The sequence below is a fragment of the Oryctolagus cuniculus genome, chromosome 5, assembly GCF_964237555.1.
Source record: "Oryctolagus cuniculus chromosome 5, mOryCun1.1, whole genome shotgun sequence".
Classification (NCBI taxonomy): Eukaryota; Metazoa; Chordata; class Mammalia; order Lagomorpha; family Leporidae; genus Oryctolagus; species Oryctolagus cuniculus.
The window spans coordinates 18,100,130-18,163,952 of NC_091436.1; the positions used below are offsets into that span (position 1 = coordinate 18,100,130).

At 48.2% G+C, this 63,823-nt stretch overlaps 3 protein-coding genes and 1 pseudogene across 3 annotated transcripts; 2 read left to right on the forward strand and 2 right to left on the reverse strand.

The window, feature by feature from the left end:
• Positions 1–9,746: 9,746 nt before the first annotated feature.
• Positions 9,747–27,540, forward strand: LOC138843152 (UL16-binding protein 2-like). The gene is made up of 5 exons (XM_070074495.1): positions 9,747–9,987; positions 25,609–25,866; positions 26,256–26,531; positions 26,896–27,001; positions 27,361–27,540. The coding sequence occupies exons 1-5, from the start codon at positions 9,816–9,818 to the stop codon at positions 27,371–27,373; spliced, it is 825 nt and encodes a 274-aa protein (XP_069930596.1). The 5' UTR covers positions 9,747–9,815; the 3' UTR covers positions 27,374–27,540.
• An 8,579-nt stretch (positions 27,541–36,119) lies between these two features.
• Positions 36,120–43,497, reverse strand: LOC103347295 (UL16-binding protein 1). The gene is made up of 5 exons (XM_051836805.2): positions 42,309–43,497; positions 40,127–40,384; positions 39,461–39,736; positions 37,952–38,083; positions 36,120–37,149 (listed from the first exon to the last, which is right to left on the reverse strand). The coding sequence occupies exons 1-4, from the start codon at positions 42,394–42,396 to the stop codon at positions 37,959–37,961; spliced, it is 747 nt and encodes a 248-aa protein (XP_051692765.2). The 5' UTR covers positions 42,397–43,497; the 3' UTR covers positions 36,120–37,149; positions 37,952–37,958.
• A 2,958-nt stretch (positions 43,498–46,455) lies between these two features.
• On the reverse strand, positions 46,456–47,468 carry LOC100342754 (dehydrodolichyl diphosphate synthase complex subunit NUS1 pseudogene; annotated as a pseudogene).
• A 794-nt stretch (positions 47,469–48,262) lies between these two features.
• Positions 48,263–56,012, forward strand: RAET1E (retinoic acid early transcript 1E). Its single transcript, XM_051836811.2, has 6 exons — positions 48,263–48,392; positions 49,751–49,915; positions 50,559–50,822; positions 51,063–51,332; positions 52,000–52,128; positions 55,171–56,012. Exons 2-5 carry the CDS (start codon positions 49,798–49,800, stop codon positions 52,116–52,118), a joined length of 771 nt encoding a protein of 256 aa, XP_051692771.1. The 5' UTR covers positions 48,263–48,392; positions 49,751–49,797; the 3' UTR covers positions 52,119–52,128; positions 55,171–56,012.
• The last annotated feature ends 7,811 nt before the right edge of the window (positions 56,013–63,823 follow it).

Consider the following 63,823-nt stretch of genomic DNA (forward strand, 5'->3'; position numbering starts at 1 on the left):
CCTAGAAGTGCATAAGCCAATTGGAAAGAGGTTCATGGACCACTGAGTTTTCTTTTTAATAAAATGTGCATATGTATGTGCAAGTGCTTACTTTCAGAACGCAGAGAAGGTTCTGTGCACTCTGCCGTAACCAGGTGAGCGCTCACACTGCAGCACGAAGCTCCACTCAATCACGGTTTTAGCACAACATTCTCTGGAACGACCACATCACAAGATATGCAAATCTCTGCTCTGCTTATGAGCAGCCCTGGCCATGCTTTTGTGGTCATCTGGGCAATGAACCAGCAGATGGAAGCTATCTATCTCTGTGTGTAATTCTGCTTTTTTTTTTTTTTTAAGATCTATACTTTATTTGAAAAGGAGAGGAAGAGTGATCTCCCATCTGCTGTTTCACTCTCCAAATGGCCACAATGGCCAGGGCTACACCAGGCTGAAGCCAAGAACAAAGAACTTCAATTGGGTCACCCACATGGGCGCAGGGGTCCAAGGGCTTGAGCCCTCCTCCACTGCTTTCCCAGGCACATTAGCATGGAGCTGGATCAGAAGTAGAGTAGCTGGGACTCCAACCAGAGCCTGTGTCACAGGCAGCAGCTTAATCTGTTATGCTATAACACTGGCCCTGTAACTCTGCCTTTCAAATACATAAATAAATCTTTAAAAAATGTATATAATGCTTAGTGAAAAAGTTATGTCATAAAGTATACGCATCACGGTAATTTTTAACTCTTTTTGGATTAATCTATTTATTTGAAAGAGCAACAGGAAGAGAAAAAGAGAGAGCTTCCAACCATCACTTCACTTCCCAAATGGCCTTAACAGCCTGATCTTGGGCAGACTGAAGGCAGGAGCCAAGAACTCCATTTGGGTCTCCCACATGGGTGGCAGGGTCCAGGCACTTGGGGCATCTTCCACTGCCCTTGCAGGCGTATTTGTAGGGAACTAGGTCAGAAGCAGAGTAGCTGGGACTCTGATATAGGATGCTGCTGTCACAAGCAGCAGTGTAACCCACTGTACCGCAACTCCAATCCCTACACTAACATTTTTAAATAAATGCGTCCAGACTTGTGTGAGACCCCTGAAAGGAAATAGAGCTCAGGTAACTGAGTTAGCTTACATTGATTTTATTTAGTTCTTTGATATGTGTAATGTTCCTTTTTTTAAGATTTATTTTATTTATTTGAAAGACAGAGTTACAGAGAGAGAGAGAGAGAGAGAGAGGTCTTGCATCCATTGGTTCACTCCCCAGAAGACTGCAATGGTCAGAGCTGAGCTGATCTGAAGCCAGGACCCAGGAGCTTCTTCCTAGTCTCCCACACGGGTGCAGGGGCCCAAGGACTTGGGCCATCTTCTCCCACTTTCCCAGGCCATAGCAGAAAGCTGGATTGGAAGTGGCACAGCCAGGACTCGAACTGGTGCCCATACGGGAGGCTGGTGCTGCAGGCCAGGGCTTTAACTGCCTGCGCCACAGCACAGACCTCTAATATGTGTAATTTTCAAAAGGTCATGATGACCTCGTATCAATTTTATAATCATAAATACAAGTGGTTATAAACAGTCTCTTCTCATGTCTGGTTCTTGCCGTTAATCTTCACCACCACTCACGGCTTCAGAAATTCTGCTTCTCTGATGCCATTTGGATATTTGCAGCCTCAAGCATTGTTCACTTCTGCCTAAGGACAGTGTGGTCAGGAATTCTAGCTTGGGGCCGGCGCTGTGGCGTAGCAGATAAAGCCGCTGCTTGCAGTGCCGGCAACCCAAATGGGTGCCGGTTCCAGTCCTGACTGCCCCACTTCCGATCCAGCCCTCTGCTGTGGCCTGGGAAAGCAGTAGAAGATGACCCAAGTCCTTGGGTCCCTGCACACACGTAGGAGGCCTGGAGGAAGCTCCTGGCTCTTGGCTTCGGATCAGCGCAGCTCTGGCTGTTGCAGCCAATTGGGGAGAGAACCAGCAGAGGATGGAAAACACCTCTCTCTCTCTCTCTCTCTCTCTCTATTTCTCTGCCTCTCCTCTCTTTGTGTAACTCTGACTTTAAAATAAATAAATAAATAAAGTCTTTTTAAAAAAGAATTCTAGCTTTTAGGTGAGGGGAGTGACTCTGAAACTCAAAAGGACAGAACAAACCTTGTAAAGGGAAAAATGGAAATTCTCAGAGGGAGTAGCAAAAAGAGGAAGAATTCTCAGCGTTCTCAACTTAGGTTTCTGGCTCAAGATATTCACATTGCAGAACTCTGAGCACTCTGCAAATAGGAGTACTGAGCCACTGTGGGGAGTATGCTACGTGTTACACACAAGGTCTCATGGGCGCTGTATTAGGGACAAGGACAGCAGTGTTCCACAGTGGAATTAGGTTTCTGCACCTCTCACTATGGATATCGCAGGCTGGATAAAGTTGTGACTGCTGGTCTTGTGTGCTGGAGGATGTTTGGAGGAAAACCAAGCCCATCAGGTGCCGGTCACCCCTAATCGGAGGGCAAAATGAAGCCCTGCTTGCTCGGGAGTATGCGAAGCCCACTCCTGTGAGTTTGATGGCAGTCCTAGAAGAGATTCCTGAACCGCCTTGTGAAGGCCAGTTTGGAGTGAGGTATGCAGAGGTAATAATTTTCATTGAAAAATTTTTCATTTAAATTGTTTAAATTTTTACTTGTTTATGAGATTTATTTATTTGAAAGAGTGAGAGAGAGAGAAAGAGGGAAAGGCAGGCACACACACACACACACAGAGAGAAAGAGAGAGAGAGAGAGATCTTCTATCCACTGGTTCATTCTCCAGATGCCCACAAAAGCCAAAGCTGGGCCAGGCCAGAGCCACCCTCTTCCACTGCTCTCCCAAGCACATTAGCAGGAAGCTAGATGGAAAGCAGAGCAACCGGGACTCAAATCGGTGCTAGTATGGGATGTTGGCATCACAGGCAGCAGCTTAACCTGCTGAGCCACAGCGCCAGCCCCAAGCTAAAATCTTTGGTTAAGGTGTAGTACTTGTTTCCTTTGATGAGGTACAGAACAATACTTCAGTGCACAGACGGCATAAGCCAGTCATGCCTGGCAAGCTGCTGTTTGTTCTCCTCATCCTTGCTCCATGTTTGGCCCCCACCGTCCCATTCCTTCTAGTTCTTGTATGCAAGACATTAGTCATCCCCCATGCTTGGGCCATAGCAACCGGCTCGCTCTGTCTGTGTCTTAGCACCTGTTACCTGACCTCCTTCTAGCCCTCTTCCCCTACCCTCCCCAGCCTGTAGCAATCACTATGCTAAGTTCAGGTCAACTGTTTTGTTAGCTTCCACATATGAGAAAAAACATACCGTATTTGTCTTTCTGAGTCTGGCATATTTCACCTAACATAATGATCTCCAATCCCACCCATTTTGCTACAGATGTCAGAATTTCCTTCCTTCTTTTTGTGACTAATACACCATTGTGTACATAGACCACATTTTCCTTATGCATTCACACATCAGTGGACACTTAGGTTGATTTCATAACTTGCTTTTCGTGAATAGTGCTGCACTGAACATAGGAGTGCAGGCATTTCTTTTAAATGCTGATCTCAGTTCTTTTGGATATATTCCCAGATTTGGAATAGCTGGATCAACTAGCAGATCTACTTTTACTTAGGTACTTGAGGAAGCTATGAGAAAATACAGAAATTCACAACATATACACACACAGAAATGCAGAGTCTCAAAAAGGCCCTTACACCTCAGCCTGTTTCCTGTCCCAGAGAAAGGCGATCAAAATCAAAGAACAAAAACCAGCAGACCCTGTGGAAAGGAGAGAATCCGACGTTCAGAGTTACTATGTCAGTAGGTTCCACTGTCCCATTTTTATAAGAACATCACAAGACATACAAAGAAATTAAAAAAGCCTCATTCAATGAAAAAAAATACACCATCTCCAAGAAAGATAGGAAGGCAGGCTTGCTATACAGACGTTAAAACAACGCTCTTAAAGATCAGAAAGACAAATAAAGGCACAGAGAGAAAGTTAAGAAAACAATGCGGGGCCGGTGCTGTGGCAAGGTAGGTTAATCCTCCACCTGCGCCGCCAGCATCCCATATGGGCACCAGTTCTAGTCCCGGCTGCTCCTCTTACAATCCAGCTCTCTGCTGTGGCCTGGGAAGGCAGTAGAGGATGGCCCAAGTCCTTGGGCCCCTGCACCTGCATGGGAGACCCAGAGGAAGCTCGTGGCTCCTGGCTTTGGATCGGCGCAGCTCCAGCCATAGCGGCCATTTGGGGAGTGAACCGGCAGACAGAGACCTTTCTCTCTGTCTCTCCCTCTCACTGTCTGTATCTCTACCTCTCAAATAAATAAAAAAATAAATAAAATATTGTTTTAAAAAAGGGAAAATGCATGAGAAATTGGAAGTTTCAATAAAGAAACAGAGAACCTCAAAAAGGACCAAAAAATGAATTCTAGAGCTTAAAAATAAAAACAAAAAGGAAAAGCCCCCTAGAGGGACTGGAACACAGATTGGAGAGGGCAGGAGAAGGAATCAGAGCAGTGAAAGTTGGACAATTGAGACGATCGTCTCTGAGGAACACTGTGCACACAGCCTAGCGTCCCACGTGTGTGCTCTGTGGAGCCCAGAGGAGTAGAGAGGCAGAGGGGAGAGGCGATTCTCTGAAGAAATACTGGCTGAACACGTCCCAGATTGGAGGTCAGCCTTCCATATAAACGTGCAAGAAATCCAACGACCTCCAAGAGACTCCTGCAAAGACACACCACGACCAAACTGCAAGCAAAGGCAAAATCTTCAAAGCAGCGAGAGAGAAGTGGCTCCTCCCACACAAGGGAGCCCGAGTGAGCTCAGCAGCAGATTGCTGTTGGAAGCTTCAGGTCAGGAGAGGGACCCACCTGCTCAGGAGGCAAAGTGCTAGCAACCGTCCTCCAGGAATCCCACCTCTGGAAAAGCACTCCTTCCTAAGTGAGAGAGGAGTGAAGACATTCACAGGTCAACAAAGCTGAGGAAGGTCCGCCTCACTAGACTCGCCCTGCCAGAGTGTGTAAGGGAGCCCAGTAAGGTGAAATAAAGGGACACTAAGTAATACGAAGCCACACGAGGAAACAAGGCTCTCAGAGAAGGTACACACGTAAGCACTGTAAGAGTTATTGTTGCTCTACTGTGTGTTGTAGCTCCATTTCTTGTTCTCTGCAGGATTTAAGAGGTTAACACTTTTTAAGAAAACTATTAGTAGCTCTAAAGCTGTGGTTATTGCAACCTTGGTTTGTAACTCTACATTTTGAGGTATGAAAAAGCGATCAGTAGTTGATGTTTTTGGACATACGATGTATAAATATATCATTTTGTGGTATCAATAACAAAACGATTGGAGATGGAGAAAATAGGAATGTGGTTGTAGGATCTTACTGAAGTTAAGCTGGCAAAAATTCAAACGAGAGTATTACATCTACAGAATGTAGAATGTAGCCCCCAAGACAACTGCAGAATACATACAAAAGCAAATGAGAAGGGAATTAAAACATTTCACCTCAAAAAAAGTCAACCAAACACAAAAGAAGGCAGGAACGCAGGAAATGAGTGATGAAAACCGATAGCACATACAGAAAACTAACAGCAGAAAGAAGTTGCTCTGCCTTATCAGGAATTACTGCAAACATGAATGAATTAAACTCTCCAATCAGCAAAGTGTCAAAAGGCAATGATAAAAACGTATGCTAGCTCCAGGAGACTTACTTAGATCCAGAGATATAAATGGGCTGAAAATAAAGGGATATCTAGGCTGGCGCCGTGGCTCACTAGGCTAATCCTCTGCCTAGTGGCGCCAGAACACCGGGTTCTAGTCCCGGTTGCCCCTCTTCCAGGCCAGCTCTCTGCTGTGGCCCGGGAGTGCAGTGGAGGATGGCCCAAGTGCTTGGGCCCTGCACCCCATGGGAGACCAGGAGAAGCACCTGGCTCCTACCTTCAGATCACTGTGGTGCGCCAGCCGTGGAGGCCATAGGAGGGTGAACCAACTGCACTCTGGCCTCAGAATCAGCCCTTAAGGCATGCAGATCGGCTGAAAAGCCCATGAGAGTATTTCAGGCATGGAACGCCAAGAAACTCTGGCAAAAAAAAAAAATGACCTAAATGTAAGATCTCCGTGAGTGAGATTCCAGAGGAAAGAACAGGTCATCAAAGAAGGAGGTACCTTTCTCTAAAGGGAGGAGAGAACTGCCATTCTGACTACGACCTGATCAGAGTCGGTGAACTCAAAAGGCTTCCATAGCCTTGGCACTCATGACAAGAGCCTAGGGTGATTACTGATGCCATAAACAAGCGTGTCAATTTGTTAAGTCAACAACAGGAGTCACTGTGCACTTACTCCTCATGTAGGATCTCTGCCCTTAATGAGCTGTACAGTGTGATTTAATGCTATAACTAGTACTCAAACAGTATTTTTCACTTTGTATTTCTATGTGGGTGCAAACTGTTGAAATCTTTACTTAATACATGCTAAACTGTTCTGTATATAAAGAGAATTGAAAATGAATCTTGATGTCAATTGAAGGGGAGAGGGAGTGGGAAAGGGGAGGGTTGCGGTGGGAGGGAATTTATGGGGGGGGGAAGCCATTGTACTCCATAAGCTGTACTTTGGAAATTTATATTCATTAAATAAAAGTTTAAAAAAGACTTTATTTATGTATTTGAAAGTCAGAGTTACACACACACATACAGAGAGAGAGAGAGAGAGAGAGAGAGAGAGGTGTCTTCCATCCGCTGGTTCACTCCCAAATTGGCTGCAATGGCCAGAGCTGCAACAATCCGAAGCCAGGAGCCAGGAGCTTCTTCCAGGTTTCCCACAGGACGCTCACCTGCCTGTCGCGCCTGTCCTCGTGCCCACCCCCTCCACCCCCCTGTCACTGGGAGACAGCTCCTTCAGGACGCTCACCTGCCTCTCCCACCTGTCCTCGTGCCCACCCCCACCACCCCCCGTCACAGGGAGACAGCTCCTTCAGGACGCTCACCTGCCTGTCCCACCTGTCCTCGTGCCCCCCCCCCCCCGTCACTGGGAGACAGCTCCTTCAGGACGCTCACCTGCCTGTCCCACGTGTCCTCCTGCCCCCCCCCCCCCGTCACTGGGAGACAGCCCTCCAGGAATGCATTCTTCACCTGCCCACAGCACCCTCGGTGATGAAAACTGCAGTTGACCAAGTTACACATAACACAGACTGATGCTCCAATTCTGCTTTAAAAAAGAAAGTTTGTTTTTACTTACTCAAAAGGCAGCTAGCGAGAGAGAGAAACCTGCCATCCACTGGTTCACTCCTCAGATGCCAAGAACAGCCAGGACCAGCTGGACCAGGCCAGAGCCAGAATTCCATCCGAGTCTCCCATGTGGGTGGCAGGGACCCAAGTGCTTAAGCCACCGTCTGCTGACTCCCAGGTCACATCTGCAGGAAGCTGAACTGGAAACAGCAACCAAGACTCAGACGGGTTCTCGGATACGGGATGCAGCCTCCCTGCACTGTGCCATCAACCCTCTGATGCCTCCCCTTGACTGCAATTGTGTCGTCCTTATCCCACTCCGGCTGAGTGCAGCTGGGGTCCTGGGTGCAGAGGCAGCAGAGCAAATGCAGGCAGAAGGGCCGAGCACCCGAGCTCCGCAGCACAGCCTTCCGGGCCGAGCAGCTCCGGGGCTTCCATCTCCTCTTGGAGGGCCGCCCACAACCCTCTTCTTGCACCTCCCCCGGAATTTCTGGCCAGGTGGGCACGGTTATGTTCGCACACAGCTCAGATTCATTCAAGCTGGATTCTCTGCAAAAGCAGGGAAAATCCTTTTCCTAACGTCAGAAATTCTTCAGGAAACTGGGCAAGCCACTCCCAGAAGGCAAAGCCAAGTTCCCGGGCACTGTCCCTGTTTCTTCCCTGTGTCCCTTTTCCTGTGAAGGCGGCTTTCAACCACTGCAAACCCCTGGCTGGTCTCCAAAGCCCAGTCTTGACCTGACCCCCCGACCCCGCACTGGGGATCCTTCCGGTAACTCTTCAAGACCAAGCCCTCGTCCCGTCCATTCCACAGCAGTCGCAGTGAATGAGGATGGACCACCTCACTACAGAATTCAGAATTCCTCCTTCTGGCAACTCTTGTTATTTCTTCCTTTAGAAAACAGGCAACAACAAGGACAACAAACCCACAAGCTCCATCATATGCAAACACCACCTGGGGGCATGGCCTGAGAAGGAGCAGCTTCAGCAGACCTGTCTGGAAGGTTCTTGGGGGCCAGCTGCAACCTCACGTCCACTCAAGGCCACACACGGCAACTGTGCTTGAGCAGCACGAGGAAGCCAGCTCCTGGGGGGGGGGGGGGCATCTTCCAGCCTCCTCATGTTTGCTTCCTGCCTCCCCTCTGAAACTAGCACTAGCCTATTGGTTTTTTTTTTTTTTTTAATAAGATTCTTTTTTTTTTTCTTTTTTTTTTTTTTTTTTGACAGGCGGAGTGGACAGTGAGAGAGAGACAGAGAGAAAGGTCTTCCTTTGCCATTGATTCACCCTCCAATGGCCGCCATGGCTGGCACGCTGCAGCCGGCGCACTGCGCTGATCCGATGGCAGGAGCCAGGTACTTATCCTGGTCTCCCATGGGGTGCAGGGCTCAAGCACTTGGGCCATCCTCCACTGCACTCCCTGGCCACAGCAGAGAGCTGGCCTGGAAGAGGGGCAACCGGGACAGAATCCGGTGCCCCGACCGGGACTAGAACCCGGTGTGCCGGCGCCGCAAGGTGGAGGATTAGCCTAGTGAGCCATGGCGCCGGCCAAGCCTACTGCTCTTTTGCTTCCCTCCCGCCCCCATAATCACATTATCTTTTAAGGCACGTGGTCTTTTCTTAAGCTAGCCTGTCTAGGAGAAGTGAGCAGAAATACCCTAAATAGTCTCTTCAGGGCCCAGGCATGGCCACAAAACTATTTCGGGGCTCCTTCTAGGCGGGGGCCACCTGGTCAGGGCGTGGGGACACGTGGTGGGTCCTAAAGCATCTTCCCAGGGCTGCTCGGTGTTGTTTGTTTCCTGATTACCAAAGCAACATACGTGCCTCCTGCCAAGGCCTTCCGGGGGGGGGGGGGTGCACCTCATGGAGTCACCTCTGCCAGGACTTGACGCCTTCTTTGGCCAGAACAACTCAACTCCATCCCCCCAGCGTCATTGGCCCCTAGACAGAAACAACCCAGGCACTTTCCCAGTGCCTAAAACCAGATCCAGAGCGGCCCCGCCCTTCCTCCACCTCTAATCAGGGCTACCAGTGACCAGAGGGAGTGTGCAGAAGCCCAGCCCTGTTGGGGCATTGGGAATCACTCATTCCAAATTCTCCAATACTGGCTTAGGTATAACACGCTGAGCGGCCAGACTTCTTTTTTTTTTTTTTTTTTTTTTTTGAGAAGTTTGCTTTTATTCTTAATGAGTTCTTTGTTTTATGAAGACAGGAAGGGGTGGGGGGCACATCTGAAGAAGAGGCTGCACCCGCAGCCTCGGGAACCCCATATCCCTAAGGGGGTGCCTGGGTGCAGTCCCTGCCACTCCCCCTGGATCGCGCTCCCTGCTGGTGAGAGCTCCAGTACCAGAGCCCCTGTGACCCTCCCGGGAGACCCACATGCAGTTCTTGGTCCTGGATTCCTGGCCCAGCCCTGGCTGCTGCAGGCGCTGGGGAATGAGACAATGAATGCAAGGTCTCTGTTTCTCTGCGCGTACAATAAAAATAAAATATTCAAAAAAAAAAAAAAAAAAGCCTTAAGAAAGCGGAGAGGAAGTGCGAGGCGCGGGCTGGCGGCACCGGGCAGCGGAGCCCTGGGCTCTGAGTCACCACCTGTGAGCACTTCCTACAAGCCCCATGTTTGCAGCGGCACCGCACACCCGCAGGCTTTTCTGTGCCCCTGCCGCGTGTGGAGAAGGCAACTCCAGGGTTCGGGTCGTCCGCGGCGCTGGCTGGAGTTGGCAAGTTCCTTCCTTGCTTCCAGGTTCCGCTCCAGCTGCGGGACGGCACCTCGCGGCGCGGGCAGCAGGTGAGCTGGGCTCTGGCGCCTCCGCACCTCCACAGGGCGCTGGCGAGGAGAGTGGGGCATGAGCGCGGTGGCCAGAGAAATCCGGGCAAAATGCGTCCTCGGGGCGCGAGGTGAAGCCAGGGCAATGGCAGCGGAAACCGCGGGGCGTCCTGCAGCTGCAGTGCACAGGGATGGAGATCGAGATCACAGGCAGGAGCCTCCTACATAGGGACCAGCTGTGGCTGCCTCATGTCTGTCTCATATTCACCTGCCTCGTGTGCAAGTGCTGTGGGCCTGCGATTGAATCTTTACTCCTGGTGCTTGCCTCAGAGCTAAGAGTTTAAAGCAGAGGGGAAAAAACAAAACAAAAAAACCACCATGCTCACGTGCGAGCAATATATTTAATTAACAGAGAATATACACTCACACGTGCCTGTGGACCACCCCACACAGAGATACCTGTCACGCGTGGGCCCCAGTTACCTGTGGGGGGAGGGGAAGCCGGAGAGGGAGGGATTCACATGCTCCATCAGCCTCCTGTGAGATAGAGGGAGGCGCCCTAACCGAATGCCTAAATACAGTGAAATTGGGCTTGTGTGCGGCACTCTGAGGCTTCAAGGTGCCTCCAGGTGGAGTTTAATTTCCACATGGCCATCATGGTGTCTCCTGCTTCCTGGTCCTGGATGAGCCACAAGGGTGTGGTGGGAAAGTGGGCATCCTGGGCTGACAGGTGAGGGGCACAGAGACACAGTGCGGGGCAGGCGGAAACTCCAGCTCACCTGTCCCTGCCTGAGCTTCCTGCCGACTCCCCCCATTCCCAAGGCAGACAGAGACGCCATGCAAACGAATGGAGCCCAGAGTTGGCCGCCATCCTACTTTGCCTACCCCAGATGAGAATACCCGACTACTGGGTGCAACCCTGCCGTGGTGGCTTCAGGGGGAGTCCCTGCTGCCTGTGTAAGACGCAGCAGTGGGTCCTATCTTGCCTGTGGCTTCTGGTGGCCTCTAGGGATAGCAGTGGAGTCCTGTGGTTTGGGGCCTACTGTCCCTTCTCTCTTACCCAGCAGCCGCGTGGCTTACGTGGGCCAGAGGGTCAGTCCAGGAACTACAGGTGTGAGCTGAGGGCAGGAGGTGCTGCCTAAGTGCTGGTATCTCAGAGAGTGGGCCACCTGCCCCTGCAGTCGCTGAGTTCCCTCCGGCCCTGCTCGGCCAGCTGAGATCCTGTCCATCTGTGGCTGCTGGGCCTTTCTCATGACCTAGGGAGTGAGGAATCCAGCTCATGACGGCAGCCCTGAGGCTGGTGGTCACCGAGAGCCCATGACTAGAAGCCTCCTCTCTCCCAGGGCCCAGTCTCAAACCAGGAGTCACACTCAAATGGTATGCATGTCCCTGCTGCGAGTGGCACGGGACACTGGGAGCCCATGTCCTGATTCTCCATTAGGAATAGCCCTGGGGGCTGGTGCTGTGGTACAGTGGGTTAAGCCGCCATCTGCAGTGCCAGCATCCATATGGGTGCTAGTTCAAGTCCTGGTTGGTCCACTTCTGATCCAACTCCCTGCTAATGTGCCTGGGAGAGCATTGGAGAATGGCCCAAGTACTAGGGACCGGGCCCCATTTGCAGCGATTTAGGGAGTGAGCCAGTAAGCCAGTGGAAGGAAGATCTTCCCCTTTCTCTCTCTTCCAAGTGCCCCAAAAGGAAGTGCAAGATGCAGAGGACAGAGCATGGCCAGGAGATACCAGAGGGACGGACGGGAGAAGTGGATACCAGGTGGGGCAGAGGATCTGTCTAGTCTGATCTCTGTCTGAATTCTTTTTTTTTTAACTTTTATTTAATGAATATAAATTTCCAAAGTACGGCTTATGGATTACAATGGCTTCCCCCCCATAACGTCCCTCCCACCCACCACCCTCCCCTTTCCCATTCCCTCTCCCCTTCCATTCACATGAGGATTCATTTTCAATTCTCTTTATATACAGAAGATCAGTTTAGCATACATTAAGTAAAGATTTCAACAGTTTGCTCCCACACAGAAACATAAAGTGAAAAATAATAGATGATTTTTTAAATGATGATGAAATCAGATCAGTCCTATTGTCATGTTTAATCCCAGTGAGAGTCAAGTTGGGAATTGCTAATTTCTTCTTTTTTTTTTTTAACAGAAGATCAGTTTAGTATCCAATAAGTAAAGATTTCAACAGTTTGCACCCACATAGAAACACAAAGTGAAATATACTGTTTGAGTACTCGTTATAGCATTAAGCCTCAATGTACAGCACATTAAGGACAGAGATCCTACATGAGGAGTAAGTGCACAGTGACTCCTGTTGTTGACTTTGCAAATTGACACTCCTGTTTATGGCATCAGTAATCTCCCTATACACCAGTCATGAGTTTCCAAGGCTATGGAAGCCCCTTGAGTTCTCCGACTCTTATCTTGTTTAGACAAGGTCATAGTGGTTCTCTCCTCCCTTCAGAGAAAGGTACCTCCTTCTTTGAAGACCTGTTCTTTCCACTGGGATCTCACTCACAGAGATCTTTCATTTAGGTGTTTTTTTTTTTTTTCCAGAGTGTCTTGGCTTTCCATGCCTGAAATACTCTCATGGGCTTTTCAGCCAGATCGGAATGCCTTTAGGGCTGATTCTGAGGCCAGAGTGCTGTTTAGGACATCCGCCATTCTATGAGTCTGCTGAGTATCTTGCTTCCCATGTTGGATCACTCTCCCCTTTATTTATTCTATCGGTTAGTATTAGCAGGTACTAGACTTGTTTATGTGCTCCCTTTGACTCTTAGTTCTTTCATTATGATCAATTGTGAACTGAAATTGATCACTTGGACTAGTGAGATGGCATTGGTACATGCCACCTTGATGGGATTAAATTGGAGTCCCCTGGTATGTTTCTAACTCTACCATTTGGGGCAAGTCAGCTTGAGCATGTCCCAAATTGTACATCTCTTCCCTCTCTTATTCCCACTCTTATGTTTAACAGGGATCACATTTCAGTTAAATTTCAACACTTAAAAATAACTATGTATTAATTACAGAATTAAACCAGTCATATTAAGTAGAACAGACAAAAAAAACTACTAAGAGTGATAATGTATTAAGTTGTTCATTAACAGTCAGGGCTATGCTGATCCAGTCACCGTTTCTCATAGTGTCCATTTCACTTCAACAGGTTTCCTTTTTGGTGTTCAGTCAGTTGTCACCGATCAGGGAGAACATATGGTATTTGTCCCTTTGGGACTGGCTTAGTTCACTCAGCATGATGTGTTCCAGGTTCCTCCATTTTGTTGCAAATGACTGGATTTCATTGTTTCTTACTGCAGTATAGTATTCTAAAGAGTACATATCCCATAATTTCTTTATCCAGTCTACCGTTGATGGGCATTTAGATTGGTTCCAGGTCTTGGCTATTGTGAATTGTGCTGCAATAAACATTAGGGTGCAGACCGCTTTTCTGTTTGCCAATTTAAATTCCTTTGGGTAAATTCCAAGGAGTGGGATGGCTGGGTCAAACGGTAGGGTTATATTCAGGTTTCTGAAGAATCTCCAGACTGACTTCCATAGTGGCTTGACCAGTTTGCATTCCCACCAACAGTGGGTTCGTGTCCCTTTTTCCCCACATCCTTGCCAGCATCTGTTGTTGGTAGATTTCTGTATGTGAGCCATTCTAACCGGGGTGAGGTGAAACCTCATTGTGGTTTTGATTTGCATTTCCCTGATTGCTAGTGACCTTGAACATTTTTTCATGTGCCTGTTGGCCATTTGGATTTCCTCTTTTGAAAAATGTCTATTGAGGTCCTTGGCCCATCTCTTAGGTGGGTTGTTTGTTTTGTTTTTGTGGAGTTTCTTGATCTCTTTGTAGATTCTGGTTATTAACCCGTTATCTGTTGCATAGTTTGCAAATATTTTTCCCATTCTGTCAGTTGTCTCTTCACTCTCCTGACTGTTCCTTTTGCAGTACAGAAACTTCTCAATTTGAGGCAATCCCAATAGTTGATTTTGGCTTTGACTGCCTGTGCCTCCCGGGTCTTTTCCAGAAATTCTTTGCCTGTGCCAATATCTTGAAGGGTTTCTCCAATGTTCTCTAGTAACTTGATGGTGTCAGGTCGTAGATTTAGGTCTTTAATCCATGTTGAGTGGATTTTTGTGTAAGGTGTAAGGTAGGGGTCTTGCTTCATGCTTCTGCACGTGGAAATCCAGTTTTCCCAGCACCATTTATTGAATAGACTGTGCTTGCTCCAGGAATTGGTTTTAGATCCTTGATCAAATATAAGTTGGCTGTAGATGTTTGGGTTGATTTCTGGTGTTTCAATTCTGTTCCATTGGTCTATCCATCTGTTTCTGTACCAGTACCATGCTGTTTTGATTACAACTGCCCTGTAGTATGTCCTGAAATCTGGTATTGTGATGCCTCCAGCTTTGTTTTTGTTGTACAAGATTGGTTTAGCTATTTGAGGTCTCTTGTGCCTCCATATAAATTTCAGCACCATTTTTTCCAGATCTGAGAAGAAGGTCTTTGGTATCTTGATTGGTATTGCATTGAATCTATAAATTGCTTTTGGGAGAATGGACATTTTGATGATATTGATTCTTCCAATCCATGAGCATGGAAGATTTTTCCATTTCTTGGTATCCTCTTCTATTTCTTTCTTTAAGGTTCTGTAATTTTCATCGTAGATATCTTTAACATCCTTGGTTAAGTTTATTCCAAGGTATTTGATTGTTTTTGTAGCTATTGTGAATGGGATTGATCTTAGAAGTTCTTCCTCAGCCATGGCATTGTCTGTGTATACAAAGGCTGTTGATTTTTGTGCATTGATTTTATACCCTGCTACTTTGCCAAAATCTTCTATGAGTTCTAATAGTCTCTTAATAGAGTTCTTTGGGTCCCCTAAATAATCATGTCATCTGCAAAGAGGGATAGTTTGAGTTCTTCCTTCCCAATTTGTATCCCTTTAATTTCTTTTTCTTGCCTAATAGCTCTGGCTAGAACCTCCAGAACTATATTGAATAGCAGTGGTGAGAGTGGGCATCCCTGTCTGGTACCAGATCTCAGTGGAAATGCTTCCAACTTTTCCCCATTCAATAGGATGTTGGCTGTGGGTTTTTCATAGATTGCTTTGATTGTATTGAGGAATGTTCCTTCCAAACCCAGTTTGCTTAGAGTTTTCATCATGAACGGGTGTTGTATTTTATCAAATGCTTTCTCGGCATCTATTGAGAGAATCATATGGTTTTTCTTCTGCAGTCTGTTAATGTGGTGTATCACATTGATTGTCTTGCGCACATTAAACCATCCCTGCATACCAGGGATAAATCCCACTTGGTCTGGGTGGATGATCTTTCTGATGTGTTGTTGCATTCTATTGGCGAGAATTTTATTGAGGATTTTTGCATCTATGTTCATCAGGGATATTGGTCTGTAATTCTCTTTCAATGCTGCATCTTTCCCAGCTTAGGAATTAAGGTGATGCTGGCTTCATAGAAAGAATTCGGGAGGATTCCCTCTTTTTCAATTGTTCTGAATATTTTGAGAATTGGAGTTAGTTCTTCTTTAAATGTCTGGTAGAATTCAGCAGTGAATTCATCTGGTCCTGGGCTTTTCTTTGTTGGGAGGGCCTTTAGTACTGTTTCAATTTCTGTCTCAGTTATGGGTCTGTTTAGGTTTTCGATGTCTTCCTGGTTCAATTTAGGTAGGTTGCATGTGTCCAGTAATCTATCCATTTCTGATAGGTTTCCTGTTTGCTGGCATACAAGTCCTTGTAGTAATTTCTGATGATTCTTTTTATTTCTGTGGTGTCTGTTGTTACATTTCCTTTTTCATCTCTGATTTTATTGATTTGGGTCTTTTCTCTTCTTTTTTTTAGTTAGTTGGGCCAATGGGGTGTCAATTTTGTTTATTTTCTCAAAAAACCAGCTCCTCGTTTGGCTGATTTTTTGGAATGTTTTTCTTGATTCAATCCTGTTGATTTCTTCTCTGATTTTAATTATTTCTCTTCTGAGGTGAATTGAAAGCTCATCTGTTTGGTGCCTTTCCAATTTCTTGATGTAGGCACCTATTGATATAAACTTTCCTCTTAACACTGCTTTTGCTGCGTCCCATAAGTTTTGGTATGTTGTGCTGTTATCCTCATTTACTTCCAGAAAGTTTTTGATTTCTCTTTTGATTTCTTCTATGACCCATTGTTCATTCAGGAGCATGTTGTTCAATCTCCATGTGCTTGCATATGCTCTAGGGATTCCTGAGTTGCTAATTTCCAACTTCATTCCTTTATGGTCTGAGAAGCTGCATGGTATGATTCTAATTCTTTTGAATTTGCTGAGACTTGCTTTATGTCCTAGTATGTGGTCAATCCTAGAGAAGGTTCCATGTACTGCTGAGAAGAATGTAAAATCTTTAGTTGTAGGATTGAAAGTTCTGTATATATCTGTTAGATCCATTTGGGCTATAGTGTCGTTTAAATCTACTGTATCCTTGTTGATCTTCTGTCCTGTTGATCTGTCTATTTCTGAGAGTGGAGTATTGAAGTCCCCCAGTACTATGGTATTGGGGTCTAAGTCTCCCTTTAAGTCCGTTAACAAATCTTTTAGATAAACTGGTGCCCTGTAGTTAGGTGCATATACATGGATAATTGTTATATCTTCTTGTTGAATTGATCCCTTAATCATTATATAGTGTCCCTCTTTGTCACTCTTAACAGTTTTTGTGGTAAAGTTTATGTTGTCCGATATTAAGATGGCTACACCCGCTCTTTTTTCGTTTCTGTTGGCATGGTATATCTTTTTCCAGCCTTTCACTTTCAGTCTGTATGGATCTTTGTTGGAAAGATGCGTTTCTTGTAAGCAGCAAATAGATGGGTTTTGTTCCTTAACCCAATCAGCCAATCGGTGTCTTTTAACTGGACAGTTCAGGTATTAACGTTCAATGTGACTAATGATAAGTGGTAACTTTGCCCTGCCATTTGCCAAAGATAAGTTCTAATATATGCTTTGAATTCCCTGTGATCTTTTGCTGTGAGGTTTCCTTCCTTTACCTTCTTTCATATTGATGACCGTGTTTCTGTGTTTCTGTGTGTAACACATCTTTAAGCATCTTTTGCAGGGCTGGACAGGTGGCAACAAATTCTTTCAATTTCTGTTTGCTATGAAAAGTCTTTATTTCACCTTCATTCACAGATGATAGCTTTGCAGGATATAATATTCTGGGCTGGCAGTTGTTCTCTCTTAGTACCTGGGCTATATCTCGCCATTCCCTCCTAGCTTGTAGAGTTTCTGATGAGAAGTCAGCTGTGAGTCTGATTGGAGATCCTCTGAGAGTAATCTGACGTTTCTCTCTTGCACATTTTAGGATCTTTTCTTTATGTTTCACTGTGGAGAGTTTAATTACAACGTGTCGTGGTGAGGATCTCTTTTGGTCGTGTTTATTAGGGGTTCTGTGAGCTTCCTGTACTAGGATTTCTCTGTCCTTCTCCAAACCTGGGAAAGTTTCTGCTAATATCTCACTAAAAAGGCCTGCTAATCCTTTCTCCCTCTCCATGCCTTCAGGAACTCCTAGAACCCGAATGTTGGTTTTTTTAATAGTATCCTGAAGATTCCTGACAATATGTTTTAGATTTCTAATTTCCTCTTCTTTTCTTTGGTCTGACTGTATCCTTTCCTGTTCTCTGTCTTCTAAGTCTGATATTCTCTCTTCTGCTTCACCCATTCTGTTTGTAAGGCTCTCTATTGTGTTTTTCATTTGATCTATTGAATTCTTCACTTCATTATTATTTCTCGTCACTATCACAGTTTCCTGTTGTACTAGTTGTTTTGTTTCATTTTGATTCCTCCTTAATATTTCATTTTCATGAGAGAGATTTTCTATCTTGTCCATTAAGGATTTCTGTAGTTCAAGAATTTGTTTTTGAGAACTTCTTAATGTTCTTATCAATTTTTTGAGATCTGCTTCTTGCATTTCTTCTATCTCATCATCTTCATAATCTTGAATTGGGGTGTCTTTTTCATTTGAGGGCTTCATGGTGACTTCCTTGTTTTTATTACCTTGGTTTTTGCGTTTGTTATTTGGCATATTGGAGATATTTGGTTTCTTCACTGTGGTGCTTTTTCTTGTTATACTATGACTCTAGATTAAGTGGACTGTTTTTGATGGAGCCTTAGAGGCTTGAGATGGGTGTGGCCTGAGAGCTCTGTTTGGTGTGCCAAAGGTGACACTCCCAGGTTAGGTGTGATAGATCTCTCTCTCTTTCTTTTTTTGATACAAAAGGGAAGTAATTCCGCACAGCTGAACGAAGTTGGAGGTAGTTATCAGGCAAATGATATACCCACAGGAGCCAGAGATTGGAAGCTCTTTCCCAAGGACCACCCAGGGAATCTGTTCTGCCCTCAGAGTGGGCTCAAATTATCCTTCAGTCTCCCACTGGGTTGCCAAAGTTACGGAATGGTAGCGTCTCTGGAGAGTACTCACGTGAATTCTGTGAGTTCTCTCTCCCACCGTCTCTTTTTTCACAGTCTCAGTTCAGTAGCACCACAAATTTACTAGGTCCTAATCTCCTGTTAATTCGCCCCGCCCAGAGTCAGGTTTTTCTGCTAGGCTCAGGGCCAGTGCAGACCTGAGGTCGCTCTGCTTATGACGTATGTCCAAGATGGCGCCTGCTCTTTGTCTTGCTCGCCCTTGAGAGGTGAGCGGAGAGAGAGAAACCCGTGTCCATACCAGTCACTTTTTTATTTTCTCTCTCTCTCTCTCTCTTCCAGTTAGCCTGGTGAACTCCCCCCCCCCCCGGGGGTCATTCCCTCTAGTCTCCTCTCTCCGCTTGCCTGCCGGTGTCTCGGGCTATTGAGGTTCAGCTCACCTCGCGTTCCAGCGCTGGTGTGTTGAGTCTGCCGCTGGTGTCCCGAACTGTGGGCTCCCACGCTCTCCACGCAGGTCCACTGTGAATCACGCGTTCCGGAAGAGTTTCTTCTGCTGTTTCCTCCCCTACTCTTCCTTGAACCTGCAGTATCTCCACTTTTATTAAACTATCTCTCCCCAGACTATCAGTGTGCGCCCTTCCTATTCCGCCATCTTGCCCGGAACCTAATCCTCTCTGTCTGAGTTCTAAGAAATTCTCACTGCCACGAGCCAGCCTGGTGGAGGGCGAGGGAAGGGCCCTTTCCTACACCAGGTTCAGCAGCTGGTTTATGACCTGTTGGTTGAAGAAGGCTTAGCCAGCTCAGGATTGTGTAGCGCAGATTCAGGGCCCAGTCATGGGAGATTGGGGCACAGGAACACAGGCACAGGGTTTGTGGGCAGCAAGCAGCATGGACTCTCCACTTGAGGAGTCATTGTCAGTGATTCCATCCTCCAAACAAAGAGGAGGCTGAGCCCATCCCAGGATGAGGGGTGGGAAGGCCTTTGGGAACCAACTCCTAAGAGCGGAGGGCAGGGCATTCCTGTTACCAGAGAACGTGTCTAAGGTCTTGGTCCCCCTGCAGGAAGAGAACTCTGGGATGCTCCAAGGTTAAAATGAACAAGCAAGGTTTATTGTAAGCAAAGTCCACTCTCCGGAGAGGCAGAGTGGGCGGGCAGGGGAACAGCATCTATGCTGAGAATCTGAGGAAAATTCCTTCTTTATTGCATCTGATGGGGGGGCGGGGTGGAGAATTCCTGAGACCAGAGGACTCTAGGAGTAGCTGGAGCTGTCCTGGAGCAGGGCATCGCCTGTCTTCTCTAACCAGGGCCTCTCCCATCTGTGATGCTGGAATCAACCACAAGGACCACACGACTGACATGACGCTGCCTATCTGGGACATTCACCACTGGGTGCCTTTGGAGTTGTTGGGCCGTGGAAAGTGCTTGCAGCCCTTTGGGCCTCTTGGCTCCACTCATATGGAGTTCTCTTCACCTACAGCTCCCATACCCAGGGACTCCAGCCCCTTCCTTCTTCTACTGGGAAACAGGACGAGCTCTGTCTCCTGTGACCTCATTAGGCTGAGGAAGGATGTAGGCCCTGCCTAGCCCAAGAGCCCACATTCCATGCTGAGTGGCCCAGAGTCCTATGTGGAAGCGTTCCTTTGAGGGAATAGGGAAGACCTGGGAGACTTGGTCAAAGAGTCCTTTTTTTGTTGTTGTTGTTAGCTTTTTTAATTAACACCTGGAAGAGCCCAGTTTAAGACCCAAGTTACAAAGAGAAACACTGAATATAAGGAGAGAGACTGCAAGCAGCCGGGCCAGTGAGAGTTTGGATCCAGACTGGAAGACACTGCCTGTGCCCTCCTTTTCGTGTTAGTGTCTGTACCATTTTGTTTTTATGTATTGATTCTGTATTTTAACCTGTCATGAGCCATTAGCCCCAGTTCAGTAACACTGGTGCTATGACTTGGATCCCATCTCTTCACTATTTGTGCTTGCCATTCCCTGTTCTAACTCTGGCCCAGCAACCCAATGTAGCACACTCCACTGTGGGAGATCCCGTGAGACTTCCTGCCTAGCCCATGCAGTTATCTGAGTGCTGGCAGGCCCAGGAGCCCCAGGCACGTTTCCCCCAGCCCTGCCTCTGCCAATCAGGTAAACCGCTCCTGGGTGTGGCCCAGGCCCACCTGGAAAGCTAGGAGCCTATGTGACCTTCAAGCTGATTGAGAAGCATAGTGGCACCAATACCACCTTCAGCTATAGAATTAGTGCTGCCCTGAATCAGTTATGCGCCCTCTGCCTGCCCTTTACAAGGTGTGCTTGGTGCTAATAAAGCTGTCGTGTGCCCTGAAACTTGTCTCCGGTGTGTCTTATGGAAGAGTGCTGGTGCCCCACCCATGCCGACAGTGTGCGGGACTCCCAGGATGAGCCCGCCACTGGCACCCAATGTGAGGTTTGAATGCATATGGTGTGCTGGGTGCAGGCCAACAATGTCTCTCTGCTAGGTGAAGAGGGTACCTGTCTTGTTCTAGGGACCTCGGACACAGTCGTGGGCTCTTGTGTGGACATGGTTAATAATGGCTGGCCAAGGTTTCCAACTTTACTTATCTTTCTACTTCCCACCCTGGCCCTTATGTGTGCACTGTGCGTGAGCCACAGCCCGGGGAGGGAGCTCCCACAGGGAAAGTGCGACTGCCCTGGGCACCTGGTCCAGCATGGGACCTGGATCAGAGAGTGTGCTCTGCTCAAGCCCTGCAGGCCAGGCCTTCCCGATGCTCCTGGGAAGCCGAAGCCTAACTGTCGCCCTGAAGGTGCATGCCATGCCTTCGATGTGGGGTCTGAGGCAGCTAAGGTGGAGTGTGGAAGCCCAGACCCTTTTACAGTTGCTGCTGGCATAGTGAGGGCACAAGAGAGTCTGGATGCTGAAGCAGCACCTTGACAGAAGGGACTCCATGTGGAGCACCTGAGACTCCATTCTGGGAAAGCACCCTCCCCCCCACCGTGAGAGTCTGGTCTGAAACTATGATCTAAAACAGTCGGACACCAGCAGTCCACTACATCTCACTTGGCAAAGCACAGAAACCCCCTAGCATGATCGCTCAAGCTTGAAAGTAGAAAGGGTGCACCCGGGGTAATGATAAAAATGTGATTTGTCTATATCCTACATATAATTAAAACCAATAATTGGATTAATGTCAAGATTCTAATTGATGATTGTTAAGTTGTAACTGTTACTGTCAAGATTATAATGGATACTAATTTCGCATAGGTTTTAGGTTATCTTGACCCCAGGAACTATGTGCTCCCTCACCATCTTAGCGACCATGTATTCCTCTCCCGATTTTGCAGTTTTTGCCTTTATACACCCTGCTGCTTTGGGTCTCTGGGCGAGAGTTCTTGGGGCATGAGCCCCCTCTAGGCCGCCAGCAATAAAGGACTCTCAAACTCTTCAGTGTGTGGCGCTCCTCTGTCCGCACTCGCTCAGGCACAACAATGCCAAGCATCAAACTGTTCCACTTGATAGAAGATTTGTTTCCTAAATACTGTGTGCTCTATTTATGTACTAGTGTCCATGAGCTCGCGCTCCTCGCAACGGAGACAGCAGTGGGCAGCAGGGGGTGCTCCATCCACACCTCTCGCCCTGCAAGGGGAACAGCAGCCCCCCAGGTCCTCTGCACCCGGGAGTGGGGTTTTAACAAGGCCAGGAACCCAGGATGCCTGCCTGCCTGCCTGCCTCCCTGCAGCCCACCCACATGTTCTTCCTCTGTCTGTCCTCCTTCCCTCCTCCTTCTCCTTCTCCCCACCCTCCCTCCACCTTTCCTTCTGTAGGCAGAGCAACACACACACACACACACACACACACGCACGCACACACAGAGGGAAAGAGGGAGAGAGAGAGAGCGAGGGAATGAGGGAGAGAGCGAGGGAGCTGTCACCTGCAGTGCTCCAGGCCGTGCAGGTGCTAGACTTTGACAATGTCTTGGATTGCACTGAGCCTCCCAAGGAGCGACTCCACCCAGCCAGAAAGCGGGCAAAGGTAACTTGGCAGACAGGAGTCAGCCTGCTACCTCAGAACTGCTCTGACTCCACCCTCTATTTCCAGGGCACAGGGCCAGCAGACAGTGGCGCGAAGAAGTCCTTGTAACTGTATGTAAATGAGTTGGCTGTCCTTAAATACGCAGTCAGTGCTGAAATCACTCACTCCGGGATGGAGCTGCTAGCCCTGCGCTGCTTCACGTCCCTGCTGCTTCTGCTCCTGCCTCTGCTGGCAGCCGGGCTCCGGGCACTGCTGGCCAGTGAGTGCTTTCAGGGCAGGGGAGCAGGGCCTGGGAGAGAGGGTGGAGACCTCCTCGCAGGCCTGTGGCTACCCTGAGGCCCCTTCTCCTAGAGGTCACAGGAGGAGGATGGGAGGGGGCAGTGGAAACTGATGGTGCCCCAGGCCCGTCTTGGGGTCAGTGGGCACGGAGCCAGGGGGCACGAATGAGTGCAGACACTACAGGAAGGCCATCCCCCGACTCCGCTCTGCAACCACAACTCCCCCTCCAACCACCAGCGTCCACTTGCTGCCAGCCACCACCCACTATCCCCACCGCTCACAGCCTCATCAGGCCACTTCACTCCTGAGTTGATGAGTCCTGTGAGCCCCGGGGCCATCTCAGCACAGGACCAGGAATACGGGGATTCCCTGCCAGTCTGCCTTTCTCATCCGGCCTGGTCTGTCCTGAGTCGCTTAGTCACTGGAAGCCTGTAGACTAGTTTGGCACAGGACCAGGAGCCCCGGGCTTCAGGTCCAATCTGTCCCTTTCTCATCTGGCAGGTCCTGACTTCTCCCCTACCTGATGGCGTCATTCCGCTGCCAGAGGTCGCCCCAGGCAGGCACACCCAGACCTCAGCCCAGTGCCTGAATTTGAAGGGATGGGGCCACCATCCCCCCACCACCACCCTGGGTTCAGGCACCTTGTCCTGCACTTCCCCTCGCTGCTGGGAGGCAGCACTGTAGGTGACGAGCCTTGTTTTCACAGGAGCTGGCCAACTTGTGTGCAAAGGGGACTTACTGGCTCTGAGTCATCTGTCTCCCCAGCTGCTCAATTTTTCTTGGTGGCCTCAGTGACATCACCAGCCAGGGACAACTTGCAAAGGAACTAGGGCCCAGATCTGAGCAGGGTCCCATTTGCCCACCCCAGGTTCGTGGCATCCTCAATGCCCCGGCTGTTGGAGCCCCAGCCCGCAGGGTGTCCTTCTTGAGTGGAGTCTCGGGTGTGTGCGTGAGAGTCAGCAGTGGATTCTGTCCTGCTGCGGCTTCTGGTGGGGTCCTGTGGTTTGTAGCGTTGCTGCTACCTCTGTGCTGTCCAGCGGAGTCCTGGGTCCACGTGGGGACACTCCCTGCAGCCGCAGGTGTGTGCTCACCTCGGGGTGAGTGGTGCTGCCTCGTGCTGGCATCTGGGGACAGGCTCCCTGCTCCTGCAGCTGCTTTGCCTCATCTGGCCCTGCCCCCACACCCCCGGCTCCAGAGAATCATGTCCAGTGGCGACTGCCAGGCCTGCCTCTTGAATGACCTCGTGGGTGAGGAGCCCTGCTCATGATGGCAGCTGGGAGGCTGCATGGTCACCCCTAGCCCGTGGCCGGATGCCCCCCCCCCTCTTCTTGAGTCCGGTCCCATACCAAGAACCACACTGAAATGGGTGGACATCCCTTGTGTAGTGGGTGTGGCCTTACCTGTCCACACTGGAGGCCCAGGCTAGGATCTCCAGGTAGGAGTTGCCCTACACGGCGCCTTTCCCAGCACAGAGCTCTGGCCGTGGAGAATGGGGCAAATACAACTGTGTTCATTCATTCATTCATTCATTCACATCTTCAACCAATTTGTGGAGAGATGGGATGAAAAGGTGTCTAATTGGGCGCAGAAAACGTTTTGAAACCTGTGCATACAGAGTTCCTGTTTTCCTGGGAACATGTACTTTCTGTGAGCACCTTGAAGACCCCCTTGTTGTCTGAGGTTCCTGTGGTGCTGGAAGCTCAGAGCGGGGTGGTTGCAGCTGATGCTACATGGCCTGCAAGCCCTTAGCTGGTTACTAGATATCCTCTCAGAGGGAATTCTGGGAATCAGCCTGGTATTCACCCAGTGTTCACCTGCTTCACCACCTGTCCAGCAGACTCAGCTACCTTAGAGGGTGGTCTCACCCATAATCTGTGTTAAGTTCCTGCAGGAGGAGTTTCTTTCACACGCAGGGGAGGATGACTCACACCCTGTGCTTGCAGGGCTGCTGCTCAAACAGCTCCCAGCAGCTGAGAGGCCTCCCTTAAGGGAGGAATGTGAGCTGGCAGATGTCAAGGTCTTGCCCAACCCCTCCTGACAGGCTTCCTGTGATCTCCAGCCATGGGAGCCTACCATGACTGTGAACTAAACGGACCTGCTGCTCTCCACCCTCCAGAGGCCCCTCTGTGGCCCAGGGTCTCTCTCCAACACCCTCCCTGCTCACTTCCTACCTAACCTACAGCCAGTACCTCCGGAGCAGTTAAGAAGACGCCTGCCTTTCACAGGGCGCCCACCATGAGTTCCTCACAGGCGAGGGGCACAGGTGGCTCCAGCTCAGGAAACTGAAGTTCTGGGCTCGAGTTCTGTGTTTTACCCAGGACCGGCGTCCATGGGATGTACGTGGAGATCTGCGGTCTCTGGTGGTGGACGTTGGTGTCCTCGTGTGCTCACTCCCCGAGTTACCTAGACTTTCCTTCACCCAGAGGCGTGCAGTGAGAGCCGTTGCTGTTTCCCACTGCCTGCCTCTCGGGAAACCTTGTTCTCAGTCCTGCCCTCCTAGGCACACCTGTCTCTGTCTTTCTCTTGCCTCTTGGAGTCAGTTCTGCCAGGTGCTCCCAGAAGACAGTGGCTGCCCAGGGACCATGCACACCATGGTTTGCACTTCCTAAGCACGTGGTGTCGGAGTTTCTGTTCTGATGCATGTGAGCTTAGGTACTGTGTGTGCTTACACAGGACTCCTGTCACCAGCTCCCTCTGAGTCTAGTGGGCCATGTGAGGACCCTGTGTACTTGGTCAGAGAACCTGAATGAATTACAAGGAGCACAGGTGGGAGAAAGTCAGGAGCCAGTGATGGAGTTGCCATGGCAGGAATTGATTTCCCTGCATCCCAGCCCCGCCCTTCAGGTGGGCTCTTGAGTGTCTTGGAGCTGGGGGAGAGGTTGAGTGTGAGTCCTTTCTCATCCCCACGCCTCACTCGTGTTTCTCTTCCACAGACAGTCACTCCCTCTGCTACAACATAACTGTCAATCCCAAGGCCAGACATGGACAGCAACGCTGTGATGTTCAAGGTCACGTGGATGACAGGAGGATTCTGCACTGTGACTGCAGCTTCACTAAGATCAGCTTTTTTGACCCCCTTGGGAGGGAAGTGGATGCCATTGACAACTGGGCAGAGCAGACAGAAATGCTGCGAGACGTGGTGGACGCCCTCAACCAGCAAGTGGCCGAAATGAAACATTCCACAAGCAAGGGTGAGCCTGAAAGTCCCTGGGCAGAGGGCAGGTTTGTGAACCAGGACTGAGGATTTCCATGTGCAGAACTGGACACTGCTCTTCCTTTGGAGGCCCAGCGACAAGGTGGGAGAAGTGGGACATCAGGGCCAGGTATGCAAAGGGGACGGGAATGCAGGATCCCAGGTGGGGCAGAGGGTCTGTCAAGACTGATCTGGGCATGGGGACTTCCTTATGTTTCTGTGAAGTTGCAAGTTGGCCCCACTCAAGTGCCCCAGGAGGAAGTGCAGGATGCAGAGGACAGAGCAGGGCCAGGAGATACCAGAGAAACGGATGGGAGAAGTGGATCCCAGGTGGGGCAGAGGACCTGTCAAGACTGATCTCTGACAATGTCTTTCCAATGGGGGCAGATCCCTGGAGCCTGCAGGGCAGGATGTGCTGTCAGTGTGGAGCCAGCGGCGGCAGGCACGGGTCCTGGCAGTTCAGCTTCGATGGACAGATCGGCCTCCTCTTTGACCCGGACGCCAGAATGTGGGCACAGGTTCATCCTGGGGCCAGCTGGATGAAGACAACCTGGGAGAATGACAGGCAGCTGACTGAGTTCTTGCGGAAGGTGTCCGTGGGAGACTGCACAAGGTGGCTGGGGAACTTCTTGTTGCCCAGGGAGGAGATGCTGGAGTCTACAGGTAACTAGGGCCAGGGGTGGCGGGAAGGGGTTTTCCCTGGAGATGAGGTGAAGCCACCATGTGCATGTGTGTGTGCAAGGGTTTTGGTGCAATGGTGTGGTTGCCGGTGGATATGTGTGTGGGAACATGGATTTGTGTGCATGCTGTGTGTCTGTGTGTGCATGTGAGGATGTAGGCATGAATGCATGTGTGTGTTGTGCCAGTGTGTGCATGTCTGTGTGTGTGTCTGAGAACGTGATCCAGTGCTGTGTCCCTCCCTATGACAGCAACAGCATGGCTGCCTTTCCCAGGAGCAGGAGCTGGAAGGCCTCTCCTGGGGTTTGGAGTCTGCATGGGGGCCTCCAATCTTCTGCTTCCATTTCAGCGCAGCCACCCACAACCTCAGGAGCCGTCCCATCCAAGGTCATGGCCACCATGCCCATGTCCTGGACTTTTCTCCTGCTCCTCACCGGCTCAGTCCTCCTTGTCCGGTAAGGGGAGCCATTCTGAGTGACAGGTATGGAGGGCAGCACCGGGAGGGAAGCACAGGGCAGATGGCTGGCTTGGGAAATGGGAAAGGGATTCCCTGAGTCCACCCCTGCCCTCTGAGCTGGACCTGCTTGTGTGGAGATGAGTCCTGGAGAAGCAGACCTCATGTTCCTCAGTAGAATGCCCAGCCCCACCCTCTGAGTCACCAGCACCTTCCCCAGGGACTCTTAGTGTAGTCAGAAAAAATCCACACTGAGCGTCTGAACATGCAGAGCACCATCCATCCCTCTGTCTCCTCCATCCCTACCCCACCCTTTTCCTTATCAGGTGATCTCCTGCTGTTTCTGCCTTTGTGCCTTAGGTGTCTTCACTAGCTTGACCCGTGCAGTTGATGCAAGATGTGATATGGAAGCTTGAAGAGCTTGAGGCAAATGGGATGGAGACATTGGGCTGCCAGAGAAGGCTGATGCACAAGTTTCTTTTTTTTTTTTTTTTGGTCTTTCTTTCTTATTTAAAATTTCTATTTAATAAATACAAATTTCAAAATTACAACTTTTGGATTATAGTGGTTTTTCTTCCTATAACCACCCTCCCACCTGCAAACCATCCCATCTCCTACTCCCTCTCCCATCCCATTCTTCATTAAGATTCATGTTTAATTATCTTTATATACAGAGATCAACTTAGCATATCCTAAGTAAAGAATTCAACAGTCGATGCATACGTACTCATCACAAAACTTCTTTTATCCAGTCTTCAGTTAATGGGCATTGGGGTTGATTCCATATCTTAGCTATTGTGAGTTGAATTGCAATAAACATGAGGGTACAGATAACTCTTTCATATGCTGATTTCATTTCACTTGGTAAAATCCCAGGAGTGGGATGGCTGGGTCATATGCTTGGTCTCTATTCAAATTTCTGAGGTAACTCAATACTGACATTCCACAGTAGCTGTACCAGTTTAATTCCTACCAACCATGGATTAGGGTACGTTTTCCCACAAATCCACACCAGCCATGTTGTTTATTGATTTCTGTATGAAACCCATTATGACAGGGGTGAGGTGAAACCTCACTGCAATTTTGATTTGCATTTCCCTGAGGGCTAGTGACCCTGAGCGTTTTTTAGGGTGTCTGTTGGTCATTTGGATTTCCTCCTTGGAAAAATGCCTGTTTAAGTCTTTAGTTCATTTCTTGACTGGATTGTTTGCTGTTGTGGAGTTTCGTGATCTCTTTTCATATTCTGGTTATTAATCCTTTAGCAGTTGCATAGTTGGTAAGTAATTTCTGCCATTTTACCAGTTGCCTCTTCACTTTGCTGAGCATTTCCTTTGCAGTGCAGAAGCTTCTCAATTTGAAGTAATCCCATTTGTCAATTTTGGATTTGATTGCCTGTGCCTCTGGGATTTTTCTAAGAATTCTTTGCCTATGCCAATGTCTTGCAGGGTTTTCCCCAATGTTTTCTAATAATGTGATGGTATCATGTCATAGACTTGGGTCTTCGACAGATTTGAGTGGATTTTGTGTAAGGTGTAAGGTAAGGCATTGTCTGTGTATACAAAGGCTGTTGATTTTTGTGTATTAACTTTATATCTTGCTACTTTACCAAACTCTTCTCTGAGTTCCAATAGTCTGTGGGTAGAGTCTTTTGGGTCCCCTATATATAAAATCATGTCATCTGCAAATAGAGATAGTTTCACTTCCTCCTTCTCAACTTGTATCCTCTTGATTTCTTTCTTTCTTTCTTTCTTTTTTTTTTTTTGACAGGCAGAGTGGACAATGAGAGAGAGAGACAGAGAGAAAGGTCTTCCCTTGCTGTTGGTTCACACTCCAATGGCCACCGCGGCCAGCACGTTGTGGCCAGAACACTGTGCTGATCCAAAGGCGGGAGCCAGGTGCTTCTCCTGGTCTCCCATGCGGATGCAGGGTCCAAGCACTTGGGCCATCCTCCACTGCAATCCCGGGCCACAGCAGAGAGCTGGCCTGGAAGAGGGGCAACCAGGACAGAATCCGGTGCCCCAACCAGACTAGAATCCGGTATGCCGGCGCCACATGCAGAGGATTAGCCTATTGAGCCGAGGCGCCAGCCCCTTTTGATTTCTTTTTCTTGTCAAATGGCTCTGACTAAAACTTCCAGGACTGTATTGAATAGCAATTGTGAGAGTGTGCATCCTTGTCTGGTACCAGATCTCACAGATCTCTGTGAGAATGCTTCCAGCTTTTCCTCATTCATAGGACAATGGCCATGTGTTTGTCATAAATTGATCGGGTTGAGGAATGTTCCTTCTATACCCAATTGGCTTAGAGTTTTCATCATGAGAGGGTGCTGTATTTCATCAAATGCTTTCTCTGTATCTATTGAGAAAATCGTATGGTTTTTGTTCTTCAATTTGCTAATGTGATGTTTCACATGGATTTGTGAATATTGTACCATCCCTTTATACCAGGGATACATCCCACTTGGTCCTTGCGAATGATCTTTCTGATGTGTTGTTGGATTTCATTGGCTAGTATTTTGTTGAGGATTTTGCATCTCTGTTCATCAATGTGAGCACAGAGCCCTCTGTGACAACCCACCCCAGGCACTCAGGGAACTCTCAATCTCTGAATCCTCACATGATGCTTACCCAAAGACCCAGCCATACCCCACACCCTATCACACAGTCACAGAATTCCCACATTCATAGTGCATAAGGCCCCATGGTCTCAGGTAGAAGGGGATCTGCTTGCAGCCCCTTGGGCCCCCTCAGTCCAGAGAGAGCAACAGGATGAGCCAGCTTCCTGCCCAATAAAAGTTGGCCAGTGCTGTGCCTTAGCAAGTTGAGTTCAGCCACCACCTTGATTGAGTGAGGGAAGGTTAGTCCTTCATAGGACTAATTGGCACCCTGCCCCCGACCAGTCATCCAGGCCAGACTCAAAGTCAGTGAGGACCACAGCATTTTATCCCTCCAGGAAAAATCCCCCAGTTGTGTGGCCCACAGCAGCCTCTGCCCACCTTATTAAGGTAGCATGTGCTTCCTGGTCGTTGCCAGGCACCCTTGTTGGTGATGGGAAGAAAGCAACATGCTCTGGCTTCACAGGATTAGGTGGGCACCACGGTCCCCATTAGTGCCCCAGGCTGGACTCAAAGTCATGTGGACCGCGAGTTGTCCCTCAGGCAATATCACCAGTGACAGAGCTGCTGCAGGTTTCTCTCACCTTGCTCCAAGGAGATGGCCTCTCCCTCACCACTGGCTGTGGGAGTCAAAGGTGGTGTCCTGGGGGCTGCATGACTAGCCCGCCCCACTGCCCCATGCTGTCCATCTTATTTTTGTAGAATATCTATTAAGGGGCGGTGCTGTGCCTAGCAGGTAAAGCCACCGCCTGCAGTTCCAGCATCCATATGGGCATCAGTCCTAGTCCCAGCTGCACCTCTTCTGATCCAGCTCTCTGCTATGGCCTCGGATACCAGTGGAGGATGGCCCAAGTCCTTGGGCCCCTGCACCCACTTGGGAGACCCAGATGAAGCTTCTGGCTCCTGACTTCAGATTGGTTCAGCTCCAGATATTGCAGCCTTCTGAGGAGTGAACCATCGGATGGAAAATGCTTTCTCTGCATCTATTAAGATAGTCATGTGATTTCTCTTCTGCAGTTTGTTAATATGGTGTATCACATTGATTGATTTGCAAATGTTGAACCATCCCTGCATACCAGGGATAAGTCTCCCTTGGTCTGGGTGGATGATCTTTCTGAGGTGTTGTTGGATTCTATTAGCCAGGCTTTTATTGAGGATTTTTGCACCTATGTTCATCAAAGAAATTGGTCTGTAATTCTCTTTCTCTGCTACATCTTTTTCAGGTTTAGGAATTAAGGTGATCTGGCTTCAAAGAAAGAATTTGGGAAGATTTCCTCTCTTTCAATGGTGTGTCAATTTTGTTTATTTTTTCAAAAACCAGCTCTTAGTTTTGCTGATCTTTTGTAATTGTTTTATTCAATTTTGTTGAATTCTTCTCCGATTTTTTCAAAGATTTTATTTATTTATTAAAAGGCAGACTTACAGACAATGAGAGAGAGAGACAGACAGAAAGATCTTCCATCTACTGGTTCACTACCCATATGGCTACAATGGCCAGAGCTGAGCCGATCCAAATCCAGGAGGCAGGTGCTTCTTCTGGTCTCCAACACGGGTGCAGGGGCCCAAGGACTTGAGCCATCTTCCACTGCTTCCCCAGGCCATAGCAGAGAGCTGGATTGGAAAAAGTGCACCCAGGACTAGAACCAGTGTTCATATGTGATGCCGGCGCCACAGGTGGAAGATTAACCTACTGTACAACAGCACTGGCCCTTATTTCTTTTCTAATTTTAATTATTTCTCTTCTACTAGTTTCAGTTTGGTTTGCTGTAGTTGTTCTAGATCCTTGAGAGGCATTGATAGCTCATTTATTTGGTGCCTTTCCAATTTCTTGATGTAGGCACCTATTGCTATAAAATTTCCTCTTAACACTGCTGTTGTTGTATCCCATAAGTTTGGTATGTTGTGTTGTTATCTTCATTTGCTTCCAGAAAGTTTTTGCTTTATTCTGTGACACACTGTTCATTCAGGAGCATGTTGTTCAGTGTCCATGTATTTGCATATGCTCTAGAGTTTCCTGAGTTGCTGATTTCCAGCTTCATCCCATTGTGGTCCGAAAATGCATGGTATGATTTCAATTCTTTTGAATTTGCTAATCTTGTTTTATGGCCTAGTATGTGGTCAATCCTAGTGTAGGTTCCATGCACTACTGAGAAGAATGTGTATTTTCTAAATGCAGTATCAAAATTCTGTAGATATTTGTTAGGTCCATTTGGTCTATAGTGCCAATTAAATTTGCTTTTTCCTTATTGATTATTGGTCTGATTGATCTGTCCATTGCCGAAAGTGGAGTATTGAAGTCCCCCAATACTATTGTGTTGTATTGTATTGTAAATCCCTTAACATATTTTTTAAATAGCCCAGTGAACTGTAATTAGGTGCATATACAGTTATAATGGTTGCATCTTCCTGTTGAATTGATCCCTTAACCATTATATAGTGCCCCTCTTTGATTATCTTAACAGTTTTTGCATTAAAGTCTATTTTGTCTTGTATTAAGATGGTTATTCCAGCTCTTTTTTGGTTTCTGTTGGCATGGAATATCTTTTTCCAACCTTTCACTTTCAGTCTGCATGCACCTTTCTTGTTAGCAGCAAATAGATGGGTTTTGTTCCTTAATCCATTCAGCCAGTCTGTGTCTTTGAACTGGAGAGTTGAGGCCATTTACATTCAATGTGACTATTGGTAAGTAGTGACTTTGCCCTGCCATTTGTCCAAAGATATCTTAATTTATACTTTGAACTTCCTATAGTCTTTTCCTTAGAGATTTTCTTCCTTTACCTTCTTTGGTATTGATGATCATTTTCTGTATTTCTGTGTGTAACACATCTTTAAGCATCTTTTGCAGGGCTGGATGGATGGTGACAAATTCTTTCAATTTCTTTTTGCTTTGAAAGGTCTTTATTTCACCTTCATTCACAAAATGAGAGCTTTGCAAGGTATAATATTCTGGGATGGCAGTTTTTTTCCTCTTAGTACTTGGGCTCTCCTAGCCTGTAGGGTTTCTGATGAGAAGTCTGCTGTGAGTCTAACTGGAGATTATCTGAGAGTAATCTGACATTTCTCCCTTGCACAGTTTAGAATCCTTTCTTTATGTTTCACTGTGCTGAGTTTGATTACAATGTGTCATGGCGAGGATTTTTCTGGACATATCTATTGGGAGTTCTGTGTGCCTCCTGTACTTGGACGTCTCTTTCATTCTCCAATGCAGGAAGTCTTCTGCTAGTAGCTCACTAAAAAGGCCTTCTAATCCTTTCTCTCTCTCCATGCCTTCAGGAACTCCTGGAACCTGAATGTTGGGTTTTTTAATAGTATTCTATAGATTCACAATGATATTTTTTGGATTTCTAATTTCTTCTTTTTCTCTTCAGTTTGTATATTTTCCTGTGCTCTCTCCTCTAATCTGATAGTCTCTCTTCTGCTAAACTAATTCTGTTTTTTTTTTTTTGACAGGCAGAGTTAGACAGTGAGACAGTGAGACAGAGAGACAGAGAGAAAGGTCTCCCTTCCATTGGTTAACTCCCCAAATGGCTGCTACGGCCGGCACACTGCGCCGATATGAAGCCAGCAGCCAGGAGCCTCCTCCTGGTCTCCCATGCGGGTGCAGGGCCCAAGCACTTGGGCCATCCTCCACTGCTTTCCTTGGACACAGCAGAGACCTGGACTGGAAGAGGAGCAACCGGGACAGAACCGGCACCCCAGCTGGGAATAGATCCCGGGCTGCCAGTGCCTTAGGGGGAGGATTAGACTAGTGAGTCATGGCGCTGGCCTCTAATTCTGTTTTTAAGGCTCTCAACTACCTTTTTTATTTGTTCTATTTAATTATTCATTTCGTTTTGATTCCTTCTAAGATTTCAATTTCATGAGAGAGAGTTTCTTTCGTGTCCTGCATGGATTTCTGTAGTTCGTGTGTTTGCTTTTGATTACTTCTAAGTATCATATCATCAATTTTTTGAGTTCCATTTCTTGCATTTCTTCTATCTCATCATCTTCATAATCTTGTATTGAAGTATTTTGTTCTTTTAGGAGTATCATGTTGTCTTTCTGATTTCTTATATTGTTGTGTTTGTTGTTCAGCATTTATGGCGATACTTGTTGTACTATGACTCTGTAGATAAGTGATTGTCTGCCTTCACAAATCTCTAGAGGCTTGTAGTTGGGTGTGGGTAGAGAGCTGTGTTCAGTTCTCCAGGATTAAGTGCACGCCTAAGGTGACACACTCAGGTTTGGAGCGATAAATCTTCTCTTTTTTTAATCTGAAGGGAAGTAATTGTGATCAGCTGAGCTCTTCTCAATGGAAACCAGTGCCTGAGCACTAGCCCCAGTGGGTGTAATATTCGTCTGCTCTGTCCCAAGGACCACACAAAGGATCTGTGTAGTCCTCAGTGTAAGTTCAGATTCCCCAATGTCTTTCACTGAGTAACCAGGACTCCCTGAGCTTGTGATGTCCCCTACCACGACTACTCAAAGTCACAGCCACACCGTGAGTTCTGACACACAAACCCTCAGTTTTTTTGTTTTGTTTTTGTTTTTGTTTTTTCATAATGCTGGTTCAGAAGTCCAACACAGTCACTAGGTCTTAGCCTCCTGTTATTACTCCCCACCAGAGTCAGTCCCCACAAGAGTCATGTTTCTACACTCAGCTGATTGCCAGGCACAGACACAAGCTGGCACAGCTCTTACGTATGTCCAAAGTGGTGCCTGCTCTATCAGCTTGTATGCCTTTGTAAGGTGATCAGAGAGAGAGAAATGTGTCCGTACTATGCCTTTTATTTTTTCTCTCCTCTAGTTAGGCAGGTATACTTTCCCCCACAGGGCTTCAAGCCTCATTCCCTCTAGGCACTTCCTGCCACTTTTTAAAAATTTATTTGACAGGTAGAGTTATAGACAGTGAGAGAGAGAGAGACAGAGAGAAAGGTCTTCCTCCAAATGTCCACCACGGCCGGAGCTGTGCCAATATGAAGCCAGAAGCCAGGTGCTTCTTCCTGGTCTCCCATGCGAGTGCAGCAGCCCTAGCGCTTGGGCCATCCTCCACTGCACTCCCAGGCCACAGCAGAGAGCTGGACTGGAAGAGGAGCAACCAGGACTAGAACCCGGTGCCCATATGGGATGCCGGCACCATAGGCAGAGGATTAACCAAGTGAGCCACAGTGCCAGCCCCTCCTGCCGCTTATTGCCAGTGTCTCCAGCTACTGCGGTGTCACCTCACCTCACTTTCCAGCGCTGGTGCAGAGGCACTCAGCAGCTGGAGTCCCGAGCTGTGGGTGCCCACACCCTCCACGTAGGTCCATCGTGTCCCTTAATTTCAGAATAGCTTCCTCTGCCGTTTTGTCCCTAACTCTTCCTTGAGACTATACTATCTCCACTTTTTGTATTATCATCTCCTGGACTAGATCAGTAAGCTCCCTCCCTATTCTGCCATCTTGGAACCGCGCCCAACCATTCCATATTAGATTGCCCGTGTGCATGCAGGAGTCCAACCAGTTATGTTTGCCCTCATTTTCCCTCTACGGTGCTACTACCTTCAGCATTTGCTATCCACCAACATCAATAGTTTTCAACTTCCCTCCCTTGGCAATGTGGTCTTAAGATCCTTTGTCATTTTTCTGCTTGTCCTACTGATTCTAAAATAATAAACTCAATTCTTATTGTATCTGCCATTCTGAGACACACTGACTAGCTCAAAATACATTTGTCGGCCCTTGGGGTCTATTTGATATACCATCTCCTATGTTGTCACACTAATTATTTTTTTCAGTCCAATGTTGGCAAAATCCTCAATCCCATCAAAATATAAATTTGTCAAAACGTAAATGAAGGCTGCTAACACAAATGATCCATCCTAGAGAGCTTGCTTAGAGTGGAAAAGCTTACAAGCCACAGAGCAGCCTCGCTTTTTCCTCTGGCAGGGTGAGGCCAAGCCCTTAAAAAGCCAGGTAGGTGTTCTGAGAGTGGCTCTGTCCTGCAAGGAACCCAAGCTAGCCTGAAACTGGGGAGAGAGGAGTCTGGGGTTTCAGATTTCACCTGGGCTCCCTAGGAATGCACCCCTCCCCCTGGCATGCATCCCCCAAGCTCCCTATCCAGCTTCCCTGGAGCAGCTGGAAGGCCCAGCCTACAGGGATGGAGTAGCATGCACTCTCTGATCCAGGTCCTATGCTGCGACCAGGTGCCCAGGGCAGTCTCACTATCCCCATGGGAGCTTCCTTCCTGGGATGGTGCTCAAACACAGTGCACACATAAGGGACAGTGTGGAGGTAGAAAGATAAGTAAAGTTAGAAACCTTGGCCAGCCATTATTAACCATGTCCACATGGGGAGCCAACGACTGTGTCTGCAGTCCCTAGAAGGGGACAGAGGTACCCTCTTCACCTAGCAGAGAGGCATTGTGGGCCTGCACCTGCATTCACACCTCACATTGGGTGCCAGTCGCGGGCTCATCCTGGGAGTCCCGCGCACTGTCTGCATGGGTGGGGCACCAGCACTCTTCCATAAGACACACCGGAGACAAGTTTCAGGGCACACGACAGCTTTATTAGCACCAAGCACACCTTGTAAAGGGCAGGCAGAGGGCACCTAACTGATTCAGGGCAGCACTAATTCTATAGCTGAAGGTGGTATTGGTGCCACTATGCTTCTCAATCAGCTTGAAGGTCACATAGGCTCCTAGCTTTCCAGGTGGGCCTGGGCCACACCCAGGAGCGGTTTACCTGATTGGCAGAGGCAGGGCTGGGGGAAACATTCCTGGGGCTCCTGGGCCTGCCAGCACTCAGATAACTGCATGGGCTAGGCAGGCAGTCTCACGGGATCTCCCACAGTGGAGTGCGCTGCATTGGGTCGCTGGGCCATTGGTAGAACAGGGAATGACAAGCACAAATAGTGAAGAGATGTGATCCAAGTCATAGCACCAATGTTCCTGAACTTGGGCTAATGGCTCATGACAGGTTAAAATACAGAATCAATACATAAAAACAAAATGGTAAAAAACTAACACGAGAAGGAGGGCACAGGCAGTGTCTTGCAGTCTGGATTCAAACTCTCACTGGCACGGCTGCTTGCAGTCACTCTCCTTCTTATATTCCGTGTTTCTCTTTATAACTTGGATCTTAAACTGGGCTCTTCCAGGTGTCAATGATACAAAGCTTAAAAAATAAAAGGGTCTCTTCGACCAAGTTTCCTAGGACTTCCCTTGTTCCCTCAAGCCTAACGCTTCCATATAAAGACTCTGGACCACTCAGCACGGAATCTGGGCTCCTGGCCTAGGCAGGGCCTACATCCTTCCTCAGCCTGATGAGGTCACAGGAGACAGAGGCTTGTCCTGCTTCCCAGAAGAAGAAGTCAGAGGCCAAAGTCCCTGGGTAGGGGAGCTCTCAGTGCACACAGCTCGACGTGAGTAGACCCCAGAGGCCCAAGAGGGCTGCAAGCACTTTCCACGGCCCAACAACTCCAAAGGCACCCAGTGGTGAATGTCCAGATAGGCAGTGTCATGTCAGCAGTGCGGTCACTGTGGTTGTGATTCCAGCATCACAGATGGGAGAAGCCCTGGTTAGAGAAAAGACAGGTGATTCCCTGCTCCAGGACAGCCCCGGCTACTCCTAGAGTCCTCCTCCCATCTCAGGAATTCTCCACCCCCCCCCCCATCAGATGCAATAAAGAAGGAATCTTCCTCAGATTCTCAGCACAGATGCTATACACCTGCCCACCCGCTCTCCTGCCCTGAGAGTTGACTTTGCTTACAACAGACCTTGCTTGTTCATTTTAACCTTGGAGCATCCCAGAGTTCTCTTCCTGCAGGGGGACCAAGACCTTTTACAGGTTCTCTGGTACCAGGAACGCCCTGCCCTCTGCCTTAGGAGCTGGGTTACAAAATCCTTCCCACCCCTCATCCTGGGAAGGGGTCAGCATCCTCTTTGCTTTGAGGATGGAATCTCTGACAACGACTCCTCGAGTGGAGCGTCCATGCTGCTTGCTGCCCACAAACCCTGTGCCTGTGTTCCTGTGCCCCAATATCCCGTGACTGGGCCCTGAATCTGCGCTACACAATCCTGAGCTGGCTAAGCCTTCTTCAACCCACAGGCCATGAACCAGCTGCTGAACCTGGTGTAGGAAAGGGCCCCCCCCCCTCCACCAGGCTGGCTCCTGACAGTGAGAATTCATTAGAACTCAGGGCTGAGCTGGTCCCAGTTAATGCTTCTGAGGGACATGAGGACTGATTTCCTCGTCTCATTTCCAGAATGAGACAGTGCAGTCCAGGGGACAGGACTGGACTTGGGGAATTCCCTCTGCCATCATCCCAGCCAATCCCATCTGCCCTCTGCTTCCCTCCCAATGCTGCCCTCCATACCTGTCACTCAGAATGGCTCCCCTTGCACGACAAGGAGGACTGAGCTGGTGAGGAGCAGGAAAAAGGCCCAGGGCATGGGCATGGTGGCCGTGGCCTTGGATGCAACTACTCCTAAGGTTGTGGGTGGCCACGCTGAAATGGAAGCAGAAGACTGGAGGTGTCGCTCCCCCTCTTCATGGAGGAACGACACTAAACCCTGCCTAGGCTTCATATCCGAGTCACGGCACCATTATGTCGCTCCCCCTCTTCGTGGAGGAGCAACACAGGACCCTGCGCTGTTCTTTCGTCTGCTCGGCCCTCCCCGGGTTTGCTGCTGGTTCTTCCCGGGTTGGCTACTATCCCTTCCACCTCCGTGGAAGGGCAGTTCCCCCTGGCCGCATTCCCCACTTCCGCAGGGGAGCGGCACACCGCCGGCCGGTTCTCTCGGGGGCTGCACAGGTGTTCCTTCAGCTACATGTTCCCCTTAGATGTTCCCGGTGCATGCCGTCTCTCTCCTCCTTTATAGTCCTCCTCCGCCAATCCCAACTCGGCTGCCCACACGCCGAGTACGCTGCTCTCCAATCAGGAGCAAGTCCTACAGTTAATTGGTTGAACTGGAGGCAGCTGTGCGGAAGCTGTTTACTTCTCTCCCAGCGCCATATTGTGGGAGAGCAGATGCATAGAATAAGTCTTAATTCCAGTAACAGTCTAGTCCGGTTTGCTCCCCACATGGAGGCCCCCATCCAGACTCCAAACCCCAGGAGAGGCCTTCCAGCTCCTGCTCCTGTTAAAGGCAGCCGTGCACACAGCTGGCACCTATACTGAGCAGCTGCTGTGACAGGTCCTGGAGTAGCACGGAGGGAGGATGGGAAAGATCTGCCAGAGAGGAAGCCAGGGTAACCATGCAGACCATCCCTCCTGGGTGGTGGCCAGGAAGGGGGGCAGGAGCTGGACCTGGAGATGGTTCTGAAGGACCAAAGAGAGAGAGCAGAGAAATGGGAGAACTGGTATTCTAGGAAGAGGGGATGGCGATGGGAGAAGGTCTAGAAACAGCGACAGGCATGGGTGGATGCCAGCAGGAGGGCACGTGAGGGGACTGAAATACACACCGTGAGGAAGAGATGAGCAGGAGGAGGAGGAGAGGTGTGAGGGAAGGCACAGCGGTGGATGCTGCTGTTGTCATAGGGAGGGGCACATCACACTGGATCGTGTTTTCAAACACACAGGCTCACACACACCTGCACACAGCACCCTACCCTGGCACACACATAGCACAGGACACTCACAGGCTCACACAGCACACATAAATCGTCACACCCACACTCTCATTCATACACACCCACATTCCCACACCACACGCACCAGCATCCACACCCTTACATGCACACACACCCATACCCTCGCATGCACACACACCCGGGTACAACACACTCACATGCACACAGCACCCACACCTTGCATGCACACACTACGGTGGCGTCATCTCATCTCCAGAGAGCACCCCTTCCCGCCACCCCTATCCCTAGTTACCTGTAGTCTCCAACATCACCTTCCAGGGCAACAAGAATTTCCCCAGCCACCTTGGGCAGTCTCCTATGGACACCTTCCGCAAGAACTCAGTCAGCTGCCTGTCATTCTCCCAGGTCGTCTTATTCCAGCTGGCCCCAGGATGAACCTCTGTCCACTTTCTGGCGTTTGGGTCAAGGAGGAGGCCGATCTGTCCATCGAAGCTGAACTGCCAGGACCCGTGCCTGCCGCCGCTGGCTCCACACCAGCAGCACATCCTGCCCTGCAAGCTCGGGGGATCTGCCCCCATTGGAAAGACATTGTCAGAGATCAGTCTTGACAGGTCCTCTGCCCCACCTGGGATCCACTTCTCCCAACCGTCCCTCTGGTATCTCCTGGCACTGCTCTGTCCTCTGCATCCTGCACTTCCTCCTGGGGCACTTGAGTGGGGCCAACTTGCAACTTCACAGGAACATAAGAAATTCCCCGTGCCCAGATCAGTCTTGACAGACCCTTTGCCCCACCTGGGATCCTCCACTCCCGTCCCCTTTTCATCGCCTCGCCCTGATGTCCTACCACTCCTGCCCTGTTGCTGGGCCTCCAAAGGAACCCCAGTATCCATTTCTGCACATGGAAATCTTCAGTCCTTATTCACAAACCTGCCCTCTGCCCAGGGTCTTTCAGGCTCACCCTTGCTTGTGGAATGTTTCATTTCGACCACTTGCTGGTTGAGGGTGTCCACCACGTCTCGCAGCATTTCTGTCTGCTCTGCCCAGTTGTCAATGGCATCCACTTTCCTCCCAAGGGGGTCAAAAAAGCTGATCTGAGTGAAGCTGCAATCACAGTGCAGAATCATCCTGTCATCCACGTGAACCTGAACATCACACCGTTGCTGTCTGGGTCTGGCCTTGGGATTGACAGTTATGTTGTAGCAAAGGGAGTGAGCATCTGTGGAAGAGAAACACGAGTGAGGTGTGGGGATGAAAAAGGACTCACACTCAACCTCTCCCCCAGCTCCAAGTCTAAGGAGCCCACCTGAAGGGCAGGGATGGGACGCATGGAAATCAATTCCCGCCATTGCAACTCCATCACTGGCTCCCGACTTTCTGCCACCTGTGCTCCTTGTAATTCATTCAGGTGCTCTGACCAAGTACACAGGGTCCTCGGCATGGCCCACTAGACTCGGAGGGGGCTGGTGACAGGAGTCCTGTGTAAGCATACACAGTACCTAAGCTCACACGCATCTGAACAGAAACTCCGACACCACGTGATAAGAAAGTGCAAACCACATGGACATTCCAGAAAGCTGGCGCAGACGATGCTGGCCCAGGCAGCAGCAGGGGAAGCCTGGTGTGGGTGGTCCCTGGACAGCCACTGTCTTCTCCGAGCTTCTAGCCGAACTGACTCCAAGAGGCAAAAGAAAGACCAAGACAGGTGTGCATAGGAGGGAAGCATTGAGAAACACGGTTTCCAGAGTATGGCAGGAGTGGGCGATCAGGGCAGATCAGTCAGCTGGGGGGTCCTACAGAGAAGAGTGTGAACAGACAGGTGGACATACAGGAGTGCACCTGTCACCTGAGTGCACGCACACATGCTCCTACGTGGACCCAACCAGGGCTGACACCACACACCGGGAAGAAGCTGGCAGAAGCAGTTAGCACAGTGGCTGGATGATGACCGCCTCCCCTACCCGCACCTGAGGCCAAATCTCCTGTCCAGACGAGGACTGAAAACAGCAGCACTGAGCGGGACCCAGTGAGAGGAGAGGAAACTCTTTCTTAGGAAAGGTCAAGGCAGTCACAGGTTTACAGTGAGAGACAGCAACAGCTTTTACTGCAGGACTCTGGTTGTAGAAAAGCCTGGGTAACTCGGGGAATAAGCACACGAGGACTCCAACATCCACCACCAGGAACCGCAATCTCCACGCGCATCCCATGGACACTGGTCCTGGGTAAATCACAGAACTCGAGCCCAGATCTTCAGTTTCCTGAGCTGGAGCCACCCATGCCCCTTGCCTCTGACGAACTCCTGCTGGGGTGCAGGAGCAGGGAGCCTGTCCACTGATGCCAGTGCAAGGCAGCACCACTCACTCCGAGGTGAGCTCACCCCTCGGCTGCAGGGAGTGTCCCCATGTGGACCCAGGACTCCGCTGGACAGCACAGGAGTAGCAGTAACGCTGCAACCACAGGACCCCACTCCTCTCCCTGCGGCCACCAAAAGCCACCACAGGACAGAATCCACTGCTGACTCTCACACACACAGTGTGCCTGAACACAGGTTGGGGGTGAGGTGCCTGAACACAGGTTGGGGGTGGGGGGATGGTGTCCCCACTCCTTCGACTTAGGGTCCTGGGCTGGGGGTGTTCTTGCCTGGGACGGCCTCAGGCAGGGGATAGGCGCCATCGCCATCACCATCAGGTAGGGGAGAAGTCAGGACCTGCCAGATGAGAAAGGGACAGATTGGACTGGAAGCCCGGCGTTCCTGGTCCCGTGCTGAGACTGGCTCAGAGGCTCACAGGGACTCAGCAACTCAGGAGGGAAGTGTCAGGATGAGGCTGTGAGGGGTGCCACAGCAAGTAGGCGCTGAGAGGTGCCATAGCAAGTAGGCGCTGGTGGTTGGAAGGGGAGTTTGTGGTTGCAGGCGGGGTCGGGGGATGGCCGAAGTCGCCTCCAGGCAGGGTGCGCTCTCATCCGCGTGCACCCTGGCTCAGCGCCCACCTTCCCCAGGACGGGGCTGGGGCTCCAGCAGTTTCCACACCCCCTCCCATCCTCCTCCTGTGACTTCTGGGAGAAGCCTCCACAGAGAAGCGCAGGCCCGCGAGGAGGTCCCCATCCTCTCTCCCTGCCCTGTGCCCTGCCCTGAAAGCACTCACCAGCCGGCGGTGCCCAGAGCCCAGCTGCCAGCAGAGGCAGCAGTAGAAGCAGCAGGGAAGAGAAGCCGTGCCCAGGCAGCAGCTCCATCCTGGAGTGAGTGTCAGCTCGGAGGCGTGTGAGCCCTGGTATTTAAGCACCCCAACGCCGCCGCTCCTCCCCTCTTTACAAACCAGAGCGAGCGGTTATTGGCTTAAAAGTCCGGTGGAGGGTGGAAGGGAGGGTGAACTTTTGGCCGCGCTGAGGTAATTGAGTTAATTCATTGTCAGGCTTTACCACTCACTTCCTGTTCCAAGAATTATACCACTCCTGTTTCAAGTTTCTGACTGCGGCTGAGAGAAAGGACTTCCTTTTTTGCCATTTGTTCACCCTCCAATGGCCGCCGCAGCCGGCGCGCTTCGGCCGGCACACTGTGCTGATCTGAAGCCAGGAGCCAGGTGCTTCTCCTGGTCTCCCATGGGGTGCAGGGCCCAAGCACTTGGGCCATCCTCCACTGCATTCCCTGGCCACAGCAGAGAGCTGGACTGGAAGAGGAGCAACCGGGACAGAATCCGGCGCCCCGACCACAAGGCGGAGGATTAGCCTAGTGAGCCGCGGAGCTGAGTCTAAAACAGGGGGCAGGGCTGTCTCCCACAAGGTAAATTCCAGCACTGTTGTTGGAAATTTTTCTCCCTGTTGAAGTTTGCTGCTTTCGTTAAATGTGTGTGAGATTTCTCCTGTCTCTTTTACTGATTTTCTGCTCGCGTCTTTTTGAGCAGTTTTTTTGTTTGTTTGTTTGTTTTCAGTAGTTGGAGGGGCAGCAAGTGAGAAGCTCAGTCCCCTGCCAGACAACTCGACCTGCCCTGTCCTGCCCTGAGTGCTCAGAGCTAACAGGGCTCTGGTGTTAAAGGGGTGCGGAGGCTGCGCAGCCAGTGGCCAGTGGAGTTGCTCCTTGGGACGCTTCTGTCCAATCCAAAGGCCAGAGTCCAGCACCTGCACGGTGGCCCAGACCACGGTGTGCATAACAGAAAGCCTTAAAGCTGTTCTCCAAGTCAGATTCAGAAGTGATTTGGCTGTCCTGTTTAAAGCAGCCTTTTGCATTTTTCCACATTTCCATTTTCCAAATGCCTTCATGGTTAATCAGTGGTGGCTTTTTGGCACTAATTTGTTATCTTTTTTATTTTCCTGCCTTTTTCAAGGACAATAACTTAGTGGGAATGTTCGGGTTTTGCTGTCCAGAATATGTTTGGAGTTTATTTTTAGCTCTTTCAGCCTTGCACAGGTTTTATCCCCGCCACCATTGGCTATTTTCACCACTTCTGCTGTTTAATATTATTAAATTAATGACATGAAAAATGTTTCTTTTTCCATGCTTATACATCCTGATAAAAGTGGTCTAAATGTGAATGGGGAAAACACACACTTTCTAAGTAGTCTCTTTCTTGAGTCTCTTTTGAGCCCTGCACTTCCTGAGGGATGGCAGTTTTATTCATTGCTGGCGGGCGGAGCCAAAGGCAGCCAAACGAAGCATCGGGATGGGCGTCGCCGCCTTTGCGCCCAGGGGCCCGGCCAGCTGCACCCTCCAGCGCGCCAGCCACGCTCGGCGCCACGATGCTTATGTTGAAAATATAGCTACACGCTCCACTGTCCCTGGCTTGTAAATCAAAACAGTACATCTTGAACATCTTCCAAGAATCGATTTACTTCTTTTGAACTCTGCCTGGCGTTGGTGGCGTGACTGTATCACGCTGTAGGTAATCCATCGTCATCTGTTTATGAAGCGAAAGACTGGAAGGCTGGAGCTGGGGCATAGCGGGTAAAGCCGCCGTCTGCAGTGCCGGCATCCCACATGGGCGCTGGTTCTAGTCCCAGCTGCTCCTCTTCCGATCCAACTCTCTGCTATGGCCTGGGAAAGCTTTAGAAGACGCCTCAATCCTTGGGCCCCTGCACCCACATGGGAGACCCTGAAGAAGCTCCTGGCTCCTGGCTTCAAGTGGCTCAACTCTGGCTATGGCAGTCATCTGGGGAAGTTAACCAGGGGATGGAAGATCTCTCTCTGTCTCTACATCTCTGTAACTCTGCCTTTTAAATAAATAAATAAATCTTAAAAAAAAAAAAGTGTCACCAGTTAATTACTGTAACAAAAGAATGAGAGGAAGTTGCTGCACAGCAGTGTGGGGACCAGCAAGAAGAGGGAGGAGGGCAGAGGAGCTGTCCTGAGGGCGGGGCCAGGCTGGGGGTGGGGAAGGCCGTTGTGGGGACAGTCTCACAGAGAGATGCTCACTCACTACACAGTCTTTCCGCAGACTTAGAAGCTGGGCTTGTTTGAGCACATCTGCTTCTGTAAATTTGACTTTGGGGGTGTTTCAATATTTTACAGAATTAAGATGTCAAATCAAATTTGACAAAAAGCGATCTCTGAATATCAACAGCAAAATAAAATTAACCTCTCTACACACTAATTTCATTGCCTAACCTCACACACCGGTACTTGATGCTAAGTGAATCTTGTCGTAACCCCTCCACATTTTATATCCTTGCTGTTGGTAATCTCAGCTTGACTTTTTTAAATTTGTTTATTTGAAAGGCAGAGTTACAGACGAAAGGAAGAGACAGAGAGAGAGAGGTCTTCCATCTGCTGGTTCACACCCCTGATGGTCACAATGGCCAGGGCAAGGCCGAGTGGAATTCAGGAGCTTCCTCCAGGTCTCCCACGTGAGTGCAGGGGCCCAAGCACTTGGGCCGTCTTCCGCTGCTTTTCCCAGGCCATAGCAGGGAGCTGGGTGGGAAGTGGAGCCGCCAGCAAGAGGAAAGGAGGCTGCAGAGAGGAAGGAAGGCAGGACCCCAACACAGCCTTGAAAGTGGCTGCTTCCGGCACCGCGGCTCAATAGGCTAATCCTCTGCCTAATGGTGCTGGCACTCCGGGTTCTAGTCCCCATCGGGCACCGGATTCTATCCCAGTTGCCCCTCTTCCAGGCCAGCTCTCTGCTATGGCCAGGGAGTGCAGTGGAGGATGGCCCTAGTGCTTGGGCCCTGCACCCCATGGGAGACCAGGAGAAGCACCTGGCTCCTGCCTTCGGATCAGCGCGGTGCTGAGGGTGAACCAACAGCAAAAGGAAGACCTTTCTCTCTGTCTCTCTCTCTCATTGTCCACTCTGCCTGTCAAAAAAAAAAAAAACGAAAGAAATCATTTATTTATTTCCAAAATAACAGAATCAGTGCTGTTCTCTGTCATAAAAGAGAACGTGTAAAATTAAATATTTTTGTAGACTTTGGTAACATTTTCTTTACCATATAGGTCTTAATCCTATTTAAAGGTCTTTTATGCAAAGTCACCATTGGGATTTACTGAATAAATTCCTGGGTGTTATTCCATAAAGAAACAGGTCACTTTTGAGGAAAAGAGCTGCTTGCTCACTTTACTCAAATGCTTATTTTAAATAAAAAACAGTTAATGGAAACATTCTTAAAACCAACTTTAGGTACTAGACAGCATATTACCCACCAACAAAAAAGAAAAACTGTCCTTCCTCTTTAAGGAAATTTTCTATCTTCTCTGTAACATTACAACTTATTCACCTTTTTTTTTTTTTTGACTGCTTAATTCAATACTTAAATTTCAGTGTAGTAAGAATTCTTTTTCAAATGATCTTCACAACTCAGACACCAGGTAAGAGATACCAGAGGACACTTTCTGGTCACCCTGTCTGAATATAATGAAGTAAGAAATGAAAATGGACGGATATATGAAGGTAGGTATTCCCTCTGCTTTGACGGCGAGAGTCTTTATCATGTGAGCAACACAGGACTCCACTCCTCTGAAGCACCCTCAAATTCAGAATACTTCCACTTAATAAGCAGAATATTAGTCTTAAAAATGAAAGTTTGGTCACTAGGAAAGACTGAACAAAAATTACTCCCTTCTCCCCAAACAACAACCAAAACTATTCTAGTCACCTCCTCTTCTCCCCACAAAAACAGGGAAGTAATAGAGGCTGAAGTCTTTATAACTGGAATTTCAGCTCCTAAAACATCATTGTTATTTGCGCAAAGTTGCAGGTCTACATATTTCCTTCTCCAATACTTCTCCCATTTATAAGTTTATTTCCATACATACACACGTGCATACACACACACACACACACACTCACTCGCTCTCAAGTAAGACACTTTTTGTATGTGTTGATACATTGTGAGGGTATGAACTAGGTGTGTACAGGTCTCACAGGTGGTTTGTAAACATCAGAGTCACTTGGGTCCTTTTCTCCAAAAGCCTGAAATCAAATTACACAACCAGGGATGACTACTTTCCCAGACGTTGTTCGCAGGCTGCATATTGACGAAGGGCAGAGAAAAAGTCCTCATAACTGATGTTTAGGTGGGAAGGCAAAGAGACAATCTCAGTCCATCTGATGTGCCAGGGGAAGAAAGCCTAATGTGCTGTCCACAGGACCAAACTTCAATACTAAATCAGGATCAGGGAAACCATTTGAACTAAGTAAACTGTCTAACATATCTACATGCAAATCTGTGGATTTCTTCTGCTGCTGGGCTACTAACTGGCAAAAGTCCTGAGCAGCTCTCACAATATCTGCTTTTCCACCTTCTGGGGACAGCACCTGCACTGCTGAATGGCAATTTAAAACTTGATCATCTTTGTCATTACTATTTGCAAACCCTGTTGAGTATTTGGAACAATCCAGGCCCAGAAGTTCCTGTTGCTGTTTTAAAATTTCATCCATCAGTCTGGACTTGTTTCTTTTGAAAATACCTTGGTGGTCGTAGACGCTAATGTAGGAGATGCCCACGGCCATACACCACACTACGAGGCTCGCGATGTCCGAGAAGCTGGGCTCCGGCTCCTCCTCGGTGATCACGAAGCCCAAGTGCACAGGCAGCTTGTCCAGGGAACTGCCGTCCGCGCGCCAGCGCAGCCGGGGGTGGGCGGAGGCCAGACCCGGCCCCAGCGCGGGTGCCGGTAGTGCCGGTGGTTCCTGCCAAGGCCCGAGGCTTGCGGAGCGTGAAGCCGAGCGGCGCTAGGACCGCAGCGGAGGCGGCGCGACAGCAGCGCCGCCAGATCCAGTTCTAGGTGCCGAACCGAACGCGAACGCGGAGGTGAGCGTGCGGTGCAGGCAGAGCTGCGCGTGCAGCACCCGCCGCACCAGTTCGTACAGCCCCGTCATACTCTTGTGGCGCTCGGGCCCCTTCCCCTCCCTCCCTCCCACACCCGCGGCGCGACGGCTTTTTATCCGCCCCGGCGACCGCGCGGGCCATCGCTCCGGGTCCCCCCACCCCCGCCCCGTGCCCGAACCCCTTTCTACCGCCAACACCTCACCTCGCCCCCCGCCGCCATCTTCCTCAAATTTTATTTTATTTTTAGTTGACATAATTGCATAAATTGACGGGGTATGATACAACACTTTGATACATTGTGTGATGATCAAATCAAGGTAACTAGTCTGTCCACTACATTTATCATTCCTTTGAGGTGAAACATTGCAAGTCTACCCTCGCAACTACTTTGAAGTACACCGAACATGGTATTGCCTGCTGTCACCCTGCTCTACCACAGAGTATCAGCACACATTCCCTCTGTCTAACTGCGACTTTGTCCCCCTGACCCACCTCTCCCCATCCCATCCTTCCCTCCCCTCTCCCCTCTCCAGGCTCTGCTCACCCTTATTCAACTTTGCGGTCTGTTTGGTTGAGTTAAAGAAAGCCGCCCATTCACACTCCCAGAATGAGAGCCCTTGAGAGCATGATGAGAGCCCCTGGTCTGCCCCAGGGTATCACCAAACAGGTCTTACACTTCAAGTAACCACCGGGATCCCTGGCACAGGGTGGAGCTCAAACATGGCATGAGTCACGGGTGGTGTTACCGTGTCTGAACCAGTTCCTGTGCAGGAATCTCTGCAACGGGCATGCACTGCACAGAGCTTTCACAACAGGACTGGGTAAACGGATGGAGCCTGCGTGACTCAGGAGGTTTCGTTCATGTCTCTCTACCAGGAGAAAGTATAAGACACCTGTCAGCACACCAGAGAGTGCCCTGGACATCCACTTGATCTGCCGGCTCCTTGACCTTGGATTTCCCAGCCTCCAGAACTGTGAGCAGCGGAGGTTTGTTGTTTAAGGCTTCCGGTCTGGGGTATCCTGTGAGAGTGGCTGGGGCTGACTCAGAGTGGGGGATAAAATGCAAACATGGAACATCTGTAAAAGTGAGGGGGAAAGGGAGCAAAGCCATAAAACGTTAAGAGGAAACCTCAGGTGGAAAGTCCAAAGCTACGCTGAAGCGTTAACTTCTACTAAGTTCCAGAATTCCAAATCAGAGCCCAGGACCCTTCCTACTGATGAACCACTCGGTGCTTCTTGAGGTCTGGGTTCTGCTGGACCCTGTGATGTGGCCCATCCGCGATGGGAGACCAGTGGCTGCAGGGCATCAGCGAGTGGGAGTAACACTGGGCTGCACTTGTACACTCATGTCAGAGAGAAGGGTTAGAATGGGAGAGGGGTGGTGGGAGAGGCGGCGTGAACATGGGAGAAACATGGAGATGGGAGAGAAGAGAGGGTAGGAGGGGGGGAGGGAAAAGGAGAGAAGAGGAAGAGAGGGGAGGGGAGGAGGGGAAGTTGGGGGAAGGAGGGCAGAACAAAGACGCTCACATAACAGCAATCCTGCGCCTCCCAGAAGGTGATTTGAAGTGATGATGAGAGAGGAGAGAGGTTTCTCAAACTGAACTTTGTTTTTTAATGTCTCCTTTTCTTTAATGCTTTTTATTAAAAGTTTTATTTATTTATTTTTATTTGAAGGGCATAGTGACAAAGAGAGAGATGGAGATAGGCAGAAATTTTCAATCTATTGATTCATTTCCCCCAAATAATGCCAGCAACAGAAAAGGCTAATATATGCACATTAACAGGAAGCTGGATTAGAAGTGAAAGCATGGGGCCAGTGTTGTGGCACATCAGGTTAAGCCTCTGCCTGCAGTGCCAGCATCACATACGGGTACCAGTTCCAATCTGGTTGCTGCACTTCCAGTCCAGCTCCCTGCTTATGTGCCTGATAAAGCATAGGAAGATGAACCAAGTGTTTGGGCCTCTGCACCCATATGGGAGATCTGGAAGATGCTCCTGGATCCTGGCTTCAGACTGGCGCAGCCCTGGCCATTGCATCTATTGGAGGAGTAAACCAACAGACAGAAGACCCCTCTCTCTCCACCACCCCCCATCTCTTCTCTGCTCTGTGTAACTCTACCTTTCAAATAAATAAAATGAATGCTTTTTAAAAAACTGAAAGCAGGACTTGATCTCAGACAGTCTGATATACCACGTGGGGGTCCTGTGCAAAGGCTTAACCTGGTGCACCACAATGGCCACCTACTAGTCCTTTTCTGGTTCTTAGTATTTATGTGTTGATGCTTACAAAACTCCCCCTCAACAAAACTTCTCTTCATTTGGATTTCAACAGGTAGGTCATCAGTGTTTCAAGGATACAGACTGGCCCGAGCCCACACCATGGAAGAGAAGAGGTTGGCTATGCATGCATTCAACTACGTTGTACTTGCCGCTCTCTGCAGAATGTCTCTGGCGTACCCTGCAAGTCTTTGGCAGCCAGTGCTGCTGTCTCGGAACTGTGAGTGCCCTGGGGTTGCAAGACCTGGCTGAGGAGGAGGGAAGGGGGAGAAACACGAAGAGAGTATAAAGGAGATTGGTGCTCCTAGCAGGTCCCAAGCAGGTGGACACCTCATCTTCAAGATGGGAGGGAAGGCATGGTTTTGCTGGAAAGGGTGTTACAGACAGTTGGCTCATGGCACCCTGGCAGACACAGAGCTCACATGTGGCAGCTCTCTCTCTACTGCCAGGAGCTTTTTTTTCCTGGACTCCTGGGACTCATGATGCATCTTTCCTGTGTCCTGTGATGCCTGCTTTTCCTATCTGTTGAAAAATCCCTTCTGTTCCACTGTTTTAAGTATCAGGGAGACCCTGTCTTGTAATTTGCACATCAGAACCTGACAGATGTCACTAAAAATAATTGTCAGATGAACCCTCCTGACAGGGGCCCAAGGAGTCCATGGGGGCATCAAAGCATCTCATTAACCCCACCCAGCTCAAGGTGAGACAGGGCTAAGGGTCCAGAAGATTGAGGGGGTCTAGGATAGAAACTCCTGCCTCTGCTGGCCAGACCAATGAGAAGGAGTCTAGGGCTCACAGATGTGTGGGGTCCAATGACCATTTTCTCCCTGTCCCAGTCCTTCTCCTTGTTTTTTCTCTCATAGATGCTCACTCTCTTTGCCTGGAATTCACTGTCAGATCTCGGGCCAGTCCTGGACAGCCCTGGTTTGTAGTGCAGGGCTCAGTGGATACAGCACCTTTCCTCCAATATGACAGCAACAGCAATAGGGTCAAACCTTTGGGGGCTCTGGGAGAGCAGGTCAATGCCACCAAAGCCTGGGAACAATTGACCCAAACACTGGGAGAAGTCGGGCAAGAGCTCAGGATGATCCTACCTGATGTCACACTGCAGGAAAACAAAACCAGAGGTGAGCATGGCACGGGGTGGGGACACAGACAGGGGGTCTGGTGGAGGCGGCTTTGGAAGTAGTTGTGTAAAAGAGCTGGACATAGGCACAACCTTAGAGACACCTGGGACCAAATGAGCAGGAGAAGGCAAGTCAGGGAGAAAGGAATATGGGCCCCTAAATGTGCAGAGAAGCACTTGCCCTGCTGGGAGGTGATGGATTTGTCAGAGTCAGGAATGATGCTTCGTGTGTTGATTGCAGATCTGCCTAGCCTGCTGGCCACGATGCTTTGCCATCGCAAAGGAGAACAGAGCACTGGTGCGACCTGGCAGTTCAGCAGCATCGAGAGGAAGATGTTCCTGATTTTTGATGCAATGAACATGAACTGGACCACAGTTAATACCAAGGACGGAGAGCTCAAGGAGAAGTGGGAGAAGAACAGGGACCTGGCAGAGTTTTTGCGGAAGATCTCATTGGGGGATTGCAATCACTGGTTCAAAGAATTCTTAGAGCACTGGGAGGAGATGCCAGGTAGGCCACTGAGTTACCCGGAGGTACCTGAGCAGGGTGAGGAGGAGGTGGTGACTCTTTAAAGGCCTTAATGCCTTCCCCCTGTGGATGTCAGTATGTGTGTGTGCGATGGAAAACTTGATGGATTGATTCTTGGTGGGGTTCATGTGTAGAGGGTCAGTGACTGCCTCAAGGATTTCCCACCATCTCACCTCCCACTGTTTCTTCCTCTGTATAGAATCCCCTTCCCTCTTTAACCGGCCATCTTACACTAAATGGTCTGGGAAATGGCCCCCAAGTGTGTGTGACCACTGAAACTTCCTCGCCTTCCTTCTGCCTCTGTGACAGTTACTCTTCAGCCAGTTCCAATGTCACTTCTCATGGAGCCTTCATCAACTTCCCCAGTCAGAATTAAGCCCTAATCATGGTGTCATCCTCTTAAACACTCTACCCACAGTAAATATGTCAAGTGGTGTGGCAACTGGATGGATCTTGGCTGTCTACATCAGTAGAAATGAGTCCCGTGAGAACAGGACACCACCAGTCTCATCTTTATATCCTAGGAACTGGAAGAATAATAGTCACATAATGACTCAGCCAAAATGTGGGCACCAACGGCTTCCTGGGGAGAGCAGCAAAGGGGAAGGTCTCATTTTATGTTTGACAGGGTTTGTGCTTTTTGTTTTAGTACCAACAATGAAGACTGCAAACACTAACCAGTTTTTATTGATACTGGGGATCATCGCAGCGGTCTGCATCTGCTTAGTCCTGATTGTCATCTTCAAAATGGCCATTATAAGAACATGAGCTGTGGACGGTGAGGAGCAAGCTGCCTTCTGGTTCTTGGGGAGGGATTGGTCTAGTAAAGAGAAGACAGAAGTGACTCCTGGGTCCTGCGCACAGCCCTGTCCACTCATCCATCCCTCCACAGAAATGGTGCCCTTCCTTAGATCTAGCACCACTCCCAACTCCACAGGCAGGCTGAGGTCTGCTCAGTCGCTGGGGCAGAGGAGGCTGGTTCAGGCAGCACAGAAGTACAGGGATAGAAGCAACAAAACTAGAATCTCCTCCACAGTGGGGCAGGGTCTAAGATCTGGAAAGACTCGGCGGGGTGTTGTCTCCATTCCCCCAGCCCTTTGATGGAATGTTGCTTGCTCTCTGGGTTGCATGACTTCTCTGAACCATTTTCCTTAACGTCCAAGGAGATGATCTATCACCTTCCTCATCTTCCCTGGACCAAGAGAAGGTGACCATGTTAGACCAATCCTAGAAGGTAAAGCAAGCCTTTAATGGCAGGCTGGCTCCCAATGGAATCACATCATTTCCCACTCAGAGATGGACTTTCCAGGAAGCTAATGAAGCCTCAGCTTTAGAAATCCTCATTTACAGGAGCTCCTTCCATGACCTAAAAAGGGTCCTTACAATGTACTGACTTAGCCATCTTGAACAATTTGCAACAGGGGGCTAAAATATTGGGAAATACAGTGTCCAAAATAAGACATAGGCTCCCAATCACTTTCAGTTTTACTCTGACACTCTTTCCATCTAATTTCCCTCCATGTCAGGAACAATTAGAGTTGCTACTGGCATTTTCTCCTATTTGGGTAAGAGGAATGTGAGTTAGGAATATATTCTATATATACACATATGTATATATCATATATACATATATTATATATAGGAATATATGTACTTATATATATATTTACTGAGTTTTAATGAAATTTATTTATATGTTCACACTCACTTTTGTGTACTGTTATTTCCATGCAGAATCTACAAGTCGTGCTGACTCACTCAATGTCATGACACAAAGGTATAGGGCCAGGGGTGAATAAGACATGTGAACTGATATATCTATTAATATACTCAAATACCCTACAGCACAGGCTCAGTAGGAAGGATAAAGTGGGATACATTCACAGATGGAACATTATATGGGAACAAAGATTAAACTATTGCTACACAAAATGCGAATGGTTGTCACAGATAGGGCCTATGACTCATGTGAAATGTATGACTCTTTAGACAGAAGGAAAATGTCAGACACAAAAGGACATCATTGTATGATTCTATTATATGAATTTCATAAGCAAACAAAACAAATCTTTAGTAATAGAAGTCAGAGAGCACTGGATACCTTGTGTAATTATCAACAACTTGATCTGACAGATTACTATGCAGGTAGATTCTGGCTTTAGAATACATCAAGATAAGAATCAATCAAGCTTGCTGCTTAAGATTTGTTCACTTTCCTGTAGGGATGTCACATTTCAACAACCAAAAAAAGTGTTTAAAAAATTTAAGGAAAGACTTTAATTCTCATTCATGTCTTCACAAAGTTCTCTCCCATCAGGAATATACTCAATGGTACAATGAATTAAATTACAAATAGATTATATACTTTTATGATTAGAATAAAATACATAAGAAATAATGTATGTGTGTGTGTGTATATATATATATATATTCCAAGAAATTGAAATCCATGCAGCTATTCATATGGATTTTCTAAAACTTTATGAAGACCTCTGTGTGCATGTTTGTGTATATGTATCTATATACACAGATATATTAATATAGCTATATGTATCTATCTATATATATAGATATAGATACACACATATGTATACAGTGAAGGGGAAAACTATTATATGCCAGGTAAAATGCCAAATTTCTTCCATTAGCTCGCACTCTTTCTCCATCACTGCCATAACCCTAAAAATTCTTTCTTTAATCGCTTTCTTTGTTCTCATAATGACTGGCCTGAGATAGCTGAAGACCCCCCAAAAGCTTCAGCATGGCATTTCGAATGATGGGAAGTCTAGGGTTGGAGTTATAGTTCCTGGAGCTCTCTGAGGATTCCAAAGTTAAGATTCACTACGATGAGGAAAATCACTTGCACCATCCATGGCTCAGTGATGTCCAATGATTCTGATATAAGAAGTGGCTCCACCCTGTTAGTTGCTTAAAATAATGCCAAGATTGAAGCCTGTCTCTGCCTTAAGCCTGGGTACCATGAAGAAAGGTGAGCTAACCACAGTGTTCAAGCGAGCTGGCAAGATACAGCTTTCCCGAGCAGGACTCTGTTCATCAGGACTCCTGTGTGTGTGGTGGTGGCAGAAGCACAAGGGATGTGCATGCCCAGCCTCAGGTGGGGACAGGAGCAAGGTGGATCCAGATCTGTCTCATCCAAACAGCTGCAGGCACAAAGGTCTAGCCCTACCCCTGGTGGAAGTCACTGTCAAGGAGCTACTGCCCCAACCAAGCAAGTTGGCAATCAGGTGTCACTCTCAGTAACAAATGGGATTAGTGAGCAGGAAGGAGGCAGAAGACCAGTTTTACAAAATGGGTCTGAACAGTGAGGACTTAAAGGAGATTGGGCCTGAATGGACTCCTGGAGGTTCCTGGCTCTGCCAGCCTCTTCCTGGCACCTATACTTAATTGGAGAAATTCACTCCTATACTGGGCAGGAGTTGGGCAGGGCTCAACAACTGATCTGAATAGAATTAACAGGCAGGGCAGGCCCAGGCATGGGTCCACTGGTAGGAAGAGCCTCCCCTTGTGACTCACTGGGCTTCCTATCACAGGGAGGAACCCCCACCCCACCGCCCCAGAGGAACACAGAGAGCTGTGTGTGTCCATGAGACAATCCTATTTCGACATCATTAGCATTCCTGGGCACTGCTTTAGTTGATTGAATGGAGGAGAGAAAAGAGTGGCCAAAGCTAAATGGCACCACAGAGGGGTGGACTGGGAGTGTCTCAAATCAGGAGACCAGAGGCAGGACATGGGCCTAAGATGACCTGTCCCAGTGTTTCCCCCGAATCTAAAGCAAACACCTGCTTCTCTTCTAAAGGTTGAAGAACACTCCACACCAGAGAGCGTGGCTCAGCTCACCAGAGTTCCTTAATGCCTGGCGGTTGCTGTTTTCGGGCTCTTTCATCTCTACATGGGCACCAGAGAATGTCAATCTTTTTAAATGCACCATATTGATGTCAGTCCTAACACTCTTCCCGCTCCCATGAAGCATATCAGTAATTTATGGAATTTGGGAAAAGAGTTCTTTTTCTGATTGTCAACCATGGATATGACATATAAGCATGCATCCACTAAAAGACATACTCAGGGAGCCGGCACTGTGGCGCAGCAGGTTGAAGCCCTGGCCCGAGGCACCAGCATTCCATATGGGTGCCGGTTCGAGTTCCTGCTGCTCCTCTTCTGATCCAGCTCTCTGCTATGGCCTGGGAAAGCAGTAGAGGTTGGCCCAAGTCCTTGAGCCCCTGTACCCACATGGGAGACCTGGAAGAAGCTCCTGGCTCCTGGCTGAGGATTGGCGCAGGTCCAGTCATTGCAGTCATCTGGGGAGTGAACCAGAAGATGAAAGACCTCTCTGTCTTTACCTCTCTCTGTGGCTCTGTCTTTCAAATAAATAAAATAAATCTTTTTTTTTAAAAAAAAAAAAAGACATACTCAGGAATGTTCCTGGCAGGCTTATTCATTGTAGTCCCAAGCTGGGAAACAACTGATGGGTATTCACGTTACCTTCATACATTTACACTGTTTATACTACACTGTGAATTCTGTACAACACAAAAATACTGTGACACACAGCAACACACATGAGGTTGTCAAACTGTAATATCTTGGTTCATTAAATGAAGCTGAAAAACAGTTAATGGTAATATAAGCTAAAATAGGGGTTACCCCTAAGAAAGGTGGTTGGGTAGAAAAAGGCCTCAGGGAGCTTCTATGTGTTAAAAATACTGTTGATCTATGTGGTGTTACTCAGGTGTGTATGTGAGAATTCAAAAGATTTACTTAAATTCACTATATTTGATACTAAAACTTATTTTAAATATATGGTATTTAAAAGAATGATGTGTTAATGTAGATATAGAAAGAATAGACCAATAGAACATAAAAGATAACAATAAACCCAAGAATGTCTGGAAACTTGATATTCAACAGTGTTAAGATCTGTTAGGCCATTAGGGCACAAATAGTTAATCCCAAATCTGATCAAATCAGGTGCAAATAGATACCCTAAAACCTATTGCTCAGTATTCCATCAGCCAAGCACACACTTTTATGAGTGTGTCTCCCAAGACATACCAGACAGAATATACATTGTAAATAAAAGGCTTCAGCTGACAAATGCCAATGGGGCTTTCTGCACATTCAGGCCTACCTTATTGTGATCCATGTGGATTTCCGTATATACACAAGACCCCCTCCCCAACAAGTAGCTTAAAAAGGGATTCCCCATCTGCTTCTGGGTTGGCTGAAATCTCAGTTAAGACCCCTAAATCTAACATTTGTTGCCAAAACCCAGGAAGGTGATTCTGAGGCAGTTGGTCCGTGGAGAATCTCCTCTTCTCCATTGCTCCTTGGACATACCACTCTTGTCAAGCTCCAGGGAAGTGAGGTCAGTCCTTCTGAGTCCCCTCAGGATGGCCCTGCCACATTTTTTCTCTGGTCTGAAAATCCTAGCACTAGCTCAAGGTCCCTCCTGTGGCTTGGGATAATCCCCTCTAGCTCAACACCTCCAACCCCAGGGATGCCTGGAGCTCAGAGACAGTCTTCCTATTTTAAGGTGGAGTAAGAGATCCAGCCATTGTGACTCTCTAGGACTCCTCCTCTTAAGTGTCTCCATAATCTTAAGACCCTATACATGGTGGGTAAATGAATCCAGAGACTCATCTTTTTCTGAAATTCAGTTTGGCTGCAATATAGATAAGAAAGTAATAGGCAATGGCCCCAAAATGGGACCCTTGACTCCTAAATTCTCCAAGACATATACAACTTCATCAACCTCAATGGAAAACCATCTGAGGTTCCCTATGTACAGGCATTCTTCTAGCTCATAATCACCCTTCACTCTGTCAGTCTTCACCACCTATAAGATTCCCCTCCTCAGGTAGATTAAACCCCCAACCCCCTGAGCCTCTTAGGGGAAGAGCCAAACCTGTAGCCCCTGAGCCCCTAAAGTCTGATCTTGACTTTGATTCTGCTGGTCATTCCCCTCTGCCCCATCCTCATTATGCCCCCAGCACCCTCTGAGGAATCCTTCTCACCCTCCAAACCTCATCTCAGCCTCCTTCTCCATGCTCTCTCCCCACCATATATTCCCACTCCAAACAACCACCCTGAGAGGATTTGTTCCCTCCTCCTCCATTTTTAAAGGATATAGTTATTTATTTGAATGGGGGAGAGAGAGAGAGAGAGAGAGAGAGAGAGAGAGAGAGAGAGATCTTTCACTTCTCAGACAGCTACAATGACCAAAGCTGGGCTGAGCCAAAGCCAGGAGCCAGGAGCCAGGAGCCAGGAGCTTCTTCTAGGTCTCTCAGGTGGGTGGCAGGAGCCCAGGGGCTTAGGCCATCTTCCATTGCCTTCCCAGGACACTAGCAGGGAGCTGGATCAGAAGTAGGGCAGCCAGGACTTCAACCAGCACCCATATGGGATGCCAGCATTGCAGGTGGTGGCTTTACCTGCTATGCCATGATGCCTACCCCCATCCTCTCCTTATCTATCCCATTCTCCTCCTTCTTCTTGTTCTCCCCCAACTACCTTGGTGCAAGATTTACCTATCATAAATGAGGCTATAATCCCCATAGTTCCAGTTGTCCCTAACACTTCTCTCTTCTATACCCAACAGACTAGTTACTTCACTGTAATAAACCTCAAGGAAATTCTCTTTACTATCCCACTTGACCCTTCCTCTCAAGATCTTTTTGAATTTCCCTGGACAGATTTCTGTAATAAAATTCCCCGACAGCAAACCTGGACAGTCTTCCCTCAGGTGTTTTGCGATAGTCCCCACATCTTCAGGCAGGTTTTATCAAATGACCTCTTCCTATTGTCTTTATAGCCCAGCACTCTTCTCTTATACATAGATGGCCTCCTCATGTGTAGCCTCCCCTTAAATCAATAATTTCTCAGACAATTCAACTCCTCAACTTCCTAGCCCACTGGGAATATCAAGTTTTTCCCCAAAGGGGTCAGTTGTTCAAAACCAAAGTCACCTATCTAGGATTACACATTACACTCATACCCTGGGGGCTTATCCAAGACCATAAGTCTTTAATTGACCAAGTCCTCATCCCTTAATAAAATCAGTCTTATTGTCCTTTTGGGATTGTCCAGTTTCTTCCATATATAGATAACCAATGTCAGTCTTATCACTAGACCCCTCTATTGGGCATCCTCAGGAGATTCCATTCACACCCTTGAACCTTGGCCTCTGTCAGAATAGCATGTATCCAACTAAAAAAGGCCCTCATTTCAGCCCTGGCCCTTGCTTTCCAAATCCCTCTAAACCCTTTCATTTATATATAGACACAGAAAGGGGTTTTGTACTTGGACTCCTTGCCCAATTTTCTGACCCCAATAAACCAAACAATAGCTTACTTCTCTAAACAGCTGGATAAAACTGTGGTGGATTGGACAACCTGTCTTTCCATTCTTTTTGCAACTTCACAGTTAATATTAGAAGGTCAAAACTGGCTGTTTCTCAAAATCTCACTGTACACATCTCACATGCTATTCAAGCCCTTTTGTCTCACCAGTCCATTTTCATGATCTCCGCCACCTGTTTACAAATGCTTCACACCATCCTTCTACAAAACCCTAATGTTACACTTCGGAAATGCTTCTCTCTTAATCCAGCAACTCTCTGTCCAATCTTAGCCTCACTAACTCCAAAGACTTCCAAGACAACTATGATTAAAGGCTTGTTCTATTCGTAAGCCCCTTTCACAACATCTCTGATTCCACCTTACCTGAACACACCCCTTACTGGTTTAAAAATAAGAACTCTCCTATGACTAAGGGCTCCTCATTGTCGGACTATGCTGTCATCACTATCAAGTTTATTATAGAGTCAAGTCCTTTATCTTCAGGTACCACCTCACAACAGGCAGAACTTACTGCCCTTGCTGAACACTCACTCTGACCAAAGGCCCAAAAGTAAATATATATAGGGCTTCAAACCTACCTATCATATCATATATGCTATGCTCCCATTTGGTCAGAAGGAGGATATATTACAACCTGGGGCTGCCCCATCATCAGAGGCATTCTCATTCTAAAATTAATTCAGGCAGCAATACTTCCACAGCAAGTAGCCATCCTCCATTGCAGGGAATACCAAAAACAAAACAAAAAGAAAAACAAAAACAAGTCATTTATTGCAGCTGGAAACAACAAAGCTGACAGGCAAAATAGCAGGTTGCCCAGACCAACTTCCCACCAATCTCCCTGCTTTTCACCCTCCCCTTTGACCATCCCCTGTACCCACCAGAAGAAAAGATGAATTCACCCTTACAAGGAGCAATTACACAGACCAGCTGGTTTCTTAAGAATGGCCAGGTAATAATTCAACAAGGAGCTTTGGGTCTTCTCACCTCCCTTCACAACCAATTTCATGTAGGCAGCAAACCCCTCATTCTACTTTCCTGCCTCACAGATGACCTTTATCTTTCCCACCTCTGTGTTATCGCTCATTCCTGTCCCATCTGCCAAAAGACCTTCCCCCAGTGCCATCTTAGACCCCTATCTTTCCCCACCCACCAGGCCAGAGGGCAAATGTGTGGACAGGACTGGCAGACAGACTTTATCATTTGCCTCTAGTAGAAAAGACAAAGTATTTACCTGTCTTTTCTGGGTGGGTGAAGGCCTTCCCTTGCTTGTCAGGAAAGGTGGAAGCGGAAATAACTTTTCTTGTAAAAGAAAGCATCATCCCTCAGTTTGGCCTCCCCAAACTAAGGCAGACCATGGGCCAGCTTTCACTTCTCAGATTGCCCAGGGGGCTATTCATGGCCCTAAACATAAGCTGGAAACAGCACATCCCATATCACCCACAATCCCTAAGCAAGGTGGACAAAGCAAACGGCTTCATTAAGACCCATCTCACAAAACTTAAGCTTCAGACTCAAGCTGCCCGGCTTTCTGTCCTTCCCAATGTGCTTATGTGAATTTGCATCACACCCCACTTTCCATACCAGCTTAGCCTTCTTGTTGGCTGCATTTTTTAAGGGAACTTTCCCTCTTTACTTTCCTCTCTTGGAGACTACAGTCCAACAGCAGCCCAGACACAGAAACTCCTACCCTGCTTCTTGGATTCTTTTCTCCCTAAACCAAACCTCAACTCCTCTCCAATACAAATTAACCCAGGTAATTGGGTCTATGTAAAACCCCTGAAACCAAAGCAACTCTAACCCAGTTGCAATGGGCCTTCTTTGCTTCTTTTCACTACCCCTACAGGTACCTGTCAGGATTTCCCTCTTGGATTCATTTTCCAGGTTAAAATTTGTCCTAGATGGCCAGCGCCGCGGCTCACTAGGCTAATCCTCCACCTGCGGCGCCGGCACCCCAGGTTCTAGTTCCGGTTGGGGCGCTGGATTCTGTCCCGGTTGCTCCTCTTCCAGTCCAGCTCTCTGGCCTGAGAGTACAGTGGAGGATGGCCCAAGTCCTTGGGCCCTGCACCCACATGGGAGACCAGGAGGAAGCACCTGGCTCCTGGCTTCAGATCGGCACGGTGCGCTGGCCTTAGCAGCCATTTGGGGGGTGAACCAACGAAGAAGGAAGACCTTTCTCTCTGTCTCTCTCTCCCACTGTCTAACTCTGCCTGTCAAAAAAAATTGTCCTAGAGGGCAGTTCTAAGATGGTGAAGTATGGAGGGAGCTTACCGCTCTAGTCCAGGAGAAGATAGTTTTTAAAAAGTGGAGAGTGTAGGCTCAGGGAAGAGTTAGGGAGAAAACGGCAGAGGAAACCTACTAAAATTAAACAGACATGGTGGACCTATGTGGAGGGCATAGATGCCCACAACTTGGAACTCCAGCAGCCAAGAGCCTACGCACAAGCATTGGAAACTGAGGTGAGACCAGACCACAGCAGCCCAAGCCAATGGCAGAAAAGCTGCAGGAAGAATCTAAAGGGAATCCTGCTTAGAGCCCCAGGGGGGATAGTGACCTGCCAAAATGGAGGGGAAATAAAGGACAGGATGGACAGGTTTCTCTCACCCTGAGCACTAACAAAAGCATGCTGTAACAAGCCAATAGAGCTGGCACCATTTTGGACATACATAACAGCTGCGCCACCTCATGTCATGACCAGCAACAAGCCAAGTAGAGACTCCTGACTCTGGTGGGGAGAACTAACAGAGTGCTAGGAGGTTGTGATTGTGTGAGGCTTCTGTACCAGGACTGTGAAAAAAAAAAAAAAACAACTGAAGTTGTGTGGGAGGCCGCACAGTATGACTGGGACTTTGGGCAGTCACAATGGGAGACTCCAGACACTCAGGGCTTCCTGGTTACCTGGTGAGAGACATTGCTGGGGAATCCGAATTACACTGAGGACTGCACAGATACTTTGTGTGGTCCTTGGGACAGAGCAGACGAATATTATACCCACAGGGGCTAGCACTTAAGAATTGGTCTCCTTTGAGGAGAGGAGCTCAGTTGAGCAGAATAAATTTCCCTTCTGATTAAAAAGAGAGAGAGAGAGATTTACCATGCCAAACCTGGGTATATCACCTTAGGCACACCTTTAACCCTGGAGAATGAACAATGTCCTTGGCCACACCCACTATAAGCCTCTATCTAGATATTCACAGAGAGCAGACATTCCACTTATGTACAGATTCATGTACAAAGATTAAAACTTCCACAGAAAAGAAGAAGGAGGAGAAGAAGGAGAAGAAACCAACGAGTATCTCTGCATATGCTGAACAACAAACATACCCATTCAAGAAACAAGAATAAGGAAGACAACATGATGCCCCCAAAAGAACACAACACTTCAATACTAAATTGCGATGATGATGAGATGGAAGAAATGCAAGAAATGGAATACAAAAAATTGATCATACAATTACATAGAAGTAATCAGAAGAAAATGCATGGACTACTGAAACCTGTGCAGGACATGGAAGAAAATTTCTCCCATGAAATTGAGATCTTAAAGAGAAATCAAAATGAAATGAAGAATTCAATAGAACAAATTAAAAAATGTAGTGGAGAGCCTTAACAACAGAATAGATGAAGCGAAAGAAAGAATATCGGACTTAGAAGAAAAAGCACAGGAAATTATACACTCATACCAAAGACAAGAAGAGGAAATTAGAAAGTTAAAAATCACTGTTGGGAATCTACAGGATACTATAAAATGACCCAACATATGGATTCTAGTTGTTCCTGAAGGCATTGAAAGAGAGAAAGGATTAGAAGATTGTAAGTGAACACATGAGACTGTATGCCTAGCTCATGCAGTTAGCCTGACTGCTGGCAGGTGGCAGGAGCTCCAGGCACATTTCTCCCCACCCCCACTTTCTGCCAATCAGGTAAACTGCTCCTGGTTGTGCAAGAGAGAAATGCCAAATTACTTTCAGAGGATCTCCAATTAGACTCACAGTTGACTTCTCATCAGAAACCCTGTAGGATAGGGAAGAATGGTGAAATATAGTCCAAGTCTTAGGAGAAAAAATATGTTAACCCATAATATAATACCCTGCAAAGCTCATTTATGAATGAAGGTGAAATAAAGACCTTCCATAACAAACAGAATTTGAAAGAATTTGTCACCACCCATCCAGCCCTAAAAAAGATGCTTAATGATGTGTTGCAAACAGAAACAGAAACATGGTCACCACTATGAGAGAAGGTAAAGGAAAGAAATCTCTCAGTAAAAATTCAAAGGAAATTCAAAGTAAAAAATAGGAATACTTTTGGAAAAATGGCAGGGCAAAATTGTTACTTATTAATAGTCACCTTGAATATAAATGGCCTCAACTATCCAATTAAAAGACACAGTCCAGCTGAATAGATTAAAAAACAAAACCCATCTATTTGCTCCCTACAAGAAACACCAACAAAGATGCACGTAGACTGAAAGTGAACGTATGAAAAGGATATTCCATGCCAACAGAAAACAAAAAAGAGCTGGAGGAGCCATCCTAATATCAGGCAGAAATAGACTTCAATACAAAAACTGCTAAAAGAGACAAAGAAGGACACTATGTAATATTAAGGGATCAATTCAACAGGAAGAAATAACTATTATAAACATATATGCACCTCATTAAGGGCACCTGGCTATATAAAAGACATGTTTAGGGATTTAAAGGCAGACAGTCTCAAACAAAATAATGGGGGATTTTAATACACCATTTTCAGCAATGGACAGATCAACTAGACAAAAAATCAACAAGGAAACAGCAGTGTTAATTGACAATATAGAACAAATGGACCTAAGAGTTATCTACAAAACTTTTCATCCTACAGTTGCAGAATACACATTCTTCTCAACAGTGCATGGAACTTTCTCTAGAATTGACCATTTGCTAGGCCATAAAGAACATTTCAGGAAATTCAAAGAAATAGAAATCATACCAAGCATCTTCTTGGAACACAATGGAATGAAGCTGGAAATTAGCAATGCAGGAAACTATAGAACATATGCAAACACATGGAGACTGAACAACATGCTCCTGAATGAACAGTGGGTCACAGAAG

What these genes read in the sequence shown, in the direction of transcription:
- RAET1E (XM_051836811.2), top strand. Translation starts at nt 49,798, where the DNA reads ATGGAAGAGAAGAGGTTGGCTATGCATGCATTCAACTACGTTGTACTT. An exon ending in GCAGGAAAACAAAACCAGAG is followed by an intron (nt 50,823 to 51,062) that starts GTGAGCATGGCA and finishes TGTTGATTGCAG; the next exon opens with ATCTGCCTAGCCTGCTGGCC. An exon ending in GCACTGGGAGGAGATGCCAG is followed by an intron (nt 51,333 to 51,999) that starts GTAGGCCACTGA and finishes TTTTTGTTTTAG; the next exon opens with TACCAACAATGAAGACTGCA.
- LOC138843152 (XM_070074495.1), top strand. Translation starts at nt 9,816, where the DNA reads ATGTTTGCAGCGGCACCGCACACCCGCAGGCTTTTCTGTGCCCCTGCC. An exon ending in CCTCGCGGCGCGGGCAGCAG is followed by an intron (nt 9,988 to 25,608) that starts GTGAGCTGGGCT and finishes TCTCTTCCACAG; the next exon opens with ACAGTCACTCCCTCTGCTAC. An exon ending in GAAACATTCCACAAGCAAGG is followed by an intron (nt 25,867 to 26,255) that starts GTGAGCCTGAAA and finishes CAATGGGGGCAG; the next exon opens with ATCCCTGGAGCCTGCAGGGC.
- LOC103347295 (XM_051836805.2), bottom strand. Translation starts at nt 42,396, where the DNA reads ATGGAGCTGCTGCCTGGGCACGGCTTCTCTTCCCTGCTGCTTCTACTG. An exon ending in GAAACATTCCACAAGCAAGG is followed by an intron (nt 39,737 to 40,126) that starts GTGAGCCTGAAA and finishes CAATGGGGGCAG; the next exon opens with ATCCCCCGAGCTTGCAGGGC. An exon ending in GGTGATGTTGGAGACTACAG is followed by an intron (nt 38,084 to 39,460) that starts GTAACTAGGGAT and finishes CTTCCATTTCAG; the next exon opens with CGTGGCCACCCACAACCTTA.